The 72089-nt window shown below is 41.1% G+C and overlaps 2 protein-coding genes across 10 annotated transcripts; one reads left to right on the forward strand and one right to left on the reverse strand.

Moving 5' to 3' along the window:
• Positions 1 to 740: 740 nt before the first annotated feature.
• On the reverse strand, positions 741 to 3369 carry LOC120952895 (uncharacterized). Its single transcript, XM_040372465.2, has 2 exons — positions 1678 to 3369; positions 741 to 1603 (listed from the first exon to the last, which is right to left on the reverse strand). The coding sequence occupies exons 1-2, from the start codon at positions 2842 to 2844 to the stop codon at positions 1598 to 1600; spliced, it is 1173 nt and encodes a 390-aa protein (XP_040228399.1). The 5' UTR covers positions 2845 to 3369; the 3' UTR covers positions 741 to 1597.
• A 4621-nt stretch (positions 3370 to 7990) lies between these two features.
• LOC120947793 (WW domain-containing adapter protein with coiled-coil homolog) lies at positions 7991 to 51135 on the forward strand. 9 transcript variants are annotated; one of them, XM_040363510.2, is made up of 12 exons: positions 7991 to 8068; positions 8481 to 8608; positions 8895 to 8919; positions 9814 to 9922; positions 10003 to 10251; positions 10348 to 10885; positions 10953 to 11733; positions 11812 to 12167; positions 12303 to 12568; positions 12663 to 12856; positions 12922 to 13049; positions 34515 to 34759. In XM_040363510.2, the coding sequence occupies exons 2-12, from the start codon at positions 8565 to 8567 to the stop codon at positions 34624 to 34626; spliced, it is 2802 nt and encodes a 933-aa protein (XP_040219444.2). In that variant the 5' UTR covers positions 7991 to 8068; positions 8481 to 8564; the 3' UTR covers positions 34627 to 34759. The 9 variants fall into 9 exon arrangements, with proteins under 9 accessions (XP_040219444.2, XP_040219443.2, XP_049462462.1 ...); XM_040363509.2 differs by having other exon boundaries at positions 8031 to 8068; positions 8372 to 8608; XM_049606505.1 differs by having other exon boundaries at positions 8053 to 8068; positions 8405 to 8608.
• The last annotated feature ends 20954 nt before the right edge of the window (positions 51136 to 72089 follow it).

The raw sequence follows: 72089 nt of genomic DNA on the forward strand, positions 1-72089 counted from the left end.
TTTGCAAAAGCACAGAACCAAAAGCTATCGAACTTGCGTCACAGTGTAGTTCAGTTTCGCGTTTAGGGTCGTATATGGCAAGCACCGGAGCTACTATCAATTTATCTCGGAGTGTTTCAAATGCTTTTTTACACTCATCATCAAAAATAAATGGAACATTGTTTTTCAAAAGATTAGTAAGTGGTTTTGCAATACTAGAGAAATGTGGAACAAACCTCCGGAAAAACGAAAAAAGACCTAAACATTGTTGTACCTGTTTTGTGTTCTGAGGAACAGGATAGTTTTTGATAATTTTTACATGATTATCGCTAGGACATATACCTGAATGATTGGCCTTGTATCCTAAGTAATCCAATTCATCGTAAGCAAACTTACATTTATCAAGCCGTAGCTCCAACCCATTATTTCGTAGAGTATGCAAAACTTCACTAACTATTTCAAGATGTTCTTTAAAGTCTTGAGAAGCTATGAGAATGTCGTCAATGTATACAACCAGCTTTTCATTCTCGATGAATTTCCGCAAAATTGTATTAATGAAACGCTGAAATTCAGCTGGCGCGTTTTTTAATCCGAAGGGCATACGCGTGTACTCGTACTGGCCGTCTGGAGTAACAAACGCTGTGAATTTAATTGAATCCTCGTCCATTGCTTCTTGATGAAAACCACTCTTTAGGTCTAGTAACGTAAAGAATTTTTTATTGCCCAAGTGTTCTAGGCACGTCTCTATGAGTGAAAGCGGGTAGTTGTCGCGGATTGTTACTTTATTAAGAGGTCGGTAGTCGACACACTTACGAATTTCGCCATTTTTCTTCCTAACGAGTACCAGTGCGGAAGCATAAGGAGAGTTACTGGGTCTTATTATATTTTTCTCTAATAAATCCTTCACAATGACTTTTACTTTATTCCTTTCATCGAAAGAAAGTCGTCTAGGCTTTGTGAAAATAGGAGTATCATGAGTTAAGCTAATTCGCATTTTATGAGCAGATGGTATTATATGTTTATCCGGAAAATTAATGTAATTATTGGACACTATTGATCTTAAAGCAATGCCTTGTTCTTTAGAAAGATGTTCTCCAACATTTATAGTGCTAGCCTCATCGCTAATATTTATAGAACACATTTCAGAAAAAGTTGTGTCATATTGTTGTTTATGTTCAGATTTGTCTGATATCGAAATGAATTTTGAAGAAATATTGGGATCGGACAATTTCGAATCTTTGCATACCTCTGGTAAGGGAGCCTGGATCGAACTACGTAAAAGACCCAACGTTTGGAGCTTATGGTAAAAACCCGGTTTTTTAAGTTCAGAATTTTATCTTTATTTAAATTCATCAGCATAAGTTTGCTGTAATGTTTACGGAATTGAGCGAGTGTGATGTTAAATTCTGATAACAAATCTCTCCCTACTATCATGGATAGGGACATGTAGCTTTTTGGTAAAATATAGAAATTGTGAATGAATGTTTGATTACGAAAACTAAGTTTTAGCTGTACTGTTCCAAGAGTTTGTAAATTCACATTTCCTATTCCTCGAAATCCACTTGGTTGGGGAGCGCTTAGTTTTGTAACCGGAACAATGGCTTCATTTATGAAGCTTTTAGAGCTACCGGAATCAAAAAGAGATGTTATAATTAACCCTGGGCTCCAAACATTGTTTCTCTTAAAAGCTACACTTACCTCCTGATAGGCCTCAAGTTGAACGAAGTTTCCATTTTCCCCAGAATCTAGATGCGCTGTTTCATTGTCGTTGCCCTGTACCGCAGCAACCGTTAGTTGACGTCTATCTGGGACAGGACAGTTGCGAATGACATGTGATGTGCTACCACATCGGAAACAGGAACCCGGAGCTCGGCGAGGTTGTGTGCATTGCGATGAATGATGTCCATGATTCGAGCAGTTATAACATCGAAGAGGTTCTGTCGTCGTTTGTCTTGGTGGAATCGGTCTCGGGGAAATGGTGTTGATGTGAGATGGGCTGCGGCGTTCTGGGTTTTTGCGCAACAGAAGATGGGATTCATATCGCTTAATGTTGTCAATCAGGTCGTAAATATCGCGGTAATCCTTGGTCACAAGGCTATCATAGAGAGGGTCACGAGAAAGTCCTCTGATGACATAAGTTATGATAGCCTCCTCACTCACGTGGCCTGACATTCCCAGCGCATTTACTCGGTATACATAGCTTGTGTACGACTCAGAAATTTTCTTGTAGACCGATGCTAATTGGCTATGAATAACGGCTTCGTTACAGCGATCAGGAAAAGCCTTTTTAATTGTGTCAGCGAATTCGTCGAATGTCTTCAAAGTGTTACGAAAGCCATTGTACCATTCGCTTGCTGCTCCAGTCAACCGACTGCCTGCATATAAAAGCATCGTGCGATCCTGCCATCCATATAATTCGCTATTGTAGCGAATCGTATTGATCCACTTATTGATACCGAGGCCGTCAGAAAATTCCGGTATCAAATGTTTCAACTCCTCGGGATGAACCAATCGACCATCCGTAAACGTCTGCCGCTGTTCCATTTCCATAATTTTTGCTCGTAGCGCCATTAATTCCAATTGATGAGAAGTTGCGTCGAATGAAGCACCTTGCGTCGAAGATGTCGGAGCAGCTTTGTCTTTCATCAAGATGGCGGCTGCTGCAACGTGGTTTCCATTATTCGTCACTTCGTCTTCATCTGCACACACTCTTTGAGGAATGAAATTCTGGGTTGATTGTTCCTCCATTTTGTTTTTCGGTACACTTTGCTCGTACAACATGCGTAGTTGTGGTAAAGTTGCTTTCGGAGGCACTTCGATGTTAGCAACTTCCAAAGCACAAAGAAGTTCCTCTTTTGTAAGCATTTTTCGGCACAAACGGTTTATCCCACTTCTGAATTGTAATCTTTCTTAATTTCGGAAGAATTAACTGAAGGCTGAAGAATTGCGTGTTTTCTGTTTTAGCGCTCAATCACGAATGACATCTCTATTTGACAGTATTGCCTGAGATACTTAAACCTAGGTGTGATCGCACAAACAAGATGTACATATAGAAAAGGTGTATGTGTAAGGATGTCAAGGTGTATGTGTGAGGTATATACAAATTCGAATTTCTAATTTCTACAATAACAAAGAAATATGTTCTATTTGCTAAGCTTAGTGTGCGGAAACCAATGGTTAACGGTTCAAAAATGACGTAAAGTCCCTCAACTATGGCGACCCTCCAAAGGCCTTAATCCACCACCTGATATTTTTAATCCACCTTGGCTCCGGTATAAAAATCGGAGAGGGCTGGTGCGGGGTAATGAAATTTGTATGCAGAGAATGACAGATGTCCCCCACAATGTCGCCCAGCAAAAGCGATAAAAATCAACCTTCTAAATACATTATCCTTGGTCGGACGTGCGATTTCGTCGTACACACTTAAAAATGTTTGCCGAATCTCGGTTAATTTTTGCCGAGATCTGCACAACTGAGATCTCGGCAAAGATCTCGGTTAAATTTCTGTTGCCGAAATCTCGGTTAAAAATGCAATTGACATTTTGTTTTGACGTTTACGTTTAACCGATATTTTCGGTTAGAGCAATCCGAGATTTCAGCTAATTATAAAAACAATCTTTTTTTAATTTTAGTGGTTTTATTTGCGTAAAAAGTTAGTTTGAGTTATAAAAACAAACACAATTATTTATTGAGCCACAGCCATAACAGCCAGAGCCGATGCTGATTGCCGATGTACATTTTCTGCAGCATGATACCACCATCTTATCTGTAGTTGGACGGCAGGAAGTCACCTCCCCACCCCCAAATAATGAGAGTTGTGGTGGGATGGGAAGCGCAGGGACGGCCGCCGGTACAACACCAGATGGTGTACAGCGTCTGGATGTATTAAAGGTGCAGGAAGATGGGCCGGGCATAGAGCGGGCACCGGTACAGACACGGTTCTGTAAAGCGGGCAGAGTGAAACAAGCCTGAGTGAACCTTGATTGGAAGTCATGTGGTCGAGTATTTGGATATTTACCTCGTGAAGGTAACTGGAAATGAAACCTGGAAGTCCGAACGGGCCGGCAAAGGTTGGTCCAATCGGACTAGCATCCGGTAATCCTTGGATAAGGACTGCTTCGAGCGACGATCTTATGTGCACTGGCTACGTGCGTTGACAGAGCTTCCTAGGCCACCCGTGTCCCATCGTACGCTACTGATGATCGGTTTCTTCACGCTGGGTGTCATATGTTCGTTTATTTTTCACACTATTAATTTTATAACACAAAATCACTCCGGAAGGTTTCTGCATCGACAAAATGATGAATGACAGATAGAAAACCGAGCCTCGGCTAACTCAAATAGCATAGCCGAAATTTCGGTTATTTTGACGGATGACCTCGGTGACAGCAGTGTTAACGTACGTAATCGGCATGTTGTGTTGCCGAGTTTCGGTTAAAATATTTGTTTAACTGATATTTCAGTTTTAAATGGTACTGATTATCGGCAATGGGAAATTTTTAACTGACATATCAGCAAGAATCTAAAGAGCCGACGAATTTCGGCAGTTTTTTTAACCGAGGTCGTGAAATATTTTTAAGTGTGTACGACGGAATCAACTTTTTTTATTTCGTCGGACACCGTATCCGATTTTATCGGCCAAGCTAAATGTGTGGTTGTTTGTAGGAACTATCTCAACTTAATTTTTCATAATCGTTATGATATTAAAATCATCCAAATAATCACGATATTATACGAAAAAGCGTTTGACAGCACGTGCGATAAAATCGCATGCGATGAAGCACAGACACGGCCCTAATACTTCCTACACTCTTAAAAAATTTTGACGAATCTCGGTTAATTTTTGCCGAGATCTGCACAACTGAGATCTCGGCAAAGATCTCGGTTAAATTTTTGTTGCCGACATCTCGGTTAATGTCATTTTGTTTTGACGTTTACGTTTAACCGAGATTTTCGGTTAGAGCAAATCGAAATTTCGGCTAAATATAAAAACATTTTATTTTTATTTTAGTGATTTTATTTGCGTATCAAATGGGTTTTTTTGATGTGATGGAAAGCGTTGGGACAGGCGCCGATTCAACCGCCGGATGGGGCACAGCGTTTGGATGTGGTACCGGTACAGGAAAATGAGCCGGACAAGGAGCGGGCACTGGGACAGGCACGGTTCTGTAAAGCGGGCAGAGTGAAACAAGTCTGAGTGAACCCTTTTTAGATTTCTTGTGATCGAGTGTTGATACTTACCTCGTGTAGGTGACCGGAAATGAATCCTGGAAGTCTGAACGGTTGAACCAACCGGATTAGCTTCCACATCTGATTCTTAAATAGGGACTGCTCCGAGCGACGCTCTGAAGAGTACTGGTTGCGTGCGCTGATGGAGTTTCCTAGCCCCAACCCCGCTCCATACCTGTGCTCGATCGCACGCTACTGATTCTCGTTTTTTTCACGCTGAGAGACTCATTTTCACTTTTTTTACATTTTTTATTTTACATCACAACATCACTCCGACAGGTTTTCGTTTCATTAGCACGAGATTAACAGAATGGTGAATGACAGATAGAATACCGAGCCTCGGCTAATCCAAGTAGTAAAGCTGAAATCTCGGTTATTTTGACGGATTAGCTCGGTGACAGCAGTGTTAACGTATGTGTTCGGCATGTTGTGTTGCCGAGTTTCGGTTCAAATTTTTATTTAACTGATATTTCAGTTTTAAATGGTACTGATTTTCGGCTACTAGGTTTTTTCAACTGACATCCCAAGCGCCACAGATTAAGCTTAAACGACTGGAAAATTGAATATCCATAGAAAAAAAATGAAAGCTCCACAGCTTCATTGGTTTGATCAATAGATGGCGTATTACAACTCATCATTATATTGCTATCCTTTTCTCGCAATGTGTTTCAACAAGTTTCATCTTATCATGACCTATATAGCCTTCTAACTTTGTGAGAAAAAATCTATATGAAAGGTCGAGTGGTGAGATACACGGGTATCAACACCAACGACCATTACTCAAATCTCACTTGCTTCAGTGCTGGTGGTTTCCATTGGAGTTTAGTATTTAAACAATCGTATCGCCGTTCTAGTTCTAGCGATGCATAACTTCAATGCGAAACCATACAACAGTACAGAGGAAATGAGAAAGCTCTCCTCCAAGCGATGAAGCTCAACTGGTTGGGGTATCCCACCAGATAGCGCCACCACCTTTTTTGCTATTTTTAGAATGCATGAGTCGTTTGCCGTCTGCTAAACGAAGTCTTTCTATATTCCGTTTAGGTAGAGAACTTGAGTCGTTTAGAAGCCGTTTAGTGGTCGTTTAGTGGATTTGTGGCACTTGGGATATCAGCAAGAATCGAAAGAGCCGACCGATTTCGGCAGTTTTTTTAACCGAGCTCGTGAAATATTTTTAAGTGTGTACATTCCTTCCCTAATCGTTCCTACATTGTCCTTGATTTTGACCAAGGTGGAATATAGATTAGATGTCTTCTTAGCGTTTGGCATGTTGCCATTTTGAGATTCAGTTTGACAACAGCCGTCGATATTTGTTTACATGCAGCAGCCGCAATATCACGTTGAAAATGCCGATTTATAAATTGTGGATGTAAAATACAAGTTTGTTGTGCTATACAAATATTTATTAAACGAAAACAATTCATTTATCATACCCGTAAATCAGCAACATTCGTCGCTTTTGACAACTGCCGTCGATCCTGGTTTTGTGCTTTTTTCTAAAGCCTTGATGGCCAAATGTTTTGTATGACGACACCTCCGTTCTACCCATTTTGATTTTGACATAACCGTATTAATACACGATGCGCAATCTCAGATTGCGCATATATTCATTCTATCACAACATAAGTCATTTCGCGAAGCCAACCCTGAGCTATAAACGTCATTTCCATACATTTTCAGATTGCGCCAAGATTGCGCATAAATTTTCAAGATTATATGTCCGAGATATATAATTTTTTTTTTGACAGATAAATATATCAAACCGACCCGTTTGACAGAAAAATATATGCGCAATCTGAGATTGCGCATCGTCTATTGCTACGGTAAGACATTTCACGTAGCCTATCCTGAGCTATAAACGTCATTTCCATACATTTTCACAAAGTGGGTTCATTATACAGGTGGGCTTATCCCGAACAATTTGACAGCCGTGCTATAGAAAAATGAAAACGAAATGACAGTAGGGGATTCGATCATTTGTTGATGTATGCGTGTGAATTCCAATGGCTGTTTTGGTTGATGTGTCGTAGTATGGGTGAAAAACTACGTATCACAATCGAATCCCCTCCTGTCATTCGTTCGTCCAATATGGCCTTCCCGCCAAACCTCTAAAGCCACCTAGTCCCTATACCCACTATGCATTTTCAGATTGCGCCAAGATTGCGCATAAATTTTCAAGATTATATGGTCGAGATTATTAATTTGTTTGACAGATAAATATATCTAACCGATCCGTTTGACAGATACATACATGCGTAATCTGAGATTGCGCATCGTCTATTGCTACGGTAACAATTCTCAATCATTTTGATCAGACAAATGCGACAAGACTTTACCCTCTTAATACATACATCTTGCGGATACACCTTGTTCCTCGATTTTCTACTTATCCTACATATACCTTGGTTACAAACAAGCTGTGGAATGGATTGGAGTAGGCATTCATTATGTGTTACCGTTCTAATAGACATAGAGCGAGAATTTCTCGCGGGACAAAAAGTAGCTAAAAATTTTACTCTATATAGATCAAAGTAGCTCAATTTACCTAGTTTACTTACATTTTATTTTAAAACACAAAAAATAAGTTAATTTGAGTTTTTTATTTATTTATTTGCACTCTAAATCAGTCTGGCTCATAACAAACTGAATATTCCGATTGTTTCGGACGAAGCAGGAATGTCGTGCGAGACGAGTAGCTCTGTTTACAAATTAAGCTACTTTTTTCGCGCGAGACATCTTCGCGCGCGACGTTTTCGCACTATGTCTATTTGAACGGTTACGCACACCTCTATCTAATTCTTACGTTATTGAATTGTTCGTCTTATTATTCTTGGGAGATGGCGGCGTAGTGTGAAAACTTGTAAATTACACCTTTCGTTAAAACTTTTGCTTTATTTCTGAAAGCCTTTTTATAGTGCAATCGTTTTTTATTCTTAAATCATATGGTCTTTCTCGTTTTCTCGTGAGATGCCGAATAATCCGTGAATATTTCATTCAATCCGTAGCAATTCATTCGAGGGCTGCAGAATGAGATGGAATCGTCCTCTTGGGATGTTGAATGTGCTGTCTTAATATAGTTAGCCATCTCAATTGGTTACTTTCGTCGCCATTAACAGTTATAAATCTAGAGTTTTCTTGTCTGTTTTGTTAACAATAATTGCAGAAGCGTGTTTTATCTATATTTTTGTTATGCAAGGCTCTGGCTCCTCTTATGAGTGTTTGTATATTTTACAACAAATCGTGTAAGCTATCTTATAATTGATTCTCCTTAGCTGTTGTGAAAATAAAAAAAAAGTGAATTAAGTGAAAAACGCGTGTAAGGACTAGGAACGCGCAAACAATATTTCCGTTATTAAATGGTAATGCATGCCAGGAAACCGCAACGTTTGCTAAGCGATGGGTAAATTTCTATTTCACTTCCCTTGTATATCATAAATGCAGACATTCATACGGAAAAAAGATTTTAAACTATTGAATCTTTAATTTTGATATTCAATCGATGTTTAAAACGTTATCTCTTAGGTGATTTCATTTCTCAAAAAAATATTGTCAAAATTTGTAAATGATATCAAAACGAGTTAATTTTGACGATCATAAAATAACATATTAATGCAGTCGGATACATTTACGTTAATATACATATCGATATCCTTTAATTCGTTACCCTGTGATTTTTTTCTTTCTAGATATCATCAGTCTCATCAGTATCAGGTAATATAAACACATTTAAGGCACATATATTTCCTCGATTAGTGCAAATTCTCGAGTTGGACATATGTTTGAACGACCGCCACCACTCAATGGACAAACGCCAATTAGATTTCCTGCCATTAAAATTTTAAAATATTTCATTTCGGTAAAATGTTATATTTTTCATTATTTATGTCAGCTGTAGTTTACCTTACTGAAATTCCCTATTTCATTCTACGCCTATGTTTTAGATGTATGTATTTCACTTTTTTATTGCGATTTACGCCTAAGTATGTAGGTCTCTTGATTTGATTGTATTGATATAACATATTGATTTGTTATCGTGATAATGGCGATGAAATTGCGATTAATTGGTAGCGTATGCTTTTCACACAACAGCTATAATGATATAGATGTTACTTTGTATCTTATACAATGTACAATGTCACAGCTAGAATTGAAATCACCAAAGAAGTAAGATTTTTATCATTCATAATATTAAATTTTGAAATACTGACACTTACTAATTCTTTTACTATTATTATTTCAATGAAATATTATTCAAGATCATACACCGTTCTAGACCATTTAGAAGAATCCCCCGAACATGTAATGAAACATGAAACAACTATGTAATTTGTGATCATTTTTACAATAATATATATATCTAGCATCTTTGTATACGACGCGATCGTTTTATTTCTGAATAAAAAAAAATATTACGACGAGCGGGAAAAGGCTGGATTTGGTTTCAAATTTATATGAACCTTTCTTCAAAAAAGTGTTATCCTTGTTACGCGAATGCCATTTAGCGTCTTAGCGTGGGTTATAATAACCTACCGTTAACACACTCGCTGGTATTCAAGTATGACATATTCATATAGCTTGATTTGATAATTTGATTTTTTTTTCTAGAACACAAAATATAGTTCCTCCAAAAGGGACTATGAACGCGAATCTTCGTCTAGATCCACTTGTTACAATAGGGATCGGGATAATTCACCTGCTGGAGGAACAATAAATGGTAGAATTATTTAAAAAAAAAGTATATCTGGCTCAATTAAACAGTATATATATTAATATTCATGTATATGTGTTTTTTAGATTCTCCTCGAGACCGGGACCGAGAACGTGATCGTGATCATCGTGACCGTGACCGTGACCGTGACCGTGACCGTGACCGTGACCGTGATCGTGATCGTGATCGTGATCGTGATCGTGATCGTGATCGTGATCGTGATCGTGATCGTGAAAGAGAAAGAGATCGTGATCGATATCAATCATCTGGGTACGCAATGAGTAAACTGCGTGACAAGGAACGCGATCGAGATTATAAAAAAGAAAAATATTCAGGTTTGTTTGTGTAATTTGATAACACTTATGAATACATTACGTGTTTTATATGTTTGTTTCATTTGCTTTACATCGCTTTTTTATTCCTGTTTTTAGACTGTTCTCGGTCACCTAAGAGAGGCCGCAATGAAAGAGACATCGATCATCGTGCAATGCACGATAGGAGATTTAAAATAACGACATCTTCACTCCCCGATAAACGCGGAACTTCTAGTGATGATCGCGAACGTGAACGAATTGAACGAGATAGAGATCGCGAACGAGATCGTTTACGAGAACGCGAGCGCGACAGAAGCGGTGTTGGTAGTATTGGAGGTGGTAATGCTAATACTAGCAACAACATGGGAGTACTTGGCAGCATTTCAGCGACTATAATTGCCAATGCGCTTAATAGTGGAAATTCTAACAGCAGTATGATAAGCTCTTCTGTAAATGCTCCTGCTGGTAATACAAGCAGTAGTGTTGGAGGTAACATCTCTGGAAATAGTATCAACCAAAGCAACGATCGAGATCGTGTGAACCGTGTTGGAGATTGGAGTGAACATGTTAGCTCATCCGGAAAAAAATATTACTATAACTGCAAAACAGAAGTATCGCAATGGGAAAAGCCTCGCGAGTGGATAGAGAAAGAAAGGTAAGTTTCTTTAATGGATAAGTAATTTGCTTGATATCGTAACAACGATTTTTTTATGTTCTTACAGTCGTGTGTTAGTTAAGGAGCAGCAGCGGGATTATAGAGAAAAAGATCGCGACCGTGATAAAGATAGGTGCGGAGAAAAAGAACGTGATGAACGCTATACGTCAACTATAGTAAATCGTTCATCCGCTTCAGCATACGGAAAGCATTCCAGCAGCAGTAGCAGCAGTAGCAGCAAAAATAATTCCCGAGGACGATGGCAACCCTTAGAAAACCCACTAGCTTCTTCAAGAAGGCGAACCATTGAGGAAGAAAATCCGGACATGGATATCAGTCCTGGTGACTCTACACCAACCTCGGATGCTAGTTATTCTCACTCTAGTACACCCACTGCTGGTCTATCTCAAATAGGTTCCCAGCATTTACAGACAAATATTGGTATATCTGGTGGAAGTAGCAGCACAAACACAACAGCTATCCCTGTTTCGAGTAGTTTGACACCGATGTCATCATCTGTGATTGGATTGAACACTGCCGTTGGAAACAACAGCAATGCGGTTTTAGAAGGTGTTAACCATAACTTACCTGGTCTCTTGCCACGAATGGTGTCCAACTCTGCAGTTAACCAAACATGCGCTTACGCACAGTCGACGGCACCTCAAGGTGTAGTGCCCTCATTTAATCCAACGTCATGCTCTTCCTTGGGGGTGGCTATGCTGTCTCCAGCCTTGCATCAGGCCACGCATAATTCTGGTACTGCTGCTTCGACATTATCGTGTACACAAGCATGCCCACCAGATGCAGGAATTCTCAGCTCTAATGCACCAGGACCTCCATCGCTTACGGTATGTGTTGTAATGCGTTGGACATATATTAAATGCTGCTCTATTTTAACATTCTTACATTTTCTTTTCTCCTTACAGTCATCGCAGCAACAAAATGTTTCAACTCTTTCAGTAACACAACAACAAGGCTCTACAATTATGCAACAGATGACTCATGTGCAACAGCAACCGTTACATTCTCAGCATTTCACGCAGTCCCCTATCCAGGCATCTTCTGCTAGCAGTGGGACAGTCATCAGTGTCACAACATCGTTAGCAGGATTACCTAAAATTCTTTCTCAGATTACTGGAAACAAATCCATAGAACAGAATGACCTGAATCCACAAAAGGCCTTGCAAACTATCAATAATGCGTTAATGATGCAGTCCCGGCAACAGAATTCCAGTATTGTGCATGATATAGGCAACAGTCCTTCAATGTTGATTAATTTAAGGTAAGTCCGTTTCATCCAGTATCGAAAGTGTACGATGAAATTCGACTGTTTTAATCATCAACTCATTAAGACTGTCAATTCTTGTTTAAAGCTATTTCAATAATATAATTTTCATTTGAATATATGTATTTTCAGAGATCATGCATTACAATCGCCACTTTACAACGTATCTAATTTATCGCATACTGTCCATTCGTCTTCTCTTTCAATTGGATCGACAATTCTTTTAAATCACAGCACACAACACAATAATACATCCAATAGCCATTCTAGTAGTCAATCGAATATGATAAACAACATGAACTTGGGAGGATGCAGTAGTGGTAATACAGCCCTTACGAGTGATGGACCTCCGACCCCTACGCAAGAGCTTGATTTACCATTGGTAGATCATAGAAAACGTAAGTGATAATTTGTATGAATTTGGATCTTCTGCATGATTACAAACAGAACTTAATAAGATAATTATACATATATTTGTTCCATAATTTTTAGTAGTAGATGGATTGGGTAACGTTGTGGTGACATCGACTACGTCCAGCTCCGTATGCAGTCTACAGAGCGTCATGGCGTCATCTCAATGCGGTCGATCTCAGGGCCCAAATTTAACGCCTAGCTTAGCAAAATATTTCCGTGCCGATCTAATATCTCACGTTACTGGATGGCCATCAGAAATATTGGAAAAGACGGTAAATTTAAATCAATGAACAATGGATGATTAACTTCATAAAGTGTACACCATTTTACCTTTCAGATTCAAAAACTTTCCGAGGAAGCACATATTTTAGGAGATTTACAATGCAGCAAAGTATCTGCCGAGTTAAAATGTGCAAGAAGTTTAGTTAGAATAACCGAAATTACAGCAACCCTGCAAGAACAGAAGTATGTATTGAATTAATGTAAATATGTTTTAGTTAAACATTCTTTGAAACCTACCATGTGGTGATTTTGAATCGCTTTCTTCTTAAATTTCATTCCTTCATTTCTTAAATTATAAATCGTATAACTGTTACGATTACTGATGCAATGCGTTCGTGGGTAATTTCAAATATCGAAACGAAAATATATATTGTATAGCGCTGGGTATCGAAAAGCGGACTCTTCAGTTTCGGTCGCTCTTTCTTCTTTGCAATGCAGGGGACTTATTCTACATGGCCATGTGAAAAAAAAAACATCAAAAATACTCTTTACTTAAAAAATAGGGAGCAAACGAAAATAGTCTTCATATAAGTTTTTCTTCTTCTTCTTCTTCTTTGGCTTAACAATCGTTGTCGGTGAAGGTCTGCCTGCCCCACTTGTGGGGTTGGCTTTAAGTGACGTATGAATTACCCCGCATAGCAGGATAATCAGTCCTACGTATGGCGGCACGGTCCATTTGGGGCTTGAACCCATGACGGGCTTGTTGTTAAGTCGCACGAGTTGACGACTGTACCATGAGACCGGCCTAACTAGCGCCATACCATTAGCGTTGCGAAAAGTAGCACAAAACAGTGTGCTGTGCGTACATCAATGCAATATGTTGACTCCATAATTCCACGTAGAACATGTATTTTGCCATCACCTTTCTTAGTCATACAGCTCGTGTCTTTTGTGTTTACCTCCATTCTCGAGCCCAAACACTCCATTCTTTTCTGATATAACAGATGTACCGACCCAAAAATGTGTTTTATACAACGCCCTACTGTTAAATGATTAATATCAATGCACGACAGTGAGATCGCCGTATATCTCGTATTGCTCTTCGTTTTAACGGCTTCTCCATTGTGCTTTACCCTTCACCGTTTTGTAACTTACAATTTGTCTAATTACAACAGTATTCGTTTGCTTCTTTCGTTTGCGTTCGTAACAGTTTGCTTCGGCATTGTTAAATCGTACTTGTTCTTTAATTTACAAAGTCGCTACTGAAAGCAGTGAAACGTTCTAGATTGTAACTCGCCATAAAATGTTTATATGGTACGAGAATTCCTAGAAAATCGAAATTTCCGACTTCAAATGCTCAGTGTTGACTTGTTTGGTTCACTTTAGTGTTGGGTTTTATGAATCTTTCGTTGAGATTCATTCATATGAATCTTCAGTGATGAGTGATTCGAATCTCAAGTCGAATCTATAAAGATTAATGAATCTCGAATCTTCAAAGATTCGTGAATCTCTAAATATTCAGGAATCTCCTAAGGTTCTTGAACCTATAAGGTCCATAAATCCTTTAAAATTCATATATTTCCAGGGATTAATGTATCTTTAGAGCTGTATGATTTCCAAAATATTGAATTTGCCCGTTGTGGGTTCAAGCCTCGCATGGACAGTCTTCCTGTAGCAAAACAAACTATCCGGCTGCGTGGTACTTTTCAAGGAGTCTCGAAATACTGTAAGGGCATAACCACGCAGGTTGTTACGTCCAGAAGAAGAAGAATAAAAAGCTCAAGCTTAATGATTTTTTTTAGATATTTATGAATCCCTTAAGATATAGGTAGGGTTTTTCCGTTTCTCACATATGGTACGCAATATATGTGCTTCTCATTCGCACTGGTGCAATACTTACGTTTACCGATATCGGTTCTTGCGCATCTCTGGGATGGTGGCCTATTCGTGCTACCTTGCTCTCGTCTTTTGTTATTCATCTCTCGTGAAGTTGCTGTCGTGTCGAATTTAACGGTGGATTTAGTGGGCGATCGCAATTACGCCCCGTTCTCCTCATGGCGATAACTGATAATTTTTGTTCCCTTTAGTAATTTTAAGGTTACCCACTCACACATCGCCTGTACATTGGCTTTTTGCATTTTTATTTGAGGCCACTACCTGCATTCCACCCGGTTGACTGGGTTCCCACACTGATACGCGCAAGTTGAGCTTCTGTAGTCCGATCGTAGCTCCTTTGTTTTCACGAGGTTTGCTTTAATCCATCCATTCATCACTAGCGCTATGGATGAAGATTGCTGCCTTTCTCAACTTTTCAGAGAATCGAAGAACAACCGTTCCTATAGCTCAGCTATTGATATCGTGGATTTTTTTTTAATGGGTGAAAAATGAAAGCAAGAGCGTGTGTTTCTACGTGGGAGTAAATAGATAAAAGCCAGTTCAAAAAGGATGCCGTTGAACCCACTTCTTATCACATAAAATACACTTCCCATAAAACAAATCAAGAAAGAATCCCAAAATTAAGAAAACCACTGAAATCTCGTGTATCTATTCGTGAGGTGCATTATCAGCATCGTGCGAGAAACAGCATAATGCATGGCTGTTGTTTTACAGGAAATCCGTTCTTCGCAGATTTTTATGTTTTCTCCAGTGGCTGGTTGGTCCATGACATCCGGTTACCCTTTTAAAAAGGTGTGTGATGACATATGTTAATCAACAATTGATAGCAGATGCAAAATATCTTTGTCACGGGGTTAAGTTAGTGTCATGATGCTAAACCACCAAAAAGCAATATTTTTAAAGCTTTTATCGACGTTTTATCATTAGTGCTTTGCTCATATCAAGCTTCCGAAAATATAAAGATTGCATATTTAAATAGCTTACGCTCCATAGTAGTCAAATTAGATCCACAAACGAGCGCACGATAGAAAATTTGTTTGTACAAATTTGATAAAAACATGCCAAAAATGTTTCTCAAATGTGTTGTCACACCTTTAGATTGAATACTTTATTGCTTAATAATTCACTAATAACTTTTATTCAGTATTTATGACAAGTGTAAATCTTTCACGTAATACTCGTCTCTACTCACCATCTTCTAGATCAGGGGTCTCCATCTTCCAAATCAGGGGCGGCATTGCTTCACAATGAACATTGTTAAGGGCCATTTTGACGCTACCTTTAAAATGAGTGGAAGTTCAAATCTCGTTTTAATAAGAAAATACTAACAAAATAGGGTAAATGTACCAATAGTGGTGCAATTTGTAGTGGTACCAACGTGTTTTAATAGATTTAAAGTGTCAGGAAGGACAATTTCTGAATATTTTAACACATAACAATTGGAATATGTTTTATCATCGCAATCACAACCATTTTTACCCTGAAATACATCAAATTTACGAAAAAAATACATATTTTTGTGACTGCTTCGTTGTACCTATAATGGTGGTATGGTTCCTATAGTCGTCGTATTGTGTTCCTATAGTGGTGGTAAAGATGCATCAAAAACGGTGTATAATATCAATGAAATTTAGTTTCGAAGCTGTTTTCGTATGAATATCAAGGATTACTGCCATAATATAGGTTTTTGCGTAATTTAATCGTATAAAATGTATAAATTTTATCGATGAAACTATTGACTAAAGTACTGCATCACACTTGTCGTCAACGGAAGAGTGTGCTTGATTTGAAGTCAATTTTTCATTCAGCCATATAAGCGAATTTTGGCCTGTTTTTGGTAAATTACCTACATAAAACTCATTTCTGTTGCTTCTTTTAGTGAAAACAGTACGACATGTCAAAAATATCCCCGAAAAAAATCTACAACGACCCGTTTTTATTGATTTTACTGTTGGAACTTCTTGTTCGTACGAAAGGAAAATGCAGACTGATTTATTCTCTATTTCAATAAAGCCTACTACACTTCGTTTAAACTAGAGAGGTTGCTATGATCACAACACTCCTCCTCAATCTCGGCTGGCTCTAAACCAAGTTGTAGGCGCAGATTCTAACTATCGAGGTTGCTATGATCTACAACACACGCTCTGAAATTCATTATTTCTAGGTATGGACTTCTCACACCTTCCAAACATATCTTTTCCATGACATCCAACCCAGATTCGAGACCCTGATGACATAGTCCGATCTTTGCAATGTACAAAAGAACATGACTCGCCTTTTCGTAACTTGCGTTTTCTAAGCTCGCCTTTCCTAAGCATCAGTCCCTCCTCCTTCTGCTGTACATTCCGATATTCAAGATCCATTGGCATTAATAAACACTTTGCAATTGATCGATATCGGGCATTCTTTCGGGTCAAGACATTCTGCATTCTGGTCTTCAGTGAATATAATCCATTTGAAATTGTTGCTAGTGCAATAACCTTCTGATCCTTTACGATTCGACAACCGCTCATGTCAAAAAGAATCACAGCACCTTTCGCCGTCAGTTTTTCAACAGACACTAAGTTTGTCTCTAACTTCGGGACGAACAAAACATCGTTAAGAGTCACTCTTGATGTTTTACCCTCCGGAGACAGCGTGGTTATTCGACACGAACCGATTCCTTCAACCCTCGCCGTTGTGCCATCGGCCAAAATTACGTCCTGCTGATAACGCTCGTCCAGCTCCACGAAACATGACCGATCGATACACATATGCGATGTTGCTCCTGAATCAACGATCCACGAATTGGCTGTAAATCCACGCATCGTGAACGAATATTCCTGCTCCAGAGTTTCTTCATCAGTTGTTTGCACACATAACTGGCTCCGTTTCATACCATGCTGGCCTTCCGACTGTTTCAAATCTCTGGACCGCTTCTCCATTAGAATCAGGCAATCCTTTCTTTTATGCCCTGGTTGTTGACAGAAATGACATAACATTTGATTCTTCTTAACAATTGTCTTTAGTACAGAATCACAGCAACCTCTGTTTCCCCTTTTGGCTACTTCGTCTACCACCTTGGTTTTCACCAAATCCAGCGTAAGCTCGTCGTCAGACCTGCTTTCCAACGCTGTGGTCAGAACCGAGAAAGATTGCGGGAGACTTCGGAGCACCATTGCCACTTGCAGGCTCTTGCTTAGCTCCTCACCGGTCAATGTTAGCCTATCGAACAATTCTTCCATCTCGAAGATATGCTGCTCGATATCCTCACCGTCGGAAAAACGCTTCTCACATATATTTTTTAAAATCGACACCTTCGAAGTTAGTGTGGCCTTTTCGTAGTGTCCTCGCAGCTTTTCCCATGTCGCTTTAGCCGTCTTACAGTCCTTAATTAGATTGAGTTGGTTATCTTCCAGTAAAAGGCCGATTGTCGCTCACGCCTTCTGATCACCACTCTTCCATACTGCTCCGATGGCTTCGGTAGTGGGACTGGCCGTCGTGTTACCCGGTCCATCGCTGATCACATACTGCCACAATTCTTCTCGGATGAGGAGGAATTCGACCTTTGTCTTCCAGACACTGTAATTACCTCCGTTGAGTTTTGCAATTCCCAATCGTTCCATTTTGCGAAATCTTTCTTTTGGTTAAAATGTTTTAATCGCCACTAATCCTGGGCCCATAACCTGTTGGAACTTCTTGTTCGTACGAAAGGAAAATGCAGACTGATTTATTCTCTATTTCAATAAAGCCTACTACACTTCGTTTAAACTAGAGAGGTTGCTATGATCACAACATTTACAACTATAACCACTATAGGAACATGCCTGTTTTGTGTACCTATAATGGTACTATGGTGAAAAACACTTTAAAATGCATAAATATGGTCAAAAGGCAAATAATTTTAGCAAAACAATAACATTTCATAACAGTTATGTTTCAAAACTAGTAATTGCGTGGTTATGTGGTCATTTAGAACATTAACAGAAAAATGAGTTTCGTTATGAAATCCTAAGGATTTTGGAAAAATGTTGACACATTTCACAAAATAGTGGATTTTTCGGTCACTAAGTAACGGAATGGCCCCATTAAACTTTTAAATCTTTTGCAAAAGGCTAAAGAACATTGCACACTAACGTAAATATCTCAATTACATGTTATTTGCCGTATGAAGCGCATTTTAGCGCAATACCACCATTATTGGTACTACCACCACTATAGGTACATTTACCCTATATCAAATTTCTGGAGCTTTCTTTTATTGAATTTTGATTTTCGTCTTTCAGAAGTAAATCAATAAAATTTGATTAATTAGTCAGAAAAGAAAGCTATTTAACTTAACCTTTACCCAGTCATCGCGGGCCTCATTAAAAGCTCTTGAAGGCTGCTAGCGGCCCGCGGGCCGTAGTTTGGAGAGATGCTCTAGATCGAGATTTTTGAAAACGCTTTTTGATATAATAATTTGGAAATGAAGTATCGATGACCGGCACACAAAGTATAGTGAACCGGGAAAACCTAAAAAAATCCGGGAAAAACCGGGTAAAAACCTGGAATTTAAAATACTGATTCCAGTGGCCACCCTGTATAGGAATCTTTTGGGATTCATGAATCTTTCGAGATGCAAGAATCTTTCGAGATGCAAGAATCGTTCGAGGTTCTTGAATCTTTGAATATATATGAATCTTTGAAATTCATGAACCTTTCCAACCGAGATTCAGATTCTTTGAATCATTCCAAAGATTCATTCAGATTCATGAATCTGAATAAGATTTACCCAACACTAGTTCATTTTCCATTTTTATCAAAGACAAGAGCATTTTTTCACATGACCGTGCAGAAGAAAAGTTGAAGAATCACAGTTTTCATGATGTATATTAATTTTGAATAGTGTCCGATTTTAAATACCAAGCACTGTATGCAACAGTTTACTGTAAACAAATGTTGCCATAAGTTGAGAGATAAAATATCTTTCCATTATGTAGGAGGTTAGGTAACTGTTGAAATCGAATCTACACCGTCCATTGGGTTGCAAGGCTCAACGAGAAGTGTCGGGTATTATTAGACATTACTTTCTTTACAGTTCTACCCTATAATATAATATGCTATACAGCAATTATCCGTAGTACGTGGTTCCTCTAAATTTGAAGCCTCCATGTGTTTTTTTTGAAAATATTTTAATGTTTTAAAATATTGTATGCTCTTTTTAAATTTCACGAATGTTCAAAAGGCATGATGCATCGAATTTGTGCAAAAGATGCCTGTTTTACAAAATATTTGGTTTGACAAAATAAAAATATTTAATTCAGTACTCTGTTTCGATATTTTTCGACCCTCGAACCAGTAGTATAATCTATTTGTCCATAGGAATTCGCTATACGCGAAAACTCGAAATACGCTATTGTGCTCGGTCCCGTACGATAGCGTATATCGTATAATGACAGTATTTTAAAACCGCTATAATCTTAAATCTACAATAATGAATATAAAACTTTCCTCCTCTTTGGAAATAATAGATCCAGTCTTTGAGGCGCTGGCCCGGACTTAGCAACCAGCTGGCCCGGAAAACTTAGTTATTCACTAAAAAACTAAAACAATTAATTTTTGCTTTGTTACTTGGGATAATGGTACCTTTTACGAGACCCCAACAGATAGCACGGAATATTTACGAAGATTAATAAGACTAATGAAAACGCCCCAAAGACTGGATCTATTATTTCCTAAGAGGAGGAAAGTTTTATATTCATTATTGTAGATTTAAGATATAAGATATTTTTGTAAATTATAAAATTGCGGGTTGACCCTATCGCTCATTTCGAATGATCCAAATGTTATCTCTATTTTTTATCTGATTTCCCAAGAACATTTTAAATCTTATCATAGTTTGAACGATGCTGTTACGACTATTTCATTAAGTCTTTCTTTTTCATTTCAATGTCTTGTAATATTAGATCATTAGAACTAAAAAAATACTTAATTTTGACTTAAATACTGAAAGTTAAGACTGCTAGTTAAAACCATTTATAGACCTTTAAGATTTGAAGCGCAAATAAAATATCAAAATTAAAGCTTATTGCTATGGTTATATTCTTGGGACGATAATGAAGTCATGATAATGAAATAATATTGTTTAAGATTGATTTTCAAATGTTGTCTTGATATTTTTATCATGAAATCGCCTGCGTATGAGCAGAAATCGATGCGAAGAAAATTTCACTGTTGAAATACGTTTTAATAATTTGAAATATATCAAAGTGTCTCAATTGTTGACGACGAAACCCGGGGCAGGCTACGCGAAGGAAAGGTCTTCAGAGTCCTAAACTCCAACCGAAAACAGGTTTATAGAAAATATGGGTTTCTGCCCAAAAGGAGTTATTATAACAAATTGTGCATTAAACATCTCGCAAGTGCTCACGTTTTATGGAAATCTATGCTGCGAAAGTGGCGCAATTGATACAATTACTTTTCGGATGGGGCAGAGTGACCCGGATGAGACCTAAAGCAAGTCCTAGGGAATTTAAAAGAAAATCAAGACGTTCTTCGTTAAGGTTCTCTATTAAATCTGCCTTCCCATAATTGGAGTTGGTTTTATTTATTTATTTACTCAAAGATGTTATTGGTTTCGTACATTTGTTTTTGGAATCTGTTTTTGTCTCAATTAAAGGTTATTGATTGGTGGTGCAATTTATGCATTACTAGCTGGCCCGTAAATCTTAGTTATTCAAAAAAAAAAACTAAAATATTTCATCTTTGCTTTTTCTCTTGGGATAATTGTATCCTTACAGTATCCGATTTTCAAGTATAAACAGCCTGACACCTTATACCAAGTGTCAAAGTGCTGTGTACAACAACAACAATCCTGTCCTATGTATGGGAGTTGTAAAATTGTAATTAAATTAAGCTTAATGTTACATCTGAATATGTTGTAAGTCTTAATACCTATTCTCATACCACCATAAGGTGTGTGCAAAGATTCGTAGGAAATGATCCAGCCGTTTCGGAGGTAGCTGGCAACAAACACCGTGACACGAGATTTTTATTTATATAGATATCGGAGTGAAGTGATGGTGATGTCCATTATGTGCCTATGCTGCGCTTTTAGTGTTTGGCGAAAGGGTTTCGCCTGTTCTTGCTACAGAACAGATGTGTTCTACAATCTTTGCCTACCCTGCGCTTTTAAGGTAATCAGTTGCTATGCGTTCTCGATTCACTTAGTAGCTTGCTGCAGTAACGCCTGATTTGCGTTTAATAAGAACGGTCTGGCATGAACTTTTCTTGGCTCACGCTCATCGTTGTTTTCAAGCATCAGGCCGTTTCCAAAAAAAAATATGTTTATTTAGGCCAGCGATCTTGTCGATCGCTCATACGATAAGTTACAATTTAAATCTCTTTAAACTAAGCCGTTGCAAATGCAATATTCGTTAAATTGCATATCGTATCAAACCTAACCGTTGCTTAAACAATATTTTAAAAATGCAGATTTATTTTAAACGCACACAATTCGCATCAAAGGCTATTTAAAGGACGTGTCATAATGATCATGATATGGAAAGCCTGGAAAGATATTGGAAATGTTTTAATAAAACAATAATAATGGCACATATTGTACATCATCTTTTGTGTAAAGCAATGTTATGCAGAATATGGCAAAAAAATTTTTTTAACTTTTTGGCATTATTTCGTTATGGGTTTGTGCATTTTCTTAAAATGGTGGGACTGTAAAAGGATTAAACATACATTGAACAAGGGTCTTGCAGTTTAACATAATAAAACTAGTGTTATTTCGTAAATACATTGTATGATTCACTATTTTTTGGACATATTTAAGGAGAGCAATACACATTCTTTTACAGTCAACTCTCTTTTATTTGAGAGCCGATGGGACTTCGAAATAAGAGCGATTTTTAGAATTAGAGAGAGAGATTAGAGGGAGAACACTGTATTTTACGTAAAAATTTTCACATTCCCGTATTATCTACATAACCAATCAACAATTTGATTGAAATTAGATCAGGTTGTAATGGGGGTCGAGAAGAAACCGCGTATCGCGAATTTCCGAAGTCGAACCACGCAGTATCCAGTCAAAATAGAGTAAATGTTCGTGTAATGTTTCGATTATTTTATTCAAATTCATTGCCTTTTGACCATATTTACGTATTTTTAAGTGTTTTTTTACGATAGTGCCATTATAGGTACACCAAACAGACATGTTTCTATAGTGGTCTTAGTTGTAAAATCAATAAAAACAGGTAATTTTAGATTTTTTTCAACGACATTTTCGACATATCGAACTGTTTTCATTAAAATAAGCAACATAAATGAGTTTTATGTAAGTAATTTACCAAACAAAGGCCAAAATTCGCTATCTGGCTGAGTTAAAAATCAACTTCAAATCAAGCAAACTCTTCTGGGTGTGGGTTGGCGACAGGTTCATACATTTTTACGATCAAATTACGAAAGAAATCAATCTAAAGGCAGTAATCTTTGCTATTTACATGAAAACAGCTTCAAAACTAAGTTACATTGATATTATACACTGTTTTGAGGCATCTTTGTTTACCATCACCATAGGAACACAATACGACGACTACCATACCTACCACCATTATAAGTACAAGGGAGCAGTCACAAAATATGTATTTATTCGTAAATTTGATGTGTTTCATGATAAAAATAGTTGTGATTGCGAAGATAATACATATTCCAACTGTTGTAATCCATTAAAATACATCTGTACCACTACAAATTGCACCACTATTGGTACATTTACCCTAACTAAATTATTTGAGTTGATATTGAATCCGCTGTCGCCTTCTTGGGTTACTCCCCATCGAAGAAAGACATTCCCACATCCGTGCAAGTTTCATCTCAGCTCTCCTGTTAAATGAACTTGACGTCCCATCCTTCTTATCCGCCATTCCTCTCAATGCACCCTCTTGTCGCCTTCGTGACAGACCTCCCCTATCCATCCCATCCCGCCAGACCCGCTACAGTTCGAATGATCCCAATTGACATTTTCGAGTTCTAAAATCGGGGTTTTGAGCTATTTCCCTTAAACAGGCACCTTAAACTTCCCTTTACCTGCACCAGGTTAAGATACCTTTATAACAAGCCTCTTAAAATCGAGAGTGAAGTGTATTTTTCGATGCTTTTTTTTCTATCATTTGAGAAATAACGTTTCGAATGCTTATTACTGGTCGTATAGTTTATTTTATATAAAAAATCATCGAATTTTCACCAAATAACGCCGTACGAAATGTACCTTATTTTTTCGCCAAATATTGAAGCAAATTACTCTAAAACGAATTGGACGCCATCTTGATCCAATAGAAGAAGGTCATTCGCACGCACAAACGAAATTTTGATACTTTCTACACGGTTTATCACACACAAAATCACACTTTTACAATCATGCTAATCACAAATCATCATGGTTAAAAATTTAGAACAAATCACTTGGGATCCTTTTCTCCGAGCTCTATCGGCTTTCAACAACTTATATAACTTATTTGATTTCGATGTCCCAGTGTCCCGTTTCCGTTCAGCGTTATATATAGCTTTTATTTTGCCTTGTATTATAGATTCCTTCCTTATCTATCATGTAGCCGCAGTTCTCAATCTTGTCCTCTGAAATTTTGCATATTTTTTTATTTGTTAGCATATTGTGATGATTAAATCGTTTGATTACTTGTCGCGTAATCTTTGTAGGGGAAGGTAGGTAAAGACGGACACGTTAAGGGAAATGGTAAAAATCTAGGGATATATAAGTGCAACGGCCATGAGAAGGTGTATATATTATCTTACACTCCTGTTTTATCAGAAAATGTGTTGAAACTTTTAAGTTTCCATCGATTTTTGCGTTTTTTATGTATGAAAAACATGATTTTTTTCGTGCGGTTTTGAAATGTTCGGGTAAGACGGACACCTGATATGGGAAAGATGGATACCATGAAGGGTAAGATGGACACCTGTAGAAAACGTTGGAAAGCGAAGAGGTTTACAGTATTTTAACAAATTCTATCGCTTTCCACGTCCTGGTACGTTTATAAACCAATTCTTGGCCTATTGCAACGACGATTCATTCAGCCGTGGTTTTAGGAATTGTAAGCACCGCTTCTAATAGAACGTAGAATGCAGAATCTAAGGCATCTTTTTTAATATCGCGCACTAGCAGTGGAGGTTGCACCAGCTCACAGAACAACAATTTAAAACTTCGCTTTAGGAAATTATTCCGCGAAAAGACCACGACTCCAGTATTTTTTTGAGGAACTCGTTAATAGTTAAAGCCATTTTCCACCATGTCAAAATTCAACATTTGATATCGTAATCCCACAGAATTTATCATCTATTCCTGAACGATGTCGTATCAATGCCTCATCTTTTCGTCTGAAGCGCCTTATCAGCTACTATTTCGACCGGTGTTTCATTTCTCGCTTATTTCAATACTTTCTCTAGTTGCCGATTGGTTTATAACTTTGGAATACCCGTATTTAAGGTATTTGAAGAAATCTATACATCACCAATTGCAGGGCTGTTACAGCTAGCGCAGATTTTGCGTTTCCCGCGGATTTCGCGCGTTTTTACTCTTCATCGGCGCGGATTTTGCGGAAATAACAAAAATTATGTTCAAAATCGTCATTATTTGTTTAAAAAAACTCGAGAAGGTTTCCGAGACGGAGGTATTCTCGAAAAAGAGGTTATTTGGACCATACACGCAGTAATAAAGAATGAATCGTTCAACACCGCTGAAAAAGACACCAAGGTGTTACGTGCGATAGCGCCAAATGATTTGAAGGGTTTCAGTTTATATCGGCAGAAAATGACCGATATGGTCAATTACGCTATCGGATCATTCTTCAGGGACCTTTTCTTGAAGGATGTACGGGGAGAGTATTATTCGCTGTTGTTCGATGAGACCGAAGGAAACAACAGACTCAAGGAAATGGAAGTTACGGTGAAATATTTTTCGAGCCACCTGACGAAGCTGATGTTCTTCCATCTGAATTCCGCTTTTCTCGGTAAAGCAACAGCTGATATTCTTCTGGGCAAAATTCTCGAAGGACTGGAAGCTGCTAAACTCCCTTTAGACCACTTTGATGATAAGCAGGGATAGCCCAAAAAGTCAACCAAAGCCTTGAGCGCAAAATGAACAGCAAGTTGGTTCGAAAAAGAGGATTCCAGCTAGTTGACACAGGATCATGCCCAGCCCATATCATACACAATGCTGTTAAGTATGCCTTGAAAGAGTTTGGTGGTTTGAGGTGTCTGAGTTGGCGAAGGTAGTTTAATACTATTTTAATGTACCATCCAAGTGGGAAGAATTCGAAAAAAGTTGCAAGGAAAAACCAAAAAAGTTCTTAAAATTTGTTGAAACACGTTGGGTAATGTTAGGCAATGCAGCGCAGGTCCTACTAGCGAACATAGACGAACTTTTTGCATTGAAAGCCAAATTGACTCACTCGGAAAGGAAAAAAAATAGTTATCATGAAGAGGTTATTGTTAGGATACTGTCTATAAAAGGTTAGTCTACAAAAAGGTCCTACGTTTTATGGCATCGTCCGATGTCGTCCGGTACGTGTAGCTTGGCCATAACAGCCCTGCAATTGATATAAGAAATAAAATAAAATAAAATGAACAAATTTGGTGTCCATCTTTCCCTACGACTAAGTGTCCGTCTTTCCCGCTTTGGTGTCAGGATGTTTAAACCACCTGAAAACAATATTTAGTATTGCTTTCGCCAGTTTTTTCATTAATGATCACGACTCATCACGACTCAACTCATTCATGAAATAAAACTTCCGGAAATATAAACAATACAAGTTGTAGAGCTTAAGATCCGTAGTAGTCAAATTAGATCCACAAGGGTGCACATGATTGAAAATTTATTTTTTTCGTGTATTTAAACAATTTTGCATATATTATGCCAAAAATGTTCTCAAATGTATTGTTTTACTTTAAGTTATGATGCTGCATTGTTGATTTTTTGAAAAATTACCATTTTGATTCATATATGAGAAGTGTCCATCTTCCCCACAGTGTCCGTTTTCACCTACCTTCCCCTAAATGTTCCGTATCATTTGGTGTAGTTATTTTTCCATCACCTAAGAATACTGTAATCCCTGGTATGCCTTAAAGAATTGAAGCTAATCTTTTAAATATGACTGGAGCAGAGACAAAACCCCATGCATAACCCTAGTGAGATGATTAAGTCCCACGTGAGTATTTTACGTTAGTAAGTGTTAATCTTTCTCCCTGATTTTCATTTTTGAGTATGCATGGGCAATCGTTGTCGGTCAAGACTGGTGGGCTACCACTAGTGGGCTTGGTTTTCAGTGACTTTTTGATTACCCATAGCATAGCACTTACTACCCTACACGTCTGGGGTCACGGTCCATTCGGGGTTTGAACCCATAACGGGCATGTTATTAATTCATACGAGATGACACCTTTACCACTAGACCGGCATCAATTAATATTTCATTGTTAATTGTTAGCTTGTAATCTCCACACAATCTTATTTTGTTACCCGGTTTCCTAACTGGTACTATTGAGGTCGCCCATTAGTTTTTCTCTACCTTCACTAGTATGCTTATTGCTCCAATTATGAACAATCGTAGTTTCTTTATGCCCGCCTTTGTATTAATTTTCGCTTCATCAATTCCTACGACTGAACTTTTTCCTCCGCAAGAGCTTATCAGTTTTACGTCCGTTTGTACGAGCTTAATTTTTTAAGATATTTCGCTTTATCATGGTCGTTAATTAATATAACAGGCGAACGACTGTCTACCTAAAACTTAACATGTAATTTTCCAATCTGATTTTTTTTGCTATCTTTTACATTATCTACTTGCAGAATATTTTTTATGAATTTGATTCCCGTTAAGCATTACTAGGGTTGTTATGTTTATGTTATTTTAAATAATTTTTATGTTTCATTCATAAATTATGTTTTTTTTTTGCGGTGTTATTCGTCGAAAAGGTCAATATTGCAATTTTTGTGGATTTTTCAAAAAAAGGCAAAATTAGGTTTTTAGTATGATACATATCGCACTTTTATAACTGCTATAATTATAACTGCTAAAGTTATTGCCGAAAAAACTGCCTAGGCTCTCGCAAGCTATTAAATGTGAGGGCGCTGGGGATGTAAACTTGTATGGCATGCGAGCCCTCGCGCACTCGCAAATCACTGTGAGCATAGCATGGCGGGTCAGCTGTTTCCTGAGTATCCTAATCCTTAAGTTGTTCCACGAGGTTTGCTATCCTTCTCACTATTTGGGCTAAAATTTATACACCGTCGTTAACTGTTTTCAATGAGAATGCGATTTGCTTTGCTTTACCAAATGTTAAATCTTCTTCAGTTATTGGCCTCGCATGGATCATTTTATTAGGTAAACCGAACACAAATTGGTTTCGCAAAACCTTTCTGCAAATATTCACCATACGCACAGTTTTCAGTTTCACGTTGTAACGGTGCCACGAACTCGGTGAATCTTTCTTCTTCCTTTTGTGTACGTTATCGGAACTTCCTCTACCATTTCCAATGGTTTTGGGTCGAAATGATCGTAAAACGCGCTGACGATTTGGTCGTACGTTTTCGCCTTCGGTTCATCCAGCGAGAGTAAGCCACACACAAATGTTGTACGTCTCACTGCCCATGTAATGCAGGATCGTCTACTCGTCGTCAGTATGTCCGCTTTCTCCACTTTTAATACTTTGGTAGCACTAGCGAAACGCTCCACCCATTTTTTCCAAGTTGTCTTCTTGTGCACAAACCGTGCGATATTGAATGTTGCAATTGTCGAATCGTTTTTTTCATTCGTGGCGACTATGGGCTTCGAACGACGAGATCCGTTCGCCCCGGTTGTCAGAAGGCGCTCACTTGGCGCTCAGTTTTAAAATAACGTACCATTGAGAGACCGTAAGAAGCGCGTGAAAGAATGAATTCTACCTGCCGGGGTCGAACGTTCCCGTTTGTATGGGGAGAAATGCGCGAGGTTTTGCGCTGCAGATTTGGAACGAATGTTTTTTTCAATGTAACGTTTTGCTTTAAACTAGTTAATTTGGCCCGGTTGCAGAATTTCGCAACAGAACCTTAAACGTGTATACCGACTACAGGGCACATTTAAAGGTTTTCATGCACATGTAGATAAACAATTCAGTTCTCTTTTGATATCTTTTTATTAATACTCTATATGACCGTGTTGCTATCTTGGTACAGGTATGTATTTATCCAATGCTTATCCACGTTCATAGCCCATACATATTTTTGTTTTATCTACAATATGTGGTAAATATCACTGTTTCCATTACATTAGCAATCATGGTCCACTTTCTTTCTCAGTATGTTTGACTATCGGCTGGACTCGTGGTACAGTCGTCAACTTGTACGACTCTACAACATGCCAATCATGGGTCTAAGTTCCAAATAGACCATACGTATGACTAACTATTCTCCTGCTATGGGTTATCAAAATGTTTATGAAAACCAAGTCCCACTGTGGTGCAGGCAGGCCTTGACCGAAAACGGTTGTTGTGGCAAAGAAGATGTGTGACTATTCCGCTATCATTGACCATTTTTACAACCACATACGACAGACAAAAATTTAATTTAGTCGTTATTTTTTTGTAGAGACTTTGAGCTGTGATTGGCTATATTCGTCTCTTTTATTAATTTAATCTTGGGGCGGTCCCGTGGTCGTCAACTCGAACAACTCAATAACATGCCCGTCATGGGTTCAAACCCAGAATGGACCGTCCCCCGTAGCAAGGATTGACTATCCGGCTACGTGGTAATGAATAAAGTCTCGAAAGCTTGTAGAGGTTGGCATGTCGTCCTAAATCGTAAGTCGTAAGCCAAATAGAAGAATAATTTATTCTTTAACTAAAATTTAACAATCTTCTTTGCAAGCCATTTGCGGCTTGCAAATTACCTTATACCGGTTAGTTTCGGTTTACTTAAGCTATCCGTTGATTTTATTGTCTGTTACACTTGTGGGTTTGGTTAGAGTTGTTAATTAAAGTTAATAATATATTAGGATTATATTAATATTATTAATTATAGAGAGTTATTAATAATAGGAATTTTAAAAGTTTACACTGGGAATCGCTGTCTGGAGAGAAGATGGTGTCTATGCAGTGGTCCAATTTGCAGGTGATGCGTTCTGCTGTATAACCATGGCATTCGGTTGAGATGTGACGGATGTTAATGTCGACGCCATAGAAAATTAAGTCGTTCTGAACTTATGGAATAGCTACTATTGAATGTCATGACATGTTCATATGATATATGGGTCCGAGTCACCCATCCACACGCCTCACTTTCACGGCTTATTATTGACCCGTGCCCCACCTCCTGCAAGACTATTTGTGTACCAAGCAACCATGGATATTCAGGAGTGCTAAATGCTAATAAAAACAATTAAATTAACTTCATTTAACTTTGTAGCTTCATCATGTGCTCATATAAAAAAGAACCCCAGACCCAGGAATGTCCTTATTCCGTGTAGATTATTATCCCGTTACTTTTCCCAATAGGAGTTGCATTTCATTTCAGTTTTATAGTGCAGTTTAGTTGTATTGCCACTGCTGAACCATACAATTATTGTTCCCGCAAGATATACTTTCAAAGGATGAATAAATATTAAAATTCAATTATTCAATTTTTGTTTTTTTTTTTTTCAAATGTTTAACACAACTCGTACTGAGCCTTATTCAACAATCTATGGAGGCTTGATCCATGGGAAATATGAACCTGTTATATACATGTTTTAAAGTTGTTCATTTAGTCCTAGTTATGCATCTCCGATTGTTTCACTATATTGCATTGTATCACGCATTTTTGAGTTAATGTACAATGCACTTGGACGATGGTTCGAAGCAAGTCTTTTTATTTAAACGTTTTGAACTACACCATAAAATATTACTACGCATGATAAAATGGATGGAACGGGGTAGAAACTCTACCACAGAATTATTTAGAATCCCTGGGAATAATTTGATTATTATTGATACACTTTCAACACGTGTGTAGAAGAAAACAATGATGTCTTTTGATTTGAATGCCTGAATGATTCAATCACTATACCATTGCTTGATACCTCGGAGAGTGGAAACACCGCAAAGAAATAAAAATCATCCAAGCACCCATAGTTGGTTAGCAAAACCGTTCTATAGTGAGTAACTTTTTCGTACAGGAAGATCCTATAGTGAACAAACGTCACCTATGAGCGTAACGTGAGCGTCACCTCTTACTTCGTTTTGTATAGGGAGATTTTGCTTTAAATGATTGAAGTGAATTGAACTTAGAGGTATGTAACATTTTGAAAATGTTTTGTGATTTATTTCCAATAAAAAATTTTTACATCAGTTTTGAAAATGTATATAAAAAACATAAAATATATCGGAATAAAAATATACATACAAATATCTATAATAATATAGTAATATAAATACATTATATATATATATATATATATGAATTCGATATTAATTCACTTTACGCGAAAGTACGATCGTTGCTTGTAAGTTACGCTCCATACAAAAACGTAAATTGGATAATAGATTAGTTGTTTTATGCTATCGTAAAATGCCGTCTCAAACTTCTAGCGAGTGTGGAAGCTTACACCTGACGTGATTGTAGTATTAACGTGCATGACTTGCATCTCCTTGCATGACTTCTACAGCCATCTTCTTCTTCTTATATTTGACATTAACATCCTATACATAAATAAATAAATAAATAAATAAATAAATAAATAAATATATATATATATATATATATATATATATATATATATATATATATATATATATATATATATATATATATATATATATATATATATATATATATATATATATATATGTATGTAATAATTGGAACAAGTCTTGTAGGATGAGTGGATCAAAAATACGCCTTTTAAAAGGTTCAAATGAGTTCTTGCGTTGTGCAAGTAGTCACCAACAGTCATAAATGCAATAAGAAACAAGATCAGGACATTTTTTGGTTCCATAACCTTTGTTTTCATACGCATATTACGCCATAAGTCTGATGGACGAATACTTTTTGCGTGCCCATCAAACGACTTTTTTTTAGTTTTTTATGTATTTTGGTTGCTATTGCACTATTTAAATGCTTATGTTTTAGCAAAACGTCTGTATTGATGGTCCCTTTATCAAACCTCATCATTACTTTTATCGCCCCATACGTATTGCGGCCATAATTCGCCTTTTTCTGTAAAATATTCAGCTAGACGAATACTTTTTGGACTGACTGTATAAAGATATTTGAATATTTATGTAAAGGTAAAATTTAATGTTTTTCATATAAATTTTTTGCACTGCTGCAAACTTTATAGAAAAATATCGCAAAACATTTTTACCATGTAAATAACGTTTATAACTCTTTAAAATAAAATCAATCAGTATTTTTATACATTTTTATAAAGTAAATCCAATCCTGTCGTCCCTCCTACATTTGAACTAAGTTTAATTCAAATTTCAAGAAAGTGAGTAAAGCTGCCTTATAATTGATAACAAATCATCCAATAATAATGTAACGAATTAAATCCAATACCAACGGCAAAAAAAATCAAAATTCAAAACTTAACCATCCTTGAATCGTAGATATAAATGTCTTTAAATGCTTGACAGTTGTATCTCATGATTCTCATTCTCTCATGAGCGTCGAACGGATTTCGTCGTTCGAAGCCGGTACTCGCCCAGATTGTATTGTCCTCGTCGCCAACTGTTAGTAGTCGTATCTACACCGTCCATACGGTTGACAAGCTAAACAAAACCGGGGTTTATTTGACATTTCTGTCCTTATAGTTATACTAGCTGTTTTCTAAAATTGCTAAAATTGCACAAGGGGGAATTTTGACTTTGTTGGGTAGGAATTTTTCTTTAAAATTTCACAAAATGCAGTGGGGCATAACAAGATTATTCGTATTTCAAAAAGAAAATGTCACTAAAACGATATTTTATTTAATAATCTTGTGAAGCTGTAAGTTCTAGAACAGCAGTTGGCAAACTTTTGAGACAAAGGGCCAACTTTAGTAAATAATCTAAAGCCGCTGGCCAGGAGAAGTGGTTTTTCTATTATTGTGAATTAATTATTACATTATAAAATTTTAGAAACAAAATAATTGGTTTATGTAAATGAAGTAGCCGTGTAATCGAAGTAGACTTTAATATATGTAGGAACGATCGATTCATTTAGTTAGTCTCAAATTATCCATTGACGAGAACGGTCGCATTAAAGAGAAACTTGTTAAATAAAAAAACTTCCTAGGTATTTCAAAGAACAGAGTTCCTTTAGTTTATGATATCAAGCAATGCGATTGGTATTATTGCTGTTTGGTTATAATTATGTCATCCAAGTATGGTTCAAAATTGATAATACCTACTTAATTTTTTTTTAATATGCAAAAATATAGATCATAAAATTTTGTATGCGACCTTCATTTTGATTGTCTTATTGTGGTGTTAAAATAATGTTAATAATATATAATGGATGCATTAAAAAACGGACAACAATTGTCGATTTTTCATGGGTTTATCTTAAACTGCACTAACAAATCGTTAATTGCACTTTGAGTAGTAGTATCCCACTAGTAAGCAGAAAAAATTTGACACCTCTATCAGTCGAACTCTAACCATGATGGCCAAAAAAATGAATGAAAAGCGTGCGCGATCAAAAAATGGCACCCCGTAGCGTCCAAAATGGACTCCGTGCGGAAGTTTGTGGACGTCGTATATACCCGTTTTGGCATTTTGGTCGCCAATATCTTGGCACTATTGGGCAACAATCAAAGCATCGATAGAAAGCCCAGGTTCATTTTTGAGGTTCCAAAAGAAGCTGAAATGTAGACAGAGGGACAAGTGGCTACATTACTGCGTTAGCTGGACCGGGATATCGATGCAACCCACCGAACAGCAATAATACCTGGGAAACATGAATAAACCGATCAGAAATTAGAAATCGCATCCACTGGCTTCGCAGTGGCAAGCAATTACGTGAAAACTCAATGCAATCAGGTGAATTTCGACAAAATTTCGATATAATTCTTCCTCTCTCCTCAACATCTGTAAAATAAATCTTCAACATATTCTATTTGGCGTAATGTCCTACGCGGACGTACCGGCCCTTTCGAGACTTAATTCAATACTATTCAGCCGGATAATCAGTCTTTGCTACGGGGGGATTGCTTCCCCAGACTATTTCAGACTAGAACTCACGACGAGCATGTTGTTACGTCGTACGAATTGAAGACAGTACCATGGGACCGTCTCAAAGCTTAAACTATGGAAAAGCGTAAATAATTGTTCCAAAGAGGCTTCAAGATAGGTGGGAAAGTCGGGGTAGTTACGACACCTAAACATTCATAACATAAAAGTAACGTTTCGGTAATCGATTAGTTATGTAAAGTGTAAAGTAAAATAATTAACATGTAGAAGATCGCACGGCACGAATACAATTGAACGGCACGAATACAATTGTCGCAGTGTGCGACACACACACACACACACACACACACACACACACACACACACACACACACACACACACACACACACACACACACACACACACACACACACACACACACACACACACACACACACACACACACACACACACACACACACACACACACACACACACACACACACACACACACACACACACACACACACACACACACACACACAATTCAGTTGCATTTTTCAGAATTTTGTTTCATTCCATCGTTTTTAGTTAACCATAGTTTACTGCCATAGTGCCATAGTTAACTCCCATCGATTGATTTGGGAATCGTTTTTTTCTATGTCTAGTTCTTCCCGGCAAGAAGTCATCGATACCCACCTCAAAGCAAGCTGCAGAGAAAATATCGTCCATGCAACCTTGACGCATATCCTTCAACATTTTTGGCAATCCCTGAATTAGTTTTAGGCGATATCGACATAGATATTGAGTTTCTGGTACATGCTCGGTTTATTTTGTTTATAGCTGATACGATAGATGAAATGGGACACTACAGTTGCAAAAGGCCAATAAACTTACAATTTGTTTCATCGGACTGATTGCTTCAAAAATTGGCAATTTTTGGCTAAGATATTTAACTTGAAAGTGTATGAAAAAACAGGCTTCTATTGAATAAGGCAGCGCGTTCTTCAGTCCATCACAGAATCATACTTCACACACATTTTTTAATATGGTCATCGAACAACCAAGATAAATACTCCAACAAACATTGTATTATTATTGAATTAATCTCTCTTGGACATTCCTCCAATAGAAACTAGACAGCTGTTATGTTTTTTTCCTAAGTACGCTCACAGGTGGCTGTCAACGGCTAGTTGATCCGCAAAAGACTGATTTTTTACGATTCTAGTCAGACTTGAATGCGAGGCGAATCCCCAACGAATAAACTTTACTCCAGCGTTTCGAGCTGATTTTTTGCAATGTTATCAGAAAATGCTCGAAAACATCGACGAATATTTCAAAAACAAATGAAATAAGAGAAATTTTGGCCAAGTGCCCGGAGAAATTGTTTATTTAGTTTTTTTACTTTCAAGTGAAATGTATTTGCGTGTGTAGTATTATATTGTATGACTCTTGAAGCGCCCATTTTGGATTATGGGGACTTGAGCACCAAAACCTTTTCAATGAAGTTTCAAACGGAAAAAAACTGTTGGAAAATGTAAAAGGTACTTAAATTAAGGGACGATCCTGTGGTGCAGTCGTCAACTCGAGCCTATAATGGACCGATTCCCCGTAGTAAGGATTGATTACTCGGCCTCGTGGTACTAAATAAAGCCTCGAAAGCCTGCATAGGCCATTATGTCAACGTAGGATGTTAATGTCAAATATAAGAAGAAGAAGATGGCTGTAGAAGTCATGCAAGGAGATGCAATTCATGCACGTCAATACTACAATCACGTCAGGTGTAAGCTTCCACACTCGCTAGAAGTTTGAGACGGCATTTTACGATAGCATAAAACAACTAATCTATTATCCTATTTACGTTTTTGTATGGAGCGTAACTTACAAGCAACGATCGTACTTTCGCGTAAAGTGAATTCATATCGAAAAATGCAATGCTTACAAATACCATTACCGTGTTGAATCGAACTTTTTTTTATCATAAAAAGTCCAAGGAGCGGTCAAATTAAAAGTACTGACGTACTGAAAATGTTTATACACCATGAATTGCGTGGGAATCGCGAGAAATGGCCGATCCCGTGGTATTGTCGTCAACACGCAAGACTCAATTACATGTCCGACGTGGGTTTACGTTGCACTTATTATTCTGCTATGGGTATTCAATAAGTCACTGATAGATAAATATCTGTTGTTGTGCTAACAAAAGAAGAAGAAGAAGGAATCGCTACTGTTGAAGTTTCTTCTTCTTTTTCTCTTTGCGTGATTATATTGTGGTTCGACTTCAGAGTCCAGCTTCCTGGGCCCTCTTGAAACTAGTGACCTTTTCTAACTGGACAACTGGTGACTTTTTTAAACCACCAACATCTAAAAAAAAACTAGGACCGGCAACTTAGGCCATATGTCCTGTGACAAAAATATTGCTAGGTTCCCAGTTCACGTTTGTGCTTTATGATAGCTTTTTTTTATTTGCTCGTTTGTTCGTTTACTGTATAGAGTATATTATTTTATCTTTTGTTTTTCTGCATTCGAATCCATCGTTAGTTCATTGCCTTCTTATCGTCCAATCTCTCATTACGCTCAAGCGTTATCTATTGTGCAAAAAATCCCTCTTGCTACAGGTATTATAGTTGGTGGATTCACTGTTTTTGCAAATGTGCGTTGTGTTGTGTAGAGTCTAGGCATAATACGGTCGTCACACGAAGCACAAACTTTAGCGTAAACTTAATTTCAGCCATACAACCCTATAATATTTTGACAGGAATTTTACGGTCTCCCATACAAATCAAGCGTAAACTTCTTAAGTTTACGCTTTGTGTGACGTTCCTATTACAGGGCTTTGCCGCCTTTTTATACGTTTTGTTTCTGCATACGTTGTTCTGTTTCAGTTTTAATTTTGCTTATCTGCATTTCGTCCTGGAAGATAGAACAGTTTTTGTGGAGCGTATTGTGTGATTCTCCGCACTTCACACATTTTGTTTTTTTTTTACATGTGTTTAGATGCTCTGACTCGCTATAGTTAGCACATATTATTTCCCCCTTACTCCATTTTTTGTATGACCAAACTTCATGCACGTTTTGCACCGCATGGGCCTTGGGATGTACAATTCCAGTTTCAGTGGGCAGAATCGAAGTCTTGCATGCGAGGAACTTTTCCTGCCTTAAATGTGGTTGTTGCTGTTCTGGTATTGCCAATCTGCCATTTACCTTTCTTTTCATGGTGTCGACCTCTTCTACTCTTTGCCCTTTGAGTCCTGTAATGATTTCTTTTTCGTTTAGAAACTCAATGTATGGGCATCTTATTAGACCTTTAAACGTGTTTAGTGTGGGATGTTCTTTGGTCATTACTACTATTTCTCCTCTGTAGTCCAGCATTGATTTTATACTTAATATTGTTTTCGCTCTCTTTTAGTACTGTATTTTTGATACTAGGAATGGGTTAATTCGGTTAAGGTCTTAGATAGGCGCTGTTGTTTCCATCTGGACGAACATTTGTTCTTCCGTACATGCATTATCTTTAACCATTTTATTTCTCTTCCCGATTTTTCTCTTCCGTTTATTTTTGAGAATCTCATAGTAGTTTCCGAGGAGAATATTTCCTCCTGGGTCATGTACTTCCATATTTCATTCCATTGATTTTTGAGGTGAATGTGTAGCTCCCGTTTGTGAACTGTGAATACTTGTTATATAGAGAGCTAACTGTTATTTGGTTTTGTTCTACATGTTATGTAACGTTAGTGCTACCTGCGGTATCATTGTTTAGTTTTTGTATTATTGTTTTGTGAATGTAAAACACGGGTGAAGTAACTCGGTCGACAACGTCACTGCGTTGTCAAAAGTGATTAATCTTTGCTCGGTATGTGTTTGTGCTCGTGCTAGACATACGTATCGTTGTCCGTATGTCAAGCCGTGTACACGATTGTAAGCGTTTGATATCGCAGACTGTAGTAGAGTAGTGTTTGTTTGCATTTGCTGTTATATTTTATTCATGTCTGTGTGAGACATTTTTATTCTAAAACAGCTCGCCCGAACTTTGTTTTTACAGCATGGAGTGTTTAAAATGCTCCGCCGTAGTTTTAATAAACTATGACCCAATTTTTTGTGCGGGGAAATGTGGTGGCAACTTTCATCTTCGCTGCGTTACTACCCCCACACTCTCGAAAACAGCGGCCAAAATAATTAATGAAAATAAGAATGTACTGTATATGTGTGATAGATGTTTAGAACACAAATCGGGCTTGGTGGGTATGGATGTAGATGTGAGTGCATCGTACGATTTACTCACACAATCCATAAAAAATTTGGAGTCGAATGTGAGTGTATAGATATCGAGTGCCTTGGAAAAGGGAATCGAGACTCTAAAAACTGAGCTCTGCGCACAAGTGGAACGCAAATTGGAGCAAACATTGCGTGAAAGCTTGAATGCGGTAGAATGCTCAAATAAGGCAAAGGAAGCCTTGCGTGCAACCTTTGACGATACTAAGGCCAGAGAAACAATAGGGATGATAGTTGGGCTACAGTGACTAAGCAAAAAAAAACGGATGATTAGTGGGAACAGTAATGTTCAAACCATTATTAATCGTTTTGACACGGAGAATGTTGATTCGACGCCCAAGTTTTCTGACAATGTTACAGGACCCATTTTAGCGAACAAAAATAAGGATAATAAGACTCTGGTTGTTGTACCAAAGGTTGGCCAATTATGTGAAAAGACAAGAGCTAACCTTCGCGCTGAGTTGGATCCATGGAAGCAGCAGGTGTCAGAATTCCGTAACGGTAAGGACGGTCAGGTGTATGTTCAATGTTCTACTCAGGTTAAATTAGATGAACTCAGGAAAGAAGTAGAAAACATTTTGGGAGATAAGTACGCAACGGATTTACCATTGTCACGAGTCATGATAGTAGGGATGAGCGAAAAATACACTGACTCACATATAGTAGATCTTTTAAAATTTCAAAATGAGGGAATATCCTGGAAACGGGTCAAGGTCATAGGAATGTTTGAAAATAAAATTTACAAGTATCAAAAAGTATATTGCGGTCTTGGAAATTGATGATGAGTCTGACCTATGTCTGGCAATATTAGGAAAAATAAATGTGGGATTTGATAGGTGTAAAATTTCGAAATCCGTGCATGTTATGAGATGTTATGGTTGTGGTCAATTTAATCACAAGATTTATTGATCTCTTATTAAAAATACCGGATCATGATACAACTGCTTTGAATATAAGCGTGGAACATTGTGTAACGATTCAACGAAAATGTAAATGCCGGAACAGGTTCTCGAAATTTGCTCTTTGCAATCATGTGTCACAAGGTTTTGGACAAGCACCGAGCTTCAACGAAGCTGCAGACTTGTTAATGAAACTGAAGACTTGTTAATGAATATTGAAAAAAGCTATGGGCACCTTGGTTGAAGAGAAGACAATCTTGTCAAGAGAGACTAGTAGGTGGTATACTTTGGAAGTTAGCCATGCCAAACGGAAAAGTCACAAAGCCTTACCAGCATTTTATTAGATCAAACTCAGGTTACGATTGGACTGAATACACTAGACTGAGGAATTCAAACAGCAGGAATCTCAAAATTACTCGTAGAAATTACTTCAGTGGTGAGATATCTAATCATAGGGCCCGTCACGATTCTAGTCAGTTTTTTGTATGAAGTTTGACAGTTGGAGGCTGAAATTATGTAAACACTCCATACAAAACCACACAAAAAACTAGCCTGCTATTTTCAGTCTCGATTATTTTAGCCTCAAAGCTAGAATTAGATTCGAGTATTTGCTCGAAAAATGGCGAAACAAGGTGGTGTTTACATTTATCCAAAGGTGCATTGATTAGATCATGTGATGGAATCCAGAATCAAAGTGTATGTAGTCCTGGTGGTCTCTTAGCATGTTTTTTTAAACCAAATTTGAATATCACTTTATGACAGGATGGGTGATTTTTTTAGGAAAACAGCTTGACTGCATAGTTACATGAGCGAGTCACATTCAGGTACTATTCAGGTCCCGAAATATAAAAGAAAGCTGTATCAAGACCTTAAGGCGACCTCACTGTCCTGCAGCGTATCAAGCTCGCCAAGCTTCGGAGGGCTGGCCATATTGTACCTTTGGAAACGGATGACCCAGTCCGTAAAGTCCGCCATTAAGGCCGGGAAAACGGACTGGCAGACGATAGCGCGAGACCGTGAGCGGTTTCGGACACTCCTGAAGCAGGCGAAGATCGCAAAGCGGTTGTACCGCTAGATAACTAAGTAAGTAAATATCAGGGCCCGGAGTCAGGATCTGTTCCAGGATTGACATGGAATCTTAATCAGTTCCCCAGTATGGGTTTGGGCTCAGTTCCAGTACAGGAAGGTATATGTTGCAAGATGTGCATTGGGTCAGGATCAGTTCCTGGACTATTATGGTTTTAATTTAAGTTCTGGTGTGGGTTCGGGAGCAATTTCAGTGCCGGTATAGGGTCAAGATATATTTCAGACCCGGTATGGTGTCAGTATCAGTTAAAGCAGTGCTCTCCCAACTTTTTAGGATCGCGGACCATTTGGGTTTGAAAATACATTTGTCGCGGACCGCAGCTATTTAGAGCAAACATTGTATTGACTTAGTTGAACGTTTTTAAACACAAATATGTTTAAATCTTACTCTAATGTTTATTTATTTTCTCGCGCCTGTTGAAAATTTATCTTGAATAAGGGAAAAAATTGCACGATATGTATTGCAATATGCTTTTCTTTTAAAAAATCATTTTTTTTTCGCGGACCGAGGCTTGAGATCACTGAGTTAAAGGACTGGTAAGGGGTAGGGATCAGTTCCAGGGTCAGGTTCATTCTAACACCTATAACGGATTGGAATCAGTTTCAGCACCAGAATGTGTTCTTGAAAATTCCAGGTTCGACATTGGTTCGGGATTAGTCCCAGGAGCAGCATGAATGTAGAATCATTTTGTCTTAATGCATCCCTTGGAATTAAAAATCACATCGAATTTGCGTTGTCTTTTAAAAAATCCGTTGCACGCATCCTTAGGTTATTAAATACCTCAATAATTATCTTGCAAACCCTGTAACCGAGCCAAATAAACTAGTTAGTTTGGAAAAAAACTTAAATAAATTTAGCTGAATTCTTTTACTGCTTGGCCCATTGGGTAGGTGATCCTTTGAATTGAATATTAGTGACAATTTATGTTTGGTCAGAAGATGGTCAGGGGAGCTTCCGCAAGAAGATGGTCAGAGGAGCCTCCGGGGAGGGCCCTAAGACAGGAGCATTCGTTGAGCCCAACGCGGTGTTAGAAGTGAAAAAAGCTGAACGTGATGGCATAATCCGGTGTTTGAAGCGTCAGGAAGTGTTTTTGCAAAGTTACGCACAAAGTGACGCAATGTATGTTCCAACAAGGTTGAAACGTGTTCGTTCCTGTTGGGAACAATTCCAAGAAGTAATCGCCAAGCGTTGGCCAGGGTGGCCTTCAAACATTGTTAAGGATGGTCATCGCTTGCCGAATTAAACAGAATTGAGGTGGATACTGTTTCGAAGCGGACTTTCGGCACTTGATCGTCCAGGCCAGGTATGTCAAACTGGCGGCTCGGGGGCCGCATGCGGCCCGCGTCGATTCTAAATGCGACCCGCGAGAATATTTTGAGAATTGCTAAAAGCACTGCAAACCATAAATCTGTTATTACTATTTGTCAAAGTGTATTAAATTTTCCAGAGAAGAACAATCCTTTTGTTGGTATATTTTTCGAAACTAACATGAATGTACCCATAACATCTCATAAACTTATTCTACACAAACGTACATATCAATCGAGACCCTTAAGAATCATTGAATCGAATGCAAGCTCAGTCGTATTATGTTTCGATTAAATTCTGAATATTAGCATAATTTTGTGCACACTCGATTGCACATTCTGTATGGAAAAATAGATTTGCGTCAACTGACTACCAACGAAAAAGGAATGAAAATAATTTGATACATACACTAGGAAACTTTGCAACAACTAGTGATTGATTGTCGGAATCGCATCCACGGCTCAAAACCATTTCCGATCATAGCTATTCCGACTTCGAATCCGGTCGAACCAAACCAACAGTTCCGTTCGGTGCCGTCCGAAGCCAATAGAGTCGTTTAGAGCCATTCGGAACCGTTGGAGTCATCGGTTGTCCCACCGAATTTGACAATCTCCATGCCCCGACTGCCGAGTAAAGGATTCATTCGGCTCCGATTTTTTTCCGACCTTAGAATGTTACATCATTGATGTTCGATTGGAGCCACTTCTGTTTTTTGTCATAATCATGTCACCATAAATGTTAATAAAAGTGATTGTAGCCAAGTTGGAATTATTTGTACCCAACATTCTGCAAGACGAATTAATGTAATTTCCAACCTCCCCAAAAATCAAAATCAAAATGATATGATTACGCTTAAGCCTAAAGGATTTAGATTAAGGATAAAAATAATCGAAAGGCCGAAGCCTTGCAATACAAAGCTTATTAATAGATTAGCTCACACAATCCTCAATTCCTCAATTCGCGAATCATCTCCCTTCAAGTGTCAAAAACAGATTTGCCGATCTGTATGGGATCACACACCACGACTCTTCGTGAGATAAAATTATCGTAATTTAAAAAAAGGTTATTCGTAAAATACGGGTTCTTGTTATAAGAAATGAATATACCATCAGAACACTTGGAACTTGGAAATTAGAGAAAAATAATGTTTAAACACGTGTTATTACAATTTTTCTCTTGATCTGTCAAAAAATTTCGAGCAAATATTTTTGTTATTCATCCAGTGATGGATATCTCGGATTGCTTGAAAAAGATTCACTACAGGCTGCTAGACTTCTCCTACTTCAGTGAAAAAGTGTGTTTGACAAATATTTTCTAGCAGAACAGCCGTAAGAGAACGCGAGTAATGAAAAATGTTCTATTTTAATAATAACATTGAAAGTACATTAAAATTTTTTTCTCATATAAAAACGAGCACACATAAAAATAACATCGCGAATTTGTACATAACAAACGATTCCAGATAAGAAGCGAGGAGTACAAAAGGTCAATTTGTTTAACAATAAAAATGTAAAAAAGTATTTTACATAAATATTGGGGTATATTTTCCATTCTCAACTTTGCGGCCCGCGAATCACTGAAAATTTGTACTTGCGGCCCTCTGATGAAATGAGTTTGACACAGCTGGTCCAGGCGATCATAGAAACCCTGAAGGCGTATCCCTTACTGGAAACGTTGAAAAGAGAGGTCTTATCTTGGGTAGGGGAATATAACTAAACTCTTACAATGATAAGTCGATAGATGTTGGATGGGCATAGTCCTATCCTGACAGTCCGAACGAATCTGACCTGCCATGATCCGAGTTGGTTTTATTTATACTCAAAAGAAGTTAAGGGTTTCGCACATTTGGTTCCGGGTTGTATGATGGAAAGTTATTGTTTTCACTCAGCTAGTTACGTTTGTCTTTGGTTGGCAAGAACGATGGTTCTTGTCAATAAGTTCCTGTTTTGGGTTTGATGCATATACTGTTCCTGCTTTGGGTTATAATGCATAAACTGTTATGTTGTACGTTTCAGTTGGTTTTGATAAGTGTGTCACAATTGTTTTTTATATGAACGGTGTGGTCTGAGCACTTCCGGGTGTGTATGGTATGATCTGATTTACTGAATGTGTCATGAATGTGTTACAACAGTGTGGTTTGGCTTCTAAAGTTTGTGTTACAATGTGTCTATAGCTGATAGTGTGTATTATAATATGTTCTGTATAGCAGATATGCTACAGGCTGTCAAATACAAGCTTACTCTAGCATATAACCAAGCCTTTGATTACGATGACAATCACATCATAGGAGGACGATGCTAGAGCTTAACAAAGAAGCACAAGAAGAAGTTGTTTGATGTGTTGATGATGATGATGATGATGTGTTACTTAACTGAGTTTTGCTTTTGGCAAAAAACAGCTAGGCCTGGCGTGTTTCAGTTTCATCTATTTACTTATTCTGTTTTGTTTGGTTTGTGTGTTTACTATTTATTTTGAGGAAATAAATGTTGTTTTCTTTACATGTTCTTCCTTTGCGGGAAGAGATATTTTTTTTTCTTTCTCTTTTTTCATACCGTTTTTTGTTTGTTATATTGTGTATTTTGATAAAATAGTGTATTTTTATCCCTCCTATAATTTTTCTTTTTGTGCTTTTTAACGCTAGATTTACGGAACCCGTCAATTTGACGAAATTTAAACTTTGAAATGATATATTTAAAATAACTTTTGTTTGATCTTGATTTAAACTTATCTTAAATTTATCACAACATACTATGCGTTTTTAGCCTAAGAACATGTCAACACATTCATCCGAACATGTCAATAGCGTGCCGAACATGTCAATTATATGCTCGAATGATTCAATGCGCTGAACATGTCAGTACCCGACAGGCAAAGAAAGCGAAATTTACAGGTGATTCCCTACTAGCAAAGAGATTGTAAAAGAGTGCGTCTTTCATGCGAGGGGCATGTAGAAGCAGGGGGAGACGGCTGGAAATATGCGGAATTGCTCGGAGGCGGGAGCGTGTTTTGCTTTCTACACAGTTTTTGCACTCACACAATCACACATATGTGAATGTGTGCGTTCACTTTCAGCCTGCGCGCTCAGTTTGGTTTTCTCGCAGCGGCTTGCTGGTGTCGGTGTCTCGCTCGCACTAGTGCAGCGAGTGTTCCTCGTGCGTTCCCTTTCTTGCTACCACACAAAATCGTCAGTACAGTTCAAGCCTTCGCAGTGTGAGGCCGCGCGCGTTTTAGCCTTTAGCCTAAGTCCCGGGCGCTCGATGTAATTTGAAGTGAAGTGTTGAAGTGTTATTTATTTAAATTCACATTATTACGGCCTCGGTCGTATTTTAAAGTGTTGAAGTGTTGTGCGCATTGAAATAAAGCAGCGTTAATCTTTCATAATTCAACATGAATATGTAAATTATGCTGCGTTATTTCTATGCTTTTTTTTTACAGTATTCAACATACACAACATGCATGTTGTTGTTGTTAGTATGGTTTAGAGAGGCTTTGGCTCCTGCGGAGTTCTTTCGCCTCTTAACACAGCATACAGGCAGTAAGGCGGGTGCTTGAAGTGACGATTTTTTTAATTATTTATAATAAAAAATATGTGTGGTTTTGTGGCAAGATTGTGGTTAGCGATGTGTGGAACTGTGCCTTAAGTTTCAATAAAGTGTTAAAATATCAAACGAGTTTGATGTGTTTAAGTTTTATTTTGATGCATGCGATTTTATTCCGCTGCAAATCAAAGTGAACGAAAGCGCACAGTGCACAATGCGCAACGAAAGAAACGAGGGGGAGGGGGTGTCCAGCGCTACGCGCAAAGTGCGGCAACAGCGCAGCGCAAACCGAAAAGAACGCGCGGGAGGGGGTGTTAAGCGCAGCGCGCAAGTGCGGCAACAGCGCAGCGCAAACCGAAAGAAACGCGAGAGAGCAAGAACAGCTGATCCGCGCATCCAGCGCAGCGCGAGAGGAAAAAAACGGGAGGGAGGGGTATCAGCTGATCAGCTGTTTTGTATCGCGAGAGCGCCCCGTGTAATTTGAAGGCAAGCGAGAGAGCGCTGCGCGCGCTCACTCTCAATTCGGAAAAAAATCGCTTCCGCTCGACTATGGCGGCCAATACAAAATCGACCGAACCCCTTCCCCCTGTTTCTATATGCCCCTCGCCTGTAAATTTCGCTCTCTTTGTCTGTCGGGGCCCCTCGCCTGTAAATTTCGCTCTCTTTGCCTGTCGGGTTGGCATGTAGAAACAGAGGAAGGGCTCGGTCGACTTCGTATTGTCCGCCATAGTCGAATGGCAGTGGTTTTTTCCGAATTGAGAGTAAGCGCGCACAGCGCTCTCTCGCTTGCCATCAAATTACACGGGGCGCTCTCGCGATACAAACAGCTGATAACCCCCTCCTTCCCGTTTCTTTCCTCTTGCGCTGCACTGGATGTGCGGATCAGCTGTTCCCCCTCTCGCGTTTCTTTTGGTTTGCGCTGCGCTGTTGACGCACTTAGCGCGCTGCGCTGAACATCCCCTCGCGCGCGATTCTTTCGGTGTGCGCTGCGCTGTTGCCGCACTTTACGTGTTGCGCTGGACACCCCCTCACCCTCGTTTATTTCGTTGCGCGCTGTGCGCTTTCATTCACTTTGATTTAGTGCGTAATAAAAACGCATGCATTGAAATAAAACTTAAACACAGCAAACTCTGTTGATATTTTCACACATTATTGCAACTAAAGGCACAGTTCCACACATAGCTAACCACGATCTCGCCACAAAACCACACATATATTTTGTATAAAATAATAAAAAAAACGTCATACTTTGCACTTCAAGCACCCGCCTTACTGCCTGTATCCCGTTGTTTATGTTGGATACTGTAAAAAAAGCATTGAAATAAAGCAGCGTAATTTACATATTCATGTTGAATTATGAAAGTTTATCGCAACTTTATTTCAATGCGCACAACACTTCATCACTTGAAAATACGGCCGAAGCCGTAATAATGTGAATTTAAATAAATAACACTTCAACACTTCACTTCAGATTACATCGGGCGCCCGGGACTTAGGCTAAAATGCACGCGGCCTCACACTGCGAAGACTTGAACTGTACTGACGATTTTGTGTGGTAGCAAGAAAGGGAACGCACGAGGAACACTCGCTGCACTAGTGTGAGCCACCGACATCAGCATGCCACTGCGAGAAAACCAAACTGAGCGCGCTGGCCGAAAATGAACGCACACATTCACACTTGTGTGATTGTGTGAGTGCAAAAACTGTGTAGAAAGCAAAACAGGCTCTCGTCGCCGTGTAATTCCGCGTATTTCCTACCGTCTCCCCCTGTTTCTACATGCCCCTCTCCTGAAAGACGCACACTTTTACATTCTCTTTGCTAGCAGGGTAAATCATTGAAAACCCTGTAATAGCGTATATCGGGGAATATCTGTAAAAGTAGGTTATCAAATTCTATTTGATCAGGTCCTAAATATAATATGCTGTAATCTAAGCCGCTATAATCTTCACTTAAATCAACAATAATGGATATAACAGTAACTAATGTTTTAAATTGTGATTGGTATACAGGGCACATTCAAAGGGTTTCATCCAAACATGTAGATAAGCAATCATGTTATCTTATAATTTCCTTTTACAATTACTTTATATGGTCGTGTTACTATGGTACAGGTTTCTATCAAATTCGTAGCCCGTTTCCAACCTCTTTTTGTCTTTTTTACAATATCGATAAATGTGACTGTTTCTACACCATTAGCAATCGTGGTCCAGTTTTATTCTCAGTGTGTTTGAATATTCTGCTATCATTGACCATGTTTACAAACGCTTAGTGTTTGATGTTTAATAAAACTGTTCTGGACTTTTACAATCGATACTACTAATTAGTTATCGATACTGCACCATCATGACATGTTCACATAAAATATGGGATCAAGTCTCTCATCCACATGATTCATTATCATGAGTCAACTACTGATTATACCTTCTGCTAGACTATTTGCTAACCAATCAGGCATGGATGTCCGGACCGATTTGAAACTTCGGCAGGGTCATATCGGTTTAGGTGGAAGCGCCAAATTCTAATTAATCTAACTTCATTAAACTTTTTTTGTGTCACCATGTGCTCATAAAATATAAACCACCTATCACTTAAGTATTTAAAAAAATCCACAACATTTCACGATAATATTTTTTATTTATGCCAAAAGAAGGTGTCTATGTCCGATAAAATTTCATGATTTTGTTTTATTTTTCGTGTCGTTACCCCTGTTGCTATATTGCCTTAGGTTTTGTCATGGTTTTATGTTTTTCTTGTTCAGAGTCCCTGACCCAGGAATGTCTTTGTCCTATTCTATTCCCGGATAGATTTTCAGTTTATGTCGTAAACCCGATGCAAAACTGTTAGATATTTTCCAGCAAGGGATACTTTTAACTTAAGCGTTAATATTAATATTCAATTATTAATTATTTAAACTGTTTGGCACAATAGGAATCGATCCATGAAAAATATATACCCGTAACATATATTTTATTAGGTTATTCATTTGACTTTGGTTATCCAGATCCTACGGGTACACTTTACATTGAGCCTAAAGTGAATTTTCTAGCTCAGCTGTGTGTCAAACTCATTTCATCAGGGGGCCAGTGAAATTAGAAATTAGAAATAGAAATTTTCAGTGATTTTCGGGCCGCAAAGCTGAGAATACAAAATATCATCAATAGTTAGAAAAAACATTTGAAATTGTGCAAATATCCATCTTTGTAACAAACCGTTCATTGATGGATTTTGATCCTGATTCAGATCAGTATTATTAACAAATTGTTTGATATTACATGTCCTTATTGGTTAATCTTTCTCCTTCCAACAGAAACAAGTGGCAACAAACTGTGTCACTTTTTGACAGGACTGGTGCAAACTTTTGTTTGAAGAGGCTTTCTGGTAACTTGACGAATACACTAAACAATTTAACAAATCTGCATTATACAGTCTGTTTCCCAGTTACGCAACTGGAACTGATTACTTACTTATCCGGCGCTACAACCGCTTTGCGGTCTTGGCCTGCCTCAGGAGTGTCCGAAACCGCTCACGGTCTCGCGCCTTCGTCTGCCAGTCCGTTTTCCCGGCCTTAATGGCGGACGCCTCCACGCCATCTTGCCACCTCAATTTGGGCCTACCACGCCTCCTCTGTCCTTGTGGACGGCCTAAAAAGACTTTACGGGCTGGTCCGTTTCCATTCGTATAAAATGTGCAGCCCACCGGAGCCTGGCGAGCTTTATACACTATACGACAGTGAGGTCGCCGTGCATCTCGTATAGCTCGTCATTATAGCGGCTCAATATTAAAGAATTTGCCTCTAATATGGAGGCACATGTTACCACTCTGCACGACGAGGACGTGTCGGAATAGGAGTCGGATGGGAGAGCCTGTTTTATCCCTCGAGGGACTTCGGATCCCATCCCATTGCAGAGCAACTGATTACTTGGTATTTTTAATTCAATTTAGTACTTTGATACACTTTGTCATTTATTTGATACGATTCGTGCAGAACATTCTGATATTGGGGCCCTTCACGATTCTAGTGATGGGTAAATACAATTTTTTTCCGGAGTCGGATTGATCCAACTCCGGCACCCCTCGGAGTCGGACTCGGAGTTGCTCCGGACTGTTTAGCGGGGGGGGGGGGGGGGGGGGGTGCGTTCGCGAAAACCCTCGGACTCATCGACTCCGAGTCCGGATCAGTCCGGATCAGTCCGGATCAGTCCGGATCAGTCCGGATCAGTCCAGATCAGTCCGGATCAGTCCGGATTACTCCGAATCACTCCGGATCACTCCGGATCACTCCGGATCACTCCGGATCACCTCGGATCACTCCGGATCACTCCGGATCACTCCGGATCACTCCGGATCACTCCGGAATTATCGTTTAGACAATTCTTGATGAGTTCATTGACTTTCAAGTCGTACATCGAATATACGAAAACTGATCCGGAGTGATCCGGAGTGATCCGGAGTGATCCGGACTGATCCGGACTGATCCGGACTGATCCGGACTGATCCGGAGTCGAATTCAGTTATGATCCGGAGCCGGAGTCATATTATGCGCACCGGAGTCGGAGTTGATCCATGACTCCGCTCCGGATTACCCATCACTACACGATTCTAGTCAGCTTTTTTAGAGTTTGACAGTTGGAGGCTGAAATCATGTGAACACTCCATACAAATCCACACACAAAACTAGCCTGCGATCAGGTGGTGGAATCTACCGGAAACTGTTTGTTTACCTGATGATTCAAGGTGGATTTGCAAGGTGGCTGCAGTCCAATGGGGGGGAAATGATAGCACTACAGGATCGCCGAACATGTCAACTTCTACGTCCAAAAAATACTACATCTCGCCGACAGGTATATGCCTGATCAAAACTACAACTCGCTGAACATGTCTATATAATCCTCGAAAACCCTGTAAGCAGTTTTTTGTTTATAATATTTACAGTTTTATTATAGCACCCCGTGAATATTTTTAACAGCCTGAAATATAGCTTACTTACAACTTGAAATTAATAAATCTTTTTAAAGAATCCAAAATAATATATTGAGTTATCATATCTACGAATAATAAATTGAACAACATTAAATTTATTAACAAAACATACAGATTATTGCAGAATTGTAAAAGATAATATTTGAAACCCTCGCAATGTTTAGGGGATCAATATGATTTTTGTCATAGAATTGTATCAAAAGCATTTAATTACTGCTTAATGCACTGCTAAAATGAAACCGGTCTCGTGGTACAGTCGTCAACTCGTACGACTTAACAACATGTCCGTCATGGGTTCAAGCCCCGAATGAACCGTGCCGCCATACGTAGGACTGATTTTTCTGCTAGGGGGGGGTAATCCATAAGTCACTCAAAGCCAACACCATTAGTGGTACAGACAAGCCTTGATCGGCAACGGTTGTTGAGCTATAAGAAGAAATGCACTGCTTATAAGCTTGCAATGGCCGGCGAAGGTTTAGAAGGTATTTATCGGAAATTAGCGAGTAGGGTTGTATCGCTTGCGCTTTTCGCTTGGCCTAGCCTAGCCTAGCCTAAAACGACTGGTCGTTAAAATTGGCAAATGGATTCAGTGCGTTCGTGATGCTAACGCCAAGCACTTTTTAACGACTGTTATTTTTTACCCACTTCTTTAGCGATGCCGGCTATTGAAATTTGTAAAACAATGGAGGAAACTATATGTTCACCTCTATTGGATTTGACTTGAACCAAAATCGTAAATAAATAAACGATGCTCACTAGCAGTTCGGTGCGATCCTTATAACCCATTTCTCATAAAATAAGACCTATTTGTTTAAACATCAACATTATTTATGCATTATTATTTAGTTTAGTTTTCTTTTCACATAACTGTTTTCACATTTTCACTTTTCACATGTATAACTAATATAAAACAATATCTTTTCATTTCAGAATAATGTATCTACGTCAGCAAATTCGTAGATTAGAAGAATCTAAGTCGGAAAATTCATTTATGTCATCAGATGATCTTTAGCATTAATAAAATATAGGATGCTACATGTGTAACGAGACATCAGTAAAAGCGGTGGATATGCAATTAAAATTTGTAATTAAGTTAAGGGAACTTGAATGTAAAGGTGACATTGCGTACATAATTCATAATTCTGAATATGTTCATCCGATGTTGACACAAATATACATATTCAATTAGAAACGAAAAACAAATGCTGTTTTGAGAATATATTTATTATGCCAAAAATCGATGAATAACGTTTGTGAATTTAGTTTATGACAGCTTCTCTAAGTAAATACAGTCAAACGTCTTTTATCCGGGCTCGTCCGGAATCGATCTCGCCTTGGATACTCTAATAACACGGGTTATGGGACCAAGTATGAGTTTTACTGGGTTTCGAATCATATAATGGAACATCTATCCGGGTATCTATCCTGCCTGCTGGAAAACTTCGTGGCTAGTTCCAGTGTTCAAAAAGGGGGAGAAATCAAATGTATGTAATTACCGTGGCATTACATCGCTCTGTGCCTGCGCTAAGGTTTTCGAGCTCCTGGTGTACGAACCACTCCTCGCAGCTGCCTCAAACTGCATTAGCGCATCTCAACATGGATTTGTCCCTCAGCGTTCAATCACCACCAATCTGGCTCGCAGATCGACGCAGTCTACACGGACATCAAGGTGGCCTTCGACAGCGTTCCGCACGCCTTGCTGCTTGCAAAGCTCCAAACGCTTGACCTGCCCGTGCAGCTGCTGACCTAGATGCGTTCCTATCTTGCCGGTCGCACATACTGGGTGAAGATGGGACCCCATGTGTCGCGCCGTATCGATGCTTCTTCGGGAGTGCTGCAGGGGAGTAGCCTTGGACCGCTGCTGTTCGTCATTTTCCTGAATGACGTAACTCGGTTGCCCCCTCCTGACAGTCACCTACTGTATGCGGACGACGTGAAACTGTTTCTGCCTATCCGTGACCGGTCAGACCAACTCCGCCTTCAAGTCACTCTAAGTGCCTTCCTTTGAATGGTAGAATTGTGCGTCGAGAAGTGTGTTGTCGTTACGTTTGCGAGAAAGCGGTGCCCCTTAGTGTATGATTATGCGTTTAATGGATTTACCATTGGGCGCAAAAGCTGTGTCAGGGATCTAGGAGTGCTCCTTGACGAAAAGTTGAGCTTCCACGACCAGCTAGAGCACGTTGTCGCTAAGGGAAACCAATTGATAGGCTTACTAAAAAAATTGCACGTGTCATCACTGACCCGGTCTGCATCAAGACACACCTGCGATTTGGTGCGGTCAGTGCTGGAATCGCTTCGGTAGTATTTAGAGTCTATCCAGCGCAAATTCACGCGGTTCGCTTTGCGCTTCTGGAGTGTCCAACTGGACTAAGAGGGACGCCGTGCGTTGCTTGGCATCTAGACATTGAAGCAACGGAACTGCAATACTCAGAGGCTGTTTGTTTTTCGCTTCTTTCGAAGCTCAACTTATATGTCACGCCGAGATCCCTCCGAGCTATTGGGTATACAACGTAATAACCGGAATTTGACGCTAGATGTCCGTAGTAACAAATATGGTGAATGCTCGAACTTTATATATATGTCATTTTAAAGGTACATTTGACAGCTATCAAAATCAGTCAACAAAACAATTTTGTGTTGTGTGCATCATTATTATTTTTCACGATGAATAACTTTGAAAATTGGAGAAAAAGACAGCATTTACGGGAGGTTCTGTTGGGTCATTGTTTTGCAAAGAAAATTGCTACGGAAAGTTATCGTTTGCTTGTAGAAGTTTATGGCGACGATGCTTTAGCGAAAACTCAGTGTTTTGTATGGTTTGAACGCTTCAAAAGTGGCGACATCAAAGACAAAGAATGCCCAAGACAACCAAAAAAGTTTGAAGACGAAGAATTGGAGACGCTTCTCGATGAGGATTCGTGTCAAATATAAGACGAACTTGGTAAATCATTGGGAGTGACTCAGCAAGCCATTTCGAAACGTTTGAAAGCAACCAGATACATTCAGAAGCAAGGTAAATTAGTCCCCTATGAGTTAAAGCCTTGAGACGTTGAACGGCGCTTCTGTATGTCTGAAATGCTGCTTAAGCGCCATAAGAATAAATCATTTTTGCATCGGATCGTGACTGGGGATGAAAAATGAATCCTTTATGACAATGAATCCTTTATCCTATACGTGAAGCCCGGCCAACCAAACCAACGACGAAGCCAAATATCCATGGCGCCAAGGTATGCTATGTATTTGGTGGGATCAGAAGGGGCCGTTACATTATGAGTTGTTGAAATCGGGTCAATCACAGGTTACCTGTACCGAACACAATTAATACGTTTGAAGCGTGCCATTACGAAAAACGCCGGGAATATGCGACCAGACACGAGGCCATAATTTATCCATCACAACAACGCTCGGCCGCATGTTGCAAGACCTGTGAAAAACTATGGATAATAGTGGATGGGAAGTTTTGACCCACCCGCCTTATGTCCGGACCTTGCTCCGTCTGACTTTCATTTATTTCGCTCGATGCAAAACGCCCTCACCGGAATACTCTTCGCTTCAGAACAAGGCATCCGAAATGCGATAGATTCGTTTTTAAGCCGGCGCATTTTTTTTTTGGGATGGAATTAATAAATTGCCTGAAAGATGAGAAAATGTTATAGCTTCTGACCGGCAATACTTTGAATAAAATATATTGCAAGATTTTTCCACAATAAAGCATAAAATTTCGCAAAAAAAATCCGGTTTTTAAGTTGTACACCCAATAGATCGCTACTCGACGTGAAGGATCGCCGTACTCGCTTTGGCTCCTCTGATCCGTTTATTCGTATGTGCCGTAAGTTTAATGTCATGTGTGTTCGTCATCAACCTGACATGTCGCGCACTGCGTTGTTAAATTGTATTCGTGCCTTGTGACCTTCTACGTGTTAATTATTTTATTTAAGGCTAAACGTGACAAATCGATGACCGAATCGTGACTTTCATGTAATGAATGTAAGCGAATTCGCTTAAAGTGGGCCACTTGCGGTCCGTTGAATTTTAATTAATAAATAACAAAAAACAAATAACTTTTGAATAACTTGGTGGATTGTTTCAACTGATATGTAAAGCTGTAAAAGCTAGTGATGGGTGGGTCGACCAGAACCTATCGGGTCGGAGCCTTCCACATGCGACCCGGAGCGCTCAGGGTTGTATTTTTGATTCAGTGGTTTCAGCAAAGCATATGCAACTCTGACCCGTGGGTGCTACGAGTTCGGTAGGTTCATACGAGTTCAATGCGAACATCCACAGGAAAAACTCTACGCCTTTGCGTTCTGGCTTCCTCCCGACGTTTACCGAACTGAACCGAATAGTTGTGTTAACATGCATATGCGTATTAGTGATGGGTCACCGGAATCGCACTCACGGCTCGGAATCGCTTCCGAACATTGCTACTCCGGCTCCGATTCCGAATAATTCAAACCGTCGATTCCGCCCTGAGCCGTCGGAGCCGTCCGGAGCCGCTAGTCGGCAGCTGGAGCCGTCGCAGCCGTTAGAGCCGTTGGAGCCGTCGGAGCCGTCGGAGCCGTCCGGAGCCGTTAGTCGGCAGCTGGAGCCGGTCGGAGCCGTCGTAGCAGTTGGAGCCGACGGAGCCGGTTGGAGCTGACGGAGCCATCCGGAGCCGTCGGAGCCGTCGTAGTGGTTGGAGCTGACGGAGCCATCCGGAGCCGTTGGGGCCGTCGGTGCCGTCGAAGCCGACGGAACAAGTTGGAGCCGTCGGAGTCGTTGTAATAGTCGGAAGTATTCTGAAGCGCTATAATTTCCCGATATCAGCGATAATTTTATTTAAAAAAACAGCTCACGCGTAAAAAACGAGAGTTCTTCATTTATTGCTCTGTTTTTATTTTTTTTCAACAATAAAGTCAAACATAATTGTTTGCTCCATATACATGGCGTTCGGGATAATTTTGACAGTTACATTTTTGTTTATAACTCGTGATCGAGTTGGCATAGGAAAACAAGCAATACGTCATTCGACAGCTAAAAGTATACGGAACAAGCAGCGAAAACATCCCGTGATAAAAAATGCCAAAAAAGAGTACATTGTGGAAGCGGATCACATGCATCATGATGATCCGCGCCGGACGCGACAACCGCGATATCATGCAGTGCGCGCAGTGTTCGCTGAACACGGTGAAGGCGATCCGGAGTGAGCTGGGAGAAAACAGCGACGACGACGAAGCGGTGGCAGCACGAAAACAACATTCACAGCGGCGGGATTGCGTGCGGATCGACACTTTCCTGGCTGACCTCCAGGCGCGCGTGATGGAAAATCCGGGGATTGGAACTCGGTCGTTGGCACGTGAGATGGGGGTGGCACCATCCACGATGAAAATGGCCCTGAATGACTACCTCCGGTACTTCTCTTATAAGCACCAAAGAGGTCAGTTGTTGACAGAGAAGGGCCGCGAGCGTCGGTTGGGGAACGCCAAGAAGCTGCTCAACTTGCTGCTGGCACGCTGTGGTTTTTCTCTAAACGACTTCACCGCGCCGAATGTGTGGCCTCCCAGCTCCCCGGATCTTAATCCAATGGATTATTTCGTGTGGGGCTTGGTGTGGAATGGGACACCAACAGAACCTCCAGCAACACCAAGGCGGAGCTGATGGCGGTCCTACCCCGCGAAACTGTCGCCAGGGCTTGTTCCTGGTTCCGGAGACGGGTGGAGGCCGTAATAGAAGCCGAGAGCGGTTGCAATAGAACTATAGACAGGAGGTGGGCAATAGACAGGATGTGGGTTTGATAAAATACGAAGCAACGAGGCAGACGAGTGTAATTATGGCAGTTTTGCACGGTTCTTTACATCGACTAACGTGTATGGTTTAGGCCGCACTTGTTTTTTACCGAATGACATGATGGCACATGGACAAGACAAAGAATATAACTATCAATCATCCGTCCATCTTTTATGAACAAAAAGATCAATAATAGTTTGATTAATATTTTTTTCCTATATACGGCTACAACGGCTCCCACAGCTCCGCACGGCTCCATCGGTTCCGACGGCTCGGACCGGCTCCGGGTGCCGACTAGCGGCTCCGCACGGCTCCGGTTGGCTCCAGACGGCTCCAGACGGCTCCGAGGTCGGAGTCGGAGTGCACCTACCTTCCGGAACCGCTTCCAATTTTGGCGGAGTCATTTGGAGGCGATTCCGGATTTTTGTTGAATTTACCTACCACTACAGCGTATATGAACGTGCATACATCTGAGGCCTCCTCAAGCGGAGCGTGCATCACGTGCGAGGAGGATACTCTCGAGGATACTCCCCCGCAGAGGGACGGGTCTGCGTGCGGAATAATAACCTATGTAAACGGTGTTTGAAGCACCATTGTTACAAGTAACCGTGTCGACAAACCACATCCCGCTGCGCAAAGCGACGGAAGAAATCAAGGCGTTCGGAGAATTTTACCATGCCATCTTTTTCCCTCCAACGGCAAATTTGTCAAGCAGCTCGTCGAGTTACCCGTCCCTGGCTCCGCCTCGTACCCCTCGCCTGAGCGCGCTGTCGAAGGTTTGAATGTGTTGGTGCGTCAGACGGCCAATCGCTGTCAGCCGTCGTCCGTGCTTTTTCCCTCCATAGCGCTATCTCTTTCTCGCGTGTGGACAATGCTCATGAGTTGCTGTGGCGCTTAAAAAACCGTTTACACACATTGCTGCGATGCATTTGAATTTTCTCAAATCAAACAAAAAAAGCGCAATAAGTTCAATTGTGGCAATATAAAAATGACTAAGGAATCGCTAGCTAACGCTGGAGGGTTTGCTGTGAAACGCGCTGAATCCTAATTCGCATTAACACGTTCATCCCGGCCCTGATTTTCATCAACTTTCCTTTCCACCAGCACCTAGAACGCAGGCTGGAAAGTTCACTGGCAGGCAGTGGGGCCTGCCATCGATCTGAACGTGTTAAGCATTAAACATAACTTTGTTACACTAAGCTTTTGCTTTCGTATGTTCTAGATTACACAGATATGCTGTGCCGTCTGCGCAAGGGTATGAGCGTGCGTGTGTGTGCAACACTTTCGCCCAATGTGTTTTTTCCGAAATGGTATGATCCATCGGCCAAAGAAAGGAAGGTGTTCATGAAAGGCGGAAAGACGAATTGAGGCCCCTGTCAATGGTAACTGATGACAGGGAGGTGGGGGTACTGAGACACAGCTGTTGGGAGATTGAACAGTATACTTAAATTGCCGGCGGAAAGGGGGGTGGCCATGGGACCCCTACGATCATCGATCACAGGCCCTAAAATTGTAGTCGCCATGAGGGGAGGGGAGGTGTATATGGTTCTCCAGCCACGGAGCCCTAAAGACCATCTTTCCGGGGGCCCTTGTCGCTAATAATCTGTCCCCTTGTAGACATACGACATACTACAGACTAGAGATCTTCGGCGACCGCCTAGTCCGCTTATCGTTAGGTCCGCCGCTGGTTCATGGCCGTGTTTTTTTATCGTGGAGGTGCATCCTTCCCCCTGCCTGCAGCGTATGCATCGAGCAGGAGATAGTGTGGCAGTATGCAAGTTGCACGCTGGATAGGAGCGGTCCCGCGGCACCGACATCATTCCGCACATCTGCATGCCCGTCGTGGGTTCTAACCGCGTATGAACCGTCCGCCGTAGCAAGAGGTGACTATCCGGCTACGTGGTACTCAAGTCCTGAAAAGGCCGGCATGATCGCGTAGGCCATTACGCCAATAATAATAATTATAATAATAAGAAGAACTTAGCATAGCAGTCCACACTCGGGGAAGGTTTTTGTTTTGACTTTGGTGCTGCCGGGTCTACTGCTGTGGCGCGACAAATGCACGGAATGCACTCGACCAAAACATGAACCTACCGATCCGAACCCATTCCAAGGCAATGCCGGTCAATCGGCGTCATGATAACTACTCCAAACCAACAAGCCACTAGATTCTGGACGGACATTTGGTGCTGCAAATAATACGCGCACCATAATAATCAAATCCAGAATCCTCTTTTGTATGGATTCAATTCAAAATGTTGTTTCCACTTACGTCATTGGCAAAGATGCCAATGCCAATGGTTGTGTTGTCTCTCAGGTAGCGAGATCGAAAATGCATGGACTTTGTAGCCGCAGCGGATGAAAATGTACGCATCAGAATCAAATAGTTTTGGGGTTTCCAAACACACGCACACTCACAAACACACAAACACGCGCGCGCGCACGCGATAAGGCACCTACGAACGCGCGCACGCGAGAACGCACCTACGAAAGCGCGCACGCAAGCACGCACCCCCCCCCCAAACCCCCCTCCCCTTCCGCTATCATCAGCTATCTTGTAGCGCATCCTCAACCAAAGCGCCGGACGGGGTGGGGGATCGCGACATGATAGAGTGAATGGTCACTTTCCCCGCGCTGTGTGTGTGCGTGTCGACACCCAAAAACTCCAACCTTATTTCGGCACATTTAAAAAACATATTTTATTGCCACTATACATTGTGCTACATGATGCTTAGAAGGTCGTTGAAGCATCAAACATGTTCAAACTAAAAAATATTAGATTAGTGTTAGATGTTCTCTTACGCTTCTTTTAAATAGGCTTCGTCACCCTCAACTGGCAGGGGCATCGAATGGTCTCATCAGCAGCGGCACGAAATAAAATAATTCATCAATACACCGATAACACTTTAAATCCCAATCCAGCTTCTCCCGCATCGTCCCAAGGTCACACACAAATTAATAAATGCTAACACCCACCAATAACACTACACAACCGCAATGCACATATAAGCAGCAACGCATACACCACAACACGCAATCAGCTGGCGGCACGAGGCAGAACACCCAAGGCACGGGCAGAAGCTCAAATAAGGCAAGGCAGGGTGAGGGAGGGAGAAGAAGTGGACGAGAAAATGGGCGTCAACATTTTTGAATTTTTTGACCGTTTTTTTTTGCTCCGCCGCCATAAATAGTTTGTCCATTTCGCCAACAGATGGCGCTAAACCTGCGCAGGCCTGCGCAGGAATCGCTGAAGTCCCGCGCGGGAGATCAGCCAAAATCTGTGCTGACCAGCGCAGGCTTTGGTACATTTCCTGCGCAGGAAACTGCTCGAATTTGCGCAGCGGGAACGCCTTGATTTCTTCCGTCGCTTTGCGCAGCGGGCTGTTTCCTGCTATCGAGCAGTTCCCTACATCACTCCCCCCTTTAGGAAAAAATTTGCGGTTTATTTATAGTTCGGCCGAATCGAGTGGTGTACGGTTTTTCGGCTGGGACTGTCGCAGTACATTCTGAGAGAGGATCTTCTAGCGCAGTTGGTTTATCCGGTGTGTCTATGTGTGCGGCTTTTACGCGATCGATCGACACTTCGACGTTCCGTCCTCTAACACTAATGACGAAAGTTTTTAGTTTTTTACGCACGATTTTAAACGGTCCGTCGTACGGAGGTGTTAGTGATGGGCACACGGAATCTACACGAGCCACACATGCGTGCAGGATTGGAGCTGTGGTTGTACATATGGTTGGGCTTTGTTGTGGTGCTGCGTTTGGGTTGCTTTAATCTGACTCATGATTTGCTTCAGGCTTTCGACGTATTCAGGAGTGACTTTGGCTACAGTTTTGCTTGTGTCAAAGAACTCGCCGGGTACACGCAACGTTGTTCCGTACGTTAGCTCTGCCACGGTTGAGCCGATATCTTTTTTAAGAGATGACCGTAAGCCTAGTAGAACGATAGGCAGTGCGTCGATCCATCGTTTACGGTTGTGGCACATTATTGCGGATTTCAGTTGTCGGTGCTCTCTTTCTATTTGCTCATTAGCTTGCGGATGATATGGTGTTGTACGCAAGTGATCTATTCCTAACGTTTCAAAAATTCGTTTGAATAAATCCGACTCGAATTGCCAGCCTTGATCGGTTGTGACTTCAGAAGGCACGCCGAATCTCGCTACCCAGTGCGTAACGAAAGCTTTGCCATGTGTTCGTAATCGATCGTATCAGTGTTAATCGCGTCAACCCGACTAAGCATGTCTTCGATTTTGTTTTGTTCACCAGAAACGTGACGAATGTCTGTGGTAAACTCGCTGATGAAACAGAGTCGGCGCTGTTGTGTAGGATTGGCTCTTTCCGGGCGTTGTTGAAACGCGGTTACTAGTGGTTTGTGGTCAGTGTATACACAAAATTCTCGTGCCTCTAGCAAATCTTTAAAGTAGCGTATGGATTCGTATATGGCATACAATTCTCTGTCGTACGTACTGGCTTTCTGTAGACAAGGAGAAAGTCATTTGGAGAAAAATGCTAGAGGCTCTGGGCCCTCTTTGCCAATCTGTTGTAGTACGCCGCCGATAGCATGATTCGATGCGTCTACATTTAGAGCGAGCTTTGCGTGCGGTGAAGGATGCGCAAGGATTGCGACGTTTGCCAGATCTTCTTTGAATTTCTTAAAGGCTGCGTCAGCTTCATCATTCCAGACTAGCTTTGTTGTATCGTTCTTCTTGTTTCCCTTTATCAATTTTTGCAAAACGTTTTGTTTGTGTGCGGCGTGTGCCATGAAACGGCGATAAAAGTTAATCGCGCCGAGAAATCGTTTAAGCTGTTTAGCTATCGTCGGCTTAGGGAAATCGATTATGGTTTAAACTTTTTTTTTTTTTGACTTATGCCTTCGGCAGTTATGCAATGCCCTAGGAAATTCACACAAGATTGTCCAATTTGGCATTTTTCTGCGTTGATCGCTAAGCCATTGTCGCGTAAGCGTTGGAAAACAGTTCACAGGTGAGCTTTGTGTATTTCGGCATTTTTCGATGCGATACATATGTCGTCAATGTATGGGAAAACAAAGTCTAAGTCTCCAAAAATCGCATGAAGGTGGCGTTGAAGCGTTTGTCCTGCGTTCCTTAACCCAAAGGTCATGAACATAAACTCATACAGGCCGAACGGGGTCGTTATGGCCGTCTTCGGTATGTCATCTCTCGCTACAGGTATTTGGTGGTACGCTCTCTGGAGATCGATACACGTAAAAATGTGAGCACCGCTGAGTATGTTACTCACGTCCTGTATGTTCGGGACGGGATAGCGATCGGGAATTGTAACGGCGTTAAGACTTCGGTAGTCTCCACACGGTCTCCAAGTGCCATCTGATTTTTTAACCATATGCAACGGGCTTACCCAGTTGCTTTTTGACGGTCGACAGATACACTGGTGGACGTAAAAATAGGAACTTTTTTCTGTGACCGAAAGACATAGTTCTTGTCAGAAATATTTGGTAGCCCTGAAAAGGACTGTTTAAGTGGTTGTTGGGAGGAGGTGTTGCGGTGTTCCACAGAGCGAAAACACATTCTAACGGTCAATGTGGTGACCGTTAATCGCTATCACTTCCTGACAGCGTTTGGCCATATCGCCGATGAGCTTACGGCATTCGCTTCTGGGTATGCGTTTCCACATAACCTTGCAGCGTGTCCATAGATCATCGGCTGAACGTGCAGGCTGGTTCTTTAGCTGATGCTTGCGAGTTGACCACAGATTTTCAATCGGGTTGAGGTCAGGACTCAACGCAGGCCACGGTAGAACTTGCACATCCTTTATTCCACATCCAAAATTTTTTTCCTATTTTTATGTCCACCAGTGTACCCTGCTTCACGAGGAAATGAAACTCAGCCTTAGCCTCCTTCAATTTGTCAAAAGGCAACCTGCGCGGGGGACTGAATACTGGTGGGCCCGTTGTTAAAATATGATGCTCGACCTTGTGGCAAGGTTTTTTCAACTGGATTAGCTTGGTGATATCGCTGTACTCATGCAATATTGGGACGAATGGATTTTGGGTCGAGAAAGCTTTAATGGTAGGTGTATCAGCTGCATTTATGTTGAGAATCTCGCTTTTCGTTCTATTGTCTACTAATCTCTTTCTTTTCATGTCGACGAGCAAATCAAAATGGCCGAGAAAATCTGCACCGATGATTGGGCTGCCCACATCGGCGATTACAAACTCCCACGTGAACTTTCGTGGTAACCCAAGGTCAACAGTTAAACGTTTTGTGCCGAAAGTTGCTATCGTAGTGTTATTCGCGGCGAATAGTGTGCGTTTGCTTGCGTGTAACCGTTCACGCATAGTAGGGGGAATAACCGATATTTCGGCGCCTGTATCGATCAAGTATCGATTGTACGAACTATTGTCCACTAAGTGAATTCGTTGAATATGTACGGGCGCTTCGGGGAGTGTATGATTCGGAGTGTTACCGTGAGTTTGCTTTAGAGTGTTACCGGGAGTGTGCTTTGGAGTGTTACCGGGGGAGTGGTTAGTGTGACCTTTCTTCTTAATAATAAATGTGTTACAATTATTTGTGTTGAGCGGTTTTTTCGGTTTATTTATTTATTTATTTTATTTCATACACACAACTGACGGACCATCGTGTCTAATTGGCAACCTTATAATTAAATCAAGATATGTATAACAATGATCATTTATAACATATAACTAGACCTCTAGTTATAAGCTAACATTAAATGTGACGTAGACGCAATTTCTCCTTGAACGTAGATGTAGACATACTAAAATCGAACAAATACTTCATTGAACTCGAGGGACATACGTATAATGGGGTGTCCCTGGCTATGGTTGTTGCGGGTACGCGGTTCACGGGGATGGAAATCGGATCTAAGAACCCGACAGGGAGCGAAAAAATTGATGCTGGCTAGTAATGCCGGGGAATCGATCTCTCCGTTAAGGAGCCGGAATATGAAAAGGCATTGGGCGTTTTTACGTCGAGAGCAGAGTGCTTCAAGTCCGAGAAGCAGACACCGCTGACGGTAGGTGGGCCGAGCGTGGTGGGATTGCCATGGTAGGAGTCGAACCGCGTACCTGGTGAGTCTCCGTTGAATGGCTTCGAGGCGATTGATGTCACCAACGCCAAGCGGGCAGCAGATCGGAGCAGTGCACCAGGCACGACCTTACGATGGCACAGAAGATCGACTTGACGCACATGGGATCGGTAAACTCGCTACAGGTCCGCGTAATTAAACCAAGTAGCTGATTTCCCTTCGCAACAACGCTATCAATGTGAGGGCGAAATGACATCTTCTGATCGAGTAGCACCCCCAGATCACGTATACATGTCGTGCGGGCCAAAGCCGTGTTGAGCATAGTGTATGTAAACGTGATGACGTGACGGGCTCTGCTGAATGATATACACTGGCATTTATCAGCACACACTTGGAGGGCGTTTCTGCTTCCAGATTCTCAAGGATCGTTTGAAGGCGTACACAGTCACTGTCGTTTCTAACTGGAGCGAATATTTTTACATCGTCGGCGTACATTAGGTGTTGGCCTGGCGGTAAAACGAAAGATAGATCATTTATAAAGATGAGGAAGAGTAGCGGTCCCATGTTACTCCCTTGAGGCACTCCGGAGGAGCTGGTGAAGGTGTGAGAACGATGAGATCCTATGCTTATGTAGTACGAACGACCAGTTAAATATGAACGCAGCCAGGTGATGTGCCAGTCGAGGAACCCGAGTTTTTTTTAGCTTCGAGAGTAGAATATCATGAGAAATACTATCGAACGCAGCCCTGAAGTCGATATATACTGCATCAACTTGAGTACCACGATCCATGTTGTCGAAGCAGTAGCCAACAAATTCAGCAAGATTTGTGGTGGAAGATCTCCTTGGGAGAAATCCATGCTGACTAGGGCTCATATAGTTTAGAACTGCTGTGAGTAGCGGATTGTATAGAATGAGCTCAAACACCTTTGCACAAGCGCATAGGGATACAATGCCACGATAATTACTAGCATGAAGTCGACTGCCTTTATGGAAAGGAACTATTCGCGCGTGTTTCCAGGACGCAGGATACGTGCCACGCATAAGGGAATCATTAAATATTTTGGCAAGAATGGGTGCGAGTGATTGACGGCAGTGCTTCAAAATGTATGCGGGAATATTGTCAGGTCCAGATGATGTAGATGGTTTTATATCGTTGAGTGTGCGCGCAATTAATGCTTCGTCAATTGTGGGTATAATAAAATCGATAGCATCCGATGGAGTATTGCGGGTGGCCTCTGCTAGTGTGTTAGGATTGTGAACAGGAAGGGTGAATGCATCAGCGAAACGATTGGCGAAAGTGTTGCAAATATCGGATGTATCGATACTAGTTTGGCCATTGTAGCTCATTGACGGAGGGATACTTCTTATATTGCGCCGTTTGTTCCAGAAGCACCAGAACCGTGTCGGCTTAGAAAACAGCTGCCTTTCAGTACGGCGAATGAAGGAGCGGTAGAGCACACGATTATGTCGACGATAATTGTTCAGTGCATCGAAAAAAATTCTGCTATGCAGCGATGATCTCGTTCTACTGTAATCCGCGTAGGCTTTTGATTTTATTTTTTTCAACCGTCTTAAAGATGCATAGACCAATGGGGGCCAGACTTTCGTTAAGCAACAGGAACCCAGGAATTAATCGCTGAGCGCATAAAAACGCTAAAGAAATCGGTGGCTTCGTCGATAGTGGCAAAGTTGAAGCAGTCAAAATTGCGGTCAAACGACACAATAAGAGCATTCATACGTTCCACATTCGTTTTGAAGAAATTTCTATTGACTGTACTGCGAGTGTGACTGTTGATGGTGTGGGATAGTTGTACGGGATAATAAAACATCATATCCAATGAAGGATGATGAAAGTCCTCACTGAGAAGTGGAATACTACAGTGTGTTACGTATGGGAGGGAGTTCTCTAGAGCCGAAGTACCATTCACAGAGAACAGAGGTGTGATTGAGTCGCACAAAATATTGGTTGGCTAGGTTTGCGAAGACCAGATCCAATTGACGCCCAGATTGATTTGCAATACCACTCAACTGAAATAAACCGCTACTATGCAACCCATCAACGAAATCGGTATTAGCCACTGAATTGCATAAAGGTGCATAATGCCCGACAGAATAACATGGAGAGCAATCGGTGGCTTCTGATGTTGTTATTGTTTAACACAGGAAAACATCGAATGTCAGCGCAAGTGTCAAGCAGTGAAATTTGACCCACGTTACTGCTCGACTGTGGGACTGCTCGACTAACGATGAGGATCGAGCAAATCGCAAGCCCGCGAATTTGCAATGGTGGAAAAGCCATAAAAGGGAAATTTGGGAAAGCACTTTCTCTTTTCTCGTCATCACCGCGGAACCAGAAGCAGTGGAATTTTTTTAACCACTTTGTTATAGTAAATTTACAGTACCACCGTTACGTACTGCGTTAATAGAATTCAATAAAGTGAAGTTAAGAGAACCTAACTAACGCCGCGAGTGAATCATTTCGGGAAAAATATATATATATATATATATATATATATATATATATATATATATATATATATATATATATATATATATATATATATATATATATATATATATATATATATATATATATATATAAATATCACCGGACGTTGCTAACGCAACATTTTAAAAAAATTCCACGTTTGGAAATTTTACGCGTTTACGCGAGTGCGTGAGTGAACCGTGTCGCAAGACAGTTGAGGCCGCGAAACACCTAGGAACGCGACCAACAGACGATACGTCGGACGGCAAGAGAATAGTTGAGGTGTACGTTACACATTACACCAACATACGAAATTTCTCACTATGGAACACGAGCACGAATCGAAAGCACCTCCAGCGGTAGCACAAACGAACGAGTCTCAGCAACCTGAAACGGGAGCACTGGATCATAGGCCACTCGCACCGGCCGCGGATTCACTTCACTTCCGATCGTTCGCGCCGACTGGACAAGATTGGACGGTTAACTCGTCTTTGGAGATCGTTGACCGCGCAAGGTCATCGACCCCGAACGCACCATTAGGTGCAGGATTGTTGCTGAGGGAACCGCAGCAACGGTTGACTTCGGAGGTTCGCGAAGCCCCTGCATCGCGGTACACACCGCTTGCAAACTCTACTGTGGCAGACCTGGGGCCTTTACATCGCTCATCCTCGGAAACCGTGCCACGGTTAGCGCACCTACCGACCACTGCGGACGTGCAACAACCAGCGCCATCGCAGGGAGGCGTTTCTGCAGGAACCGTGCCGCGGGCGGCGGACGGTGCATCTGGAGCGGCCATCGAGGACATGGAACTACGACCGCAAGCGCAGGACGGCGCTTCTGCGGGAACCGTACTGCGGACGGCGGTCGGCGCATGTGGGGCAGCCATTCCGAACGTTCATCAGCCGACGCCATCGCAAACCGGCACACCCGGGAGGACGATGGCGGACAAGCTTGCGGAGTCGAGCGAAGCTGTTGCCGCCTTGGAACTTCGGATGCGAAATTTGACTCGACGAAAGCTGGAGCTTGAGAGACGAAAGCTGGAGTTTGAAGAGCAGCTGATCTTGGCTGAATTTACTGCTTGGCTGACTAATTTGTCTACTGTGTGAGGCCACTTGTGTTGACCTGTCGCAGTGTGAGCAGTTCAACAGACTAAATGTGAATGATCGATGGGCAACTATACGCAGACTGAATGCTTGTCGGAAGTGTCTGAAAATACACACCTACGGCTGCAAAGGGAAAAAGGCTTGCGGGTATCTGCACCACGAACTATTACACAATCCCGAGCGCCATTCATAACCAAACGAGTACGCGGTTGCCACAGCATCACTGAACGCGCATTCTGAGGTTACCGGTGATGTATTTTTAAAATACATTCCTGTAATAGTTTACGGGCGAGACAAGGCCATCACGACCTTTGCCTTTTTTGACAGTGGATCTACCGGTACCTTCATCGAGCATAGCCTAATTGAGGACCTCGGTCTGGAAGGACAGCCCCATCCTCTGTGCCTGAAGTGACGAAACGGGTTCAATTCGCGTGTCACTTTTGGAGATTTCAGGAGTCGGGCAAAACAGCAGTGTACATATTATCCCAAAGGTGCACACGGTGCAAAGCCTTTCTCTACCAGCCCAGACTCTGGCAGTGACACAACTGACTAAACAGTACGCGCATCTACAGGGTTTGCCAATTCATGCGTACGAAAACGCTAGGCCTCGATTGCTCATTGGTATCGACAACCATCATTTGGTTCGACCGACTCGTTACGCGGAAGGTGGGAAATATGAGCCCGTTGCGGCAAAGACGTCATTGGGATGGATCGTATATGGCCCACGTAATAAGAACTCCAACAGTGTTAACATACAAGCAATACATACCATCCACATATGCAACTGCGGCGCAGATGCAGAAGCCAATCTGGACGCAGCGGTAAAAAACTTTTTTACGCTCGAATCGCTCGGTATCGTCAAACCGTTGGAAACACTTCGTTCAAAGGATGATGAGCGAGCGTTGGGGATTCTCAACGCGGAATCGAAATTCAACGGAAAGCATTATGAATCCAGAGTGCTGTGGCGTTTTGACGATGTTAAGTTGCCATGCCCTCGTGACATGGCTATGAGAAGATACAAATGCCTGCAAAAAAAATGTCGAAAGATTCTGTATTAGCTAAGGCAGTCATTGAGAAAATGAGGGACTATGAAAGGCAGGTTTATATACGACGATTATCGCCTGAAGAACTGTCGATAAAAGGCCCCCGAGATTGGTTTCTGCCCATATTTCCGGTTTTCAATGCGAACAAACCAGGCAAGGTTCGAGTAGTTTTCGACGCAGCGGCCAAGGTTCAGGGTGTTAGCCTCAACACATATTTACTAAATGGACCAGATCTGTTGGCAGGGCTTCTATCCGTATTATATAAATTCCGTGAGCATCGTGTGGCCATAGTTGGGGATATCAAGGAAATGTTTTTCCAAGTCCGTATGAAACCAGATGATCAACGATCCCAGATGATTTTATGGAACGAGAACGACTTTACAGGTAGCGAACCGGATGTCTATGCAGTTGGTGTTATGACTTTCGGTGCTGCATGTTCGCCGAGTACCGCACAGTTCATTAAAAATTTGAACGCAGACCGTTTTGCTGACAAATATTCACGGGCTGTAAAATGCATAAAGGAAGAACATTATGTAGACGATCTTTTGGCCAGCGCTGAAACTGACGAAGAAATCATCACGTTAGCTGAACAAGTCCGGCACATCCATGCTGAAGGTGGTTTCGAAATCCGAAACTGGCTGTCTAACTCACATCGTGTGACATCTCACCTACAACGGCATCACCCGAAGACAAGATAAACATGTGCTCCGATGATCGCACCGAAAAGGTTTTGGGTATGTGGTGGGATACGTTAACCGACACATTTACTTTCAAGCTATCCCCCAAACACGACATACAGCTGCTATCTGGAGGACGGATGCCAACAAAACGCGACGTTCTGCGAACAGTGATGGCGATTTACGATCCAATGGGAATCATCGCGAATTTTCTCATGTACGTAAAAATTCTTATGCAGGAAATTTGGCGTGCTGGCCTTGGATGGGATGATGTGTTGTCCGTTCGACTAGCCGAAAAATGGAGCGTTTGGGTTGCGGTATTGCCGACTATTTCACAAGTACGTGTTCCTAGGTGCTATCGTCAGTTCACTTCGGTAAATGCAAAAATACAGCTTCATGTATTCTGCGATGCCAGCGAGAACGGGATGGCTGCAGTGGTGTTTTTCCGTTTCAACAATGGGGGTATTATCGAATGCTCTCTGGTGGGTGCCAAAACTCGCGTAGCTCCGATTAAGTTTGTATCCATCCCGCGCCTAGAACTGCAGGCCGCAGTCATCGGAGCCCGCTTTGCTGCAGCGATTATCGCCCAACACCGAATAGCCATCGAACGCATTTTCTACTGGACCGATTCACGTGACGTGATATGCTGGATGCGGTCTGATCATCGCCGATTTAGTCAGTTCGTTGCTTTCCGAGTAGGCGAACTTCTGGAGACGACTTCTGTGCATGAGTGGCGCTGGCTATCAACAAAATTAAACGTAGCTGATGATGGAACGAAGTGGCAGAAGGTACCAACTGCAGATCCCGATAGTCGCTGGTTCCGCGGAACGGACTTCTTGTGGAAGCCCGAGTGTGAGTGGCCAGTTCCCGAACAATATCCCACCGACACGAAGGAAGAGTTACGGCTACACATGATGCATCATAACACAAACACGAAGCCATGGATTCAGCTCGAGCGTTTTTCATCCTGGAATCGCTTGTTAAGGTCAGTAGTGTACGTCTTACGATTTGTCTCCTTTATCGTTTCTAAGAGAACGGCTAGAACAACAGGACCGCTAACACAAGGCGAGCTTGAAAAAGCAGAATATGCCATTCTTCGCTTGGCACAGAGGGATGCCTTTTCACAGGAGATACGACGATTAACCGACGCACGTGACGCAAGCGAACAACGTTGCACATGGAAATCCGTGTTGCCGAAGACGAGCATACTTGCAAAGCTGTCCCCCGAGGTCGATGACAACGGAGTACTGAGAATGCGCGGACGCCTGACCAATTGTCCTTGGATTAGCGAATCTACCAAGCGGCCCGTGATCCTGCCACGACAACACCAGGTGACAGCACTAATTTTAGCAGATTTTCATCGTAGGTTCCAGCATATAAACCATCACGCGGCAATAAATGCGATACGAAGCAAGCTATACATACCGAGACTGCAAGCCGAATTCAATCGTATCCGTAGGACATGTCAGCACTGCAAAAACCGTGATGCCAAGCCAGAGCCTCCAGAGATGGGGAACCTTCCCTCCGAGCGTCTTTCTGCTTATCAGAAGCCGTTCTCATTCACGGGCGTCGACTATTTTGGCCCGGTTCCCGTAGTCGACGAGTCGAAAAACGTTGGGGCGTTCTATTCACCTGCCTCACCACCAGGGGCATCCATCTAGAGGCTGCGCACTCCCTGACCACATCATCATGCATCTTAGCTATACGTCGTTTCATCGCTAGGCGTGGGCAATCTTTGGAATTCATCAGCGACAACGGTACGAACTTCGTCGGTGCATCGCGAGAGCTTGCTGAGGCCTGGGAAGCGATAGACAAACAGCGTTTAGCGGAGGAGTTTACAACACCGCGTCTCGCGTGGAAATTTATCCCACCTGGTGGACCACACTTTGGAGGCTGCTGGGAACGACTAGTGCGATCCGTCAAGAAGGCGATGAGCGAAATACGGATGTCTCGGCTACCAACCGACGAAGTGTTAACGACTGCATTAACGGAGATCGAAGCGATGCTTAATTCTCGCCCTCTTACACAGGTACCACTTGACAGCGAATCCGAGCTTCCTTTAACCCCGAACCACTTTCTGCTAGGGACAGCTAACGGAGAGGTACCGAAAGCAGTATTCAGTGACGACATCGCTACCCTAAAAACCACATGGAAGGTATCAGAGGTTATGGCTAATCTCTTCTGGAAGAAGTGGGTAGCATACTACTTACCGACCTTAAAGCGCAGAGTTAAGTGGCATCATCCGGTTCGTCCGATTAAGGAGGGCGACATTGTAGTGATCGTGGATCCAAACCTTCTCCGAAACACTTGGCCCAAGGGACGGGTAGTGGCGGTCATCCAGTCGAAGGACGGGCAAGTCCGGCGCGCAACCGTAGCTACAAGCACCGGAATCTACGAACGGCCGGCCACGAAGATAGCCGTGTTGGATGTACAACAGGAAAATAATACTTACGCGCCGGAGACCAACAGTCGACAGCACTAAGAATAACCCACGAAATGGTAAGCGAAAACACATGGTCACGACACAACAACAATAACGAACTGAAGAGTCAAGAGCTTCCGGGCAATTGACTGGGCGGGAGAATGTTATTGTTTAACACAGGAAAACATCGAATGTCAGCGCAAGTGTCAAGCAGTGAAATTTGACCCACGTTACTGCTCGACTGTGGGACTGCTCGACTAACGATGAGGATCGAGCAAATCGCAAGCCCGCGAATTTGCAATGGTGGAAAAGCCATAAAAGGGAAATTTGGGAAAGCACTTTCTCTTTTCTCGTCATCACCGCGGAACCAGAAGCAGTGGAATTTTTTTAACCACTTTGTTATAGTAAATTTACAGTACCACCGTTACGTACTGCGTTAATAGAATTCAATAAAGTGAAGTTAAGAGAACCTAACTAACGCCGCGAGTGAATCATTTCGGGAAATATATATATATATATATATATATATATATATATATATATATATATATATATATATATATATAAATATCACCGGACGTTGCTAACGCAACATTTTAAAAAAATTCCACGTTTGGAAATTTTACGCGTTTACGCGAGTGCGTGAGTGAACCGTGTCGCAAGACAGTTGAGGCCGCGAAACACCTAGGAACGCGACCAACAGACGATACGTCGGACGGCAAGAGAATAGTTGAGGTGTACGTTACACATTACACCAACATACGCAATTTCTCACTATGGAACACGAGCACGAATCGAAAGCACCTCCAGCGGTAGCACAAACGAACGAGTCTCAGCAACCTGAAACGGGAGCACTGGATCATAGGCCACTCGCACCGGCCGCGGATTCACTTCACTTCCGATCGTTCGCGCCGACTGGACAAGATTGGACGGTTAACTCGTCTTTGGAGATCGTTGACCGCGCAAGGTCATCGACCCCGAACGCACCATTAGGTGCAGGATTGTTGCTGAGGGAACCGCAGCAACGGTTGACTTCGGAGGTTCGCGAAGCCCCTGCATCGCGGTACACACCGCTTGCAAACTCTACTGTGGCAGACCTGGGGCCTTTACATCGCTCATCCTCGGAAACCGTGCCACGGTTAGCGCACCTACCGACCACTGCGGACGTGCAACAACCAGCGCCATCGCAGGGAGGCGTTTCTGCAGGAACCCGGCGGGCGGCGGACGGTGCATCTGGAGCGGCCATCGAGGACATGGAACTACGACCGCAAGCGCAGGACGGCGCTTCTGCGGGAACCGTACTGCGGACGGCGGTCGGCACATGTGGGGCAGCCATTCCGAACGTTCATCAGCCGACGCCATCGCAAACCGGCACACCCGGGAGGACGATGGCGGACAAGCTTGCGGAGTCGAGCGAAGCTGTTGCCGCCTTGGAACTTCGGATGCGAAATTTGACTCGACGAAAGCTGGAGCTTGAGAGACGAGAGCTGGAGTTTGAAGAGCAGCTGATCTTGGCTGAATCGAAGAGGATCGGCGATGGCTTCATCAGCATGATTGACGACGAAGGTGAGTCAAACAAAATGGTTGATTGGTTGAGACGTGGGGATAGTGAGGGGCATAGTTCATACCAT

This window comes from Anopheles coluzzii, chromosome 2 (genome assembly GCF_943734685.1).
Source record: "Anopheles coluzzii chromosome 2, AcolN3, whole genome shotgun sequence".
NCBI classification, from domain to species: Eukaryota; Metazoa; Arthropoda; class Insecta; order Diptera; family Culicidae; genus Anopheles; species Anopheles coluzzii.

Bases quoted from the DNA above. Each gene is read 5' to 3' on its own strand.
- LOC120952895 (XM_040372465.2), bottom strand. From the start codon at position 2,844: ATGCTTACAAAAGAGGAACTTCTTTGTGCTTTGGAAGTTGCTAACATC.
- LOC120947793 (XM_040363510.2), top strand. From the start codon at position 8,565: ATGGTAATGCATGCCAGGAAACCGCAACGTTTGCTAAGCGATGG. The intron at 8,609-8,894 runs GTAAATTTCTAT...TTTTCTTTCTAG, and splicing joins CAACGTTTGCTAAGCGATGG to ATATCATCAGTCTCATCAGT. The intron at 8,920-9,813 runs GTAATATAAACA...TTTTTTTTCTAG, and splicing joins ATCAGTCTCATCAGTATCAG to AACACAAAATATAGTTCCTC.